General features: G+C 41.2%; 1 pseudogene; it reads left to right on the forward strand.

The window, feature by feature from the left end:
• Positions 1-21930: 21930 nt before the first annotated feature.
• On the forward strand, positions 21931-45230 carry LOC149007532 (protein SHOU4-like; annotated as a pseudogene).
• The last annotated feature ends 26859 nt before the right edge of the window (positions 45231-72089 follow it).

Below are 72089 nucleotides of genomic sequence, written 5' to 3' on the forward strand. Positions count from 1 at the left end.
ATGGGATCCTCAATGGTGGGTTCCAGTGGTGCGGTAGTTTCTACTACAAAGTCGGCTAATGCACGAGCCTTGATTGCGGTTACGGGCTTAAAGCTCACTTGGAACTCGGCTTGAGCTCAACCGACCGGGACACCATCCTTCCCGGACAAATCGGGTTTGTTAAGAACTTTACTAAGAGGAAAAGTTGTAAATACCTCAATTGGATGAGCACGAAAATATGGCCTTAGCTTCTGGCGGCCATCATGAGAGCAGAGCACAGCTTCTCAATCTGCGAATATCTCGTCTCCGCATCTAGCAACACGTGGCTTACATAGTAAATCGGCCACTTTTTTTTATCTTTTCCCCCGAACAAGTCTCTTGCCGACCGCCACCGCCGAAAGGGACGTCGCTAGATATAGCTGTAATATTTCCCCCTTCTCGAGTGCAGACGGGATCGGTGGTTGTCCAAGTGCTTCTTTTAATTCCTCGAAAGCTTTACGGCACTCTTCGAGTCCACTTTGCTTCCTTACTGCCCTTCGGTCTTTAAGTGCCTTGAAGAAAGGCAAACATTTTTCTCAGGACTTGGAGATAAATCGATTTAAAGCGACAACTCTCCCCTGTTAAACATTGTACATCCCGAGCGGTTTTGGGAGCCTCCATATCAATCGAGCTTGTATTTTGGCGGGATTAGCCTCAATTCCCCTCTGTGATACCATGAAGCCCAAAAATTTGCCCGAGGAGACTCCAAAGGCACATTTTTACGGGTTTAGCTTCATTTGATGTTTCCGTGATCTTGAGAAAACCTCGGTCAAATCTGCAATATGATTTGCTTTTGTAAAGCTTTTCACTAGCATGTCGTCAACATAAGCTTCAACATTCTTTCCTATCAGCTCTTTGAAAATCTTGTTGGCGGCCCTCGATATGTTGCTCCTGCATTCTTCGAGGCCAAAAGGCATGACCTTGTAATAATAGCTCTCACGATCAGTCATGAAAGCCGTATACTTCTCATCCTCCTTATTCATAAGGATCTGATTATACCACTGAGTAGGCATCCATGAAACTTAAAGTTTCATATCCTGCGATCGCATCTATCAAGAGGTCAATCCAGAGGCAACGGGTAGCAATCTTTTGGGCAAGCTTTGTTTAGATCTGTGTAGTCTGTACACATCCTCCACTTCCCATTCGCCTTTTTTACCATTACCACGTTGGCCAACCAAGTTGGGCACTCAATTGGTTCTATGAAACCAGAATTCTTAAGTTTTTCAACTTAGCCTTGAACGGCTTCATACTTTTCAATGGAGAAATTTCTTCTTTTACTGTATCCTTTGGTTTCGCCTTAGGGTCTATCCGAGTTTGTGCTCTGCAATGGCCCGATCGATTCCGGGCATGTCCTCGGCGAGACCATGCGAATACATCTTTATTCTGTTGAAGAAATAACTTCAACTCATCTTTAAACTCTTCCAGTTGTTCGGACCCGATATAAGTAATCTTTTTCTCATCCTCGGTACACGGCTGGATTTGCTCCGACTTCTCCTTTGGTTCGGGTCTTTGCATCTCTGTCTCTTCCCGATCATCTCGAACTTCTATGGGGAGGGCGAGTTACCTTCCTCGGGCCCTCCTTGTCTTTTAAATAGGCAACATAACATCTGTCGAGAGATCTTACGAGTCGGAGGAGACTTGACCAATTCCCATATCGGTCGGGAATTTTATCTTCGGGTGTTTTGTTGAAACAATAGCACCTATCTTGGATAAAGATGGTCGCCGAGGATCATATTATAGGCTGGTAGTTCCCGAACCACCAAAAAATTGATTCGGACAGTTGTTTCCTTAGGAAAACTTCCAATGGATAAATCCAAGCTGGACCGATCCTTCCGCCCTTTGTGAGATGACCACTGCAAAGCCATATAGATGTGTGGATGAAGGCTTCATCAAGTCTTGATCCACCTTCAATTTTTGATACACTTCGTAGGAAATTAGGTCAGTGCGAGACCACTGTATCAATCAAAACTCTATGCACTTCCCGCCGTGCAATCTCTACCTTGATGACTATAGCATCATCATGAGGTAAACAAACATCTCTTTCGTCTTCCTCGCTAAAGGTGATAGAATCTTCACCATTCCGGCTTCTTCCGCTTCTGCGTCTCTCCGGTTCCAACAAATTTGGATTTTGTTTTCGGACTCCGGAGTGATTCGGGCTCTGGTCCTCCGAAGATGGTAAGGATCGGTGGCCGAGTAGCTTCAATCACCTCCTTGCCTTTCTTAGACTTCGGGGCCTCTCTTGATCGTTCCGAACTAACCGAACGATCCCTTTTGGGAGCAGCCGCACGTGGCTCACGTGGCTCCTCCCTTCTCCTGCTAACAAAGCTGGACAAGATGTCCACGAGATATCAATCTCTCAATATACGCCTTGGGATGACGACAGTCATTAGTATAATGACCATAGTCCTTGTGGAATCGGCAATACTTTTCCCGATCCTGCTGCTCTCCGGGTTTCAAAAGAATTTTAGGCGGCCACTTTAAAATATTTTTTCTTTTGAGGATATTCAAAATATCAGCCCGAGGAGCATTCAATGGAGTGTACTCACTTTTACCGGGGGGACCTTTGGCGCCAAGGCTGGGATTTTCCAACCCGATCGCGAACATTTTTCTTTGGCTTCTTCTTACGCTCGGGAGCCTTTTGTTCCTTATTGGAGACTTTATTATCTCCTTGGCGCGCATCTAGAATCTCCATGACTTCAGCACTGCATCGGCATCTCTGTACCAACTCGGCATAAGTCGCGGGCATATCCTGTAGTAATAACTCCGGGAGTTTCCGATTAGTGAGTCCCGTGAATAGAGCGATTACGGCTACTTGTTCATCCAAATTTTCTATCTCCATCGTCACTTTATTGAATCTTTTCGAAACTCTCGATTGATTCGCTCTTTCCTTGTTTGACGATAAACAAGGTTTCTTCCGTTTTCTTGACTTGTATCCCACTCTGGAATCGCCCTATGAATTGGCGCGCCAATTCATCAAAGTTTACGATCCTTCCCGAGAGGGGAGGTTAGAAAACCACTTTTGTCTTTGCTCCGATTAGAGATGAACCAAAAACCTTGCATAAAATTTCATCGAAATTACACGAAGCGCCATGGTCCGTTGGTAATAGCCGATGTGAGCTGTTGGATCTCCGGAGCCATCGAATGTTGAGAAGGTAGGCAAACGGAAGTTATGGGGAAACCGATATCCCGCAATTGGCTCGGCAAAGGGAGTCTTCCGAATGGCGAGTAAATATCCTCGGTTATTCTTCCCTTAGCCAAGCTGCCCTAATTTCTCATTGATGTTGGCCAATTCTTGACCAATCTGGGTCGGGTGATCTTCAGCAATATGATCACGACCTCGATTAACACGATCATCCCGTGTTACTCCATCATCACGAACAGCCCGTCCTTCCCGAGCATTCCTCTCGTCGCGACCTGCTCGATCATCACGAACGGTTCTTCGACGGTGGGTGAGTGAGTTCTTACCCCTGTATCCAACCTTGTGTTTGAATCGGTTGTACTCTCTTGCGGTCTGTCGAACCGATCGTCTTGCCTCGGTTGATCATCGATCCTCCGAAGTCCTCGGTCTCCTTCACGGAAATTCGATCAATATTCCGGTCTTCACCCGATCTCTGGTCACGTGGCAATGCACGTCTCCCTGAATCGCGCTGATCGGGCTCTTGTGGTAAAACCACTCGTCCGGTGAGCATGCGGAGTGCTTGGCTCACCTCCAAGAGTTGAATCTTTACCTGATCCAATTGATCTTGGATTGTATCGGGGAGGGGGATTACGTCCTCCCTGGCCTCCATCCACCTCGATAGGATTTTGGCTTTCTGGGGAATATCTGGATTATTCACTCCGGGGATGCTGAACACCGGAATTGCGTTGTGCGGCGGCTGCTGCGCTGATCTAGTCACCATGGCTTTTCAAGTCGTTTCCCACGAGACGGCGCCAATTGATGCATCCAAAATCTGCTCGGCCCTTCGATCTCCGCGTGATGTCTGCAAAACGAAAGCGTCGGATGTGGCCCGACCGGCTGGGGTCGGGAGTCCACCTCCAAAGGCTAAGTCGGTTGATGAACTTAATCACAAACGGCTCTGCTAGAAGCGCGAGCTAAGGAATGAAGAAGCGGGAAAGGTGATCTAGATAGCAGATCGGCGATAGTTTAGGTCTATCGGTATGTATCTGAACTCTGAGTCTCGAGATAGTATTCTTTTTTCTTTCCTCCTTCTCACCTTGTATGGTAGTGAGGTTTATATAGAGTGTACCTTCGAATCTCCTTCGTTGGATGCACTTGAGCCTTCTTCGGGTAGTCGCTGGATCTTATCCGTGAGATCCGTTGAGCAATAGACTTCTACTTGTTTTGGCTAGTAGAGGACTCCTGAGATAACCTTTAGGTTATACGATGTTTATCTCTTCAATAATGATTATCCACCCCCACCCCCCCCCCCCCCCCCTCCCCTTGCCCCCATCCCCCACATCCGTAGGGCCCCCCCCCCCCCCCCCCCCCCCTTCTCTTCCCCCCTCCCCCCCCCACCCCCCCCCCCCCCCCCCCCCCCCCCCCCCCCCCCCCCCCCCCCCCCCCGGGGGCGGGGGCCGGCCCGGGAAACCCCCCGGTCGGATCATAAACTCTCCATATTAGGTGTAATGAGGTTTAATGTTAAAGGAAAGCTTAGTCCTCGTTACATTGGACCTTACGAGATTCTTGAAAGGATTGGATTTGTTGCTTACCGTTTGGCTTTACCTCCGTCACTCGCTGAGACTCATAATGTATTTCATGTTTCAATGCTTTGGAAGTATGTTGAGAACTCGGATCATATACTACAGCAAGAACCTGAAGGACTTTGCGTTGATCTATCTTATAAAGAAGAACCGACCAAATCCTGAATAGAAAGGACAAGCAATTAAGGAATCGAACTATCTCTTTGGTGAAGATTCAGTGGAAGAACCATACCCCTGAAGAAGCGTCTTGGGAGAAGGAAGAAGACATGAAGGAGAAGTTTCCTCATCTTTTTGGAAGTTCAAGTATGCTTTCAATTTCGAGGATGATATTTCTAATAAGGAGGGGGGAATGTGAAACCCGGCCCTAACCTTAACCCAAATACTCTTTTGTCTGTAGGTCAAGTGATAGTCAACTATGGGCCATATTGTAGAAGACATTGTGTTCGACTCCTAACCTATGGAGATTGAAGATGATGCCCCATACTTGAAGACAGTGTTGGATATAGAAAAGAGACTATGCCTTGATGAAGAGAAGATTGGTTGATGACCATAGAGCTTGGTGGGATATGATTTAAAGCCATTTTTCCATGCTAGGTAAGTTATAGAATATGTGTTTAAAGCTTCGTTCGATTCCGAGTAGTGGAAGGCCCTCAAATTCCTGATCTTGGCTTTGCTGTCTGCCTGGGTCGACTGCTTGGGTCGACTGGGCCAGGCTACCCAGCCAATCGACCCAGAGATGCTAAACTCGAGCAGAATCTTCTGTTTAGGTTATGTTGCTATATATACCCCATGACTTCGTGATTTTAGTATCCCTAGCCTCCAAAACACTTAGAGAACGAAGGGAAACCATCTCCAAGCCTCCAAAAGTGTAGAAGAAGATCTAATCTTGCAAACTTCCTAGTTCTCTCTCTTGTTCTTCAATCAAATGTTAGTATCCAATCTTTTGTGTTCTTGATTCATTCTTTCCATGATCACTCTCATCTCTGAAATAAGATTATGATGAAGATGCTACAACCTTGTAGTCATATCTTTACAATCTCTTTTCATTCTCTTGTGCCATGATCATCTTATTCATTCTTTATATGATTTTTATGATTTCTTCTTAAACTATGATCATATTCATATTTTGATTTATTCTAGCATTGTAGATGCCTCTCCATGATTATTCATAACTTTGATTTACTATGTTCTTGTACTAGAATGAGACCTTATCATCTCTAGTTCAACTCTTTCTTTAATAGCATGTTTCTAATGAAAACCATGATTTTTACCAAAATAGAAACTATGATTTCAAATTAGTAAGTAATGGTTTTAATAGTTGTTTGATGTCTAAATTATGCTTTTTAGTCTTAGACTACTATGTTAGACATTCTCTTCAAGTTTCGTCGGATTTTCTCTTGGGCAGACTGCCTGGGTCGACTAACTCAGTCAACCCAGCCAATCAACCCGCAAGAACAGAATCTGATTTCTTCGTTTCGTTTTGATTCGATTGATGCTTATTCTTTTAGGACTACTTCCTAATGATTGTGTGATGCTATTCTAGGGTTTATTTGCTAACTTTGGATTCATCCTCTTGTCCATCCGGAATATATTCGAATCTATTTAAGGTAAGGAAAGTTGTTACCATATTAACATAGATTGCATAGATTTAGTTTCTAATTTGGGAACTACTTAGATTTGCTACTGTTATGTTAGTTTCTATTGTGATATGAATGCTGCAAGTACATTAGGATCTTATTTCCTTAATTACTTTATGTACTTGATCATGTATGAATACTTATTCATGTATGTTTCTTATTTATTTGATCTTGTTTTATTATACTCTTTCATATGATGAGACATCTGTTGTGGATGATATGACTGAATTATGAATGTGATTGTTTAGGTATGATTTGGGATTGGGGAATGTCCTTTTGACATTTTTGTCCTTGGACCTCATTGGGAGTAGTATGGGATATTTCCAATGTTGCCTTTTGACACATTCCCGGATTATTGGTTTTCATACCTAGGACTTGTGTAGCAGTGTTTAGCTAGGTTATACCCCTGTTATATCTGACCCGATTCGGAAGGTATTGAGACCGAACGACCCGTGGTAGCAATGGGGATTCATGGGTGTTCAAGACTGGTGAGTTATATCCGTGAGGGGACATGAATCACATTGTGGGGACCATTTATGGGTAGAGTTGCATATGGATAGACTTGGGCTCATGGGCGTTCAAGACCGGTAACCACTCGTGAGAGGACATGAGAGCTTCCCGTTTACTATATGTGGATGACCTATAGGGTTGATGAGTCCGTATTTGAGAGAGTCGGATATGCTGACTCTAGTGTGAAGGATACCGAAAAGGATCCCGAGTGGGGAGGAATGGACGTATCTAGATCTGAGTTGATGTAACTAAGTAGATGACTTGCATTGGGTTAGGCTTTACCCTGACATGCACCAATACTTAGACCAAACGGTGATGTGAGAGAGAGGTGACTTAACCCCCAGCCATGGATTGTCCAAGATGGATGAAGGACCCTTTGCCAACCGAGGATGAGTGAATTGAGAGCTACCCAAAGAAGTATGGTGCTATGACTTAAAGCATGTCTGCCTATAGAGACCAGCATACATAGAGTTAGACTCATACATGCATTGTCTGTCTCATATCATATCATATTATGTTTTTCTATTGTTATCATGTTATTTATGCTATTATGGAATAACTTGCCTTGCTGAGTTTCTGTTGAAACTCACTCCTTTTTGTACATCTTTTGTTAGATTATTCTGCAGGCCTTGATGACTATGAAGGGCAAGATGAAGAAGTGTAACATACAAAGGTGTTGGCAACTATGAAGATTACCTTGAGGATTCCTCGAGTGGTCTCTCTTGTTACCAAGATTAGCCCTATTGTGGAGTGGGAGCGTCTGAGCGTGATTGATGAAGTCTATGTTTACGAAGACTTTCTTTACAAATTAGAATAGACCTTAGCTTAGTTAGATTATATCTTTCTTTCTTGTCTTTAGAATCAGTTGTAATCTCCTTTGACTTTCGACTACATTCCGCTGTACTCGTGGAGTGAGATTCCGCCTCACTCTACATTTGATTTTATATATCTATTGGTATCATTTCCACACTCTGATGATTATCTCGTTACTTTACTTTGATTCATTTGAATAATATTGTTAACCATGATTTAGTCTTGTTCTTGATTATATTGTTGTGAATGTGGGAGGTTGATTTTACTAACTACTGGATCTTGTGGACTGTGGATCACACACTCGGGTATGCGAGATAGGGTACCGGCTGGGTGGATGTGACACCATGATTGAGATATGAAGTTTCCTTGGATTGGTAGGATACTATCAGAGATTTATTGAGAATTTTTCTAGGTTAGCTGCCCCTATGACTAAGCTAACTAGAAAAGAAGAGAATTTTGTTTGGACCGAAGCTTGCGAGAAGAATTTTGACGAGCTAAAAGTTAGATAGACAAACGCCCCGGTTTTAACTTTACCTGATAGTTCCGGTGGGTTGACAGTCTACACTGATGCTTCCAAGATCAGTTTGGGTTGCGTATTGATGCAACACGGCAAGGTTGTGGCTTATGCCTCTCGGCAATTGAAGTATTATGAGCGGAATTATCCCACTCATGACCTAGTGCTTGCCGCCGTTGTTTCTGCTTTAATGATTTGGAGACATTACCTATACGGTGAGAAGATCGTTATCTTCACAGATCATAAGAGTTTGAAATACTTCTCCACCCAGAAAGAGTTGAACATGAGACAAAGAAGATGGTTGGAGTTGGTTTCTGACTATGATTGTGACATCCAGTATCACCTAGGTAAAGCAAATGTAGTTGCGGATGCTCTTAGTAGGAAAGGTCAAAAGAAGGAATTGAACCTGTGTGCTTTGAGTCGACCTTGTTGTCGTCGATGGAAAGGTTTGGTTTAGAAGTGGTTGCTGAGGGTTCGGATTGTATTCTTTATGCCATGACGGAAAGATCCACCCTTAGAGACTGGATTGTTGCTTTGCAGAGTTCTGATTTTGAGTTGAAAGAGAAGATTGAAAAGATTGCCATGAATTCAGAAATGGACCCTGTTTTTAGTACATCTTTAGATGGTACCTTATTGTTTAGAGGTAGAATATGTGTGCCTGTTGTTGATGAAATCAAGAAGGAAATATTGAAAGAAGCACACCAGTCAATCTTTACAATACACCCTGGATGTACCAAAATGTACAAGGACTTAAGGGAACATTTTTGGTGAAATGGTTTGAAAGCGAATGTTAAAGATTTTGTTGCCAAGTGTGAGACTTGCCAACATGTGAAATTCATTCGTCAACATCTATCCGGATTGCTCCCCTTCCTATTCCTAGCTGGAAGTGGGAAGATATCTCCATGGACTTCATGACTAGCTTGCCGCGGACAAGTAAGGGAAATGATACTGTGTGGGTGATTGTTGATAGGTTGACCAAATCAGCCCATTTTATTCCTATGAAGATCACTTACACTTGGGACAAGCTAGCTAGGCTTTATGTGGACAATGTGGTTCGTCTAACGGAGTGCCTGTGAGTATTGTTTTTGATCGTGATCCTATGTTCACCTCAAGGTTTTGGAATGGTTTGCAGAAAGCCTTGGGAACCCAATTGAATATGAGTATAGCCCATCATCCACAGTCTGATGGACAATCTGAGCGGACAATTCAAATCTTGGAGGATATGCTTAGATCCTGTGTTGTGGATGTCACAACCACCCAGCCGGTACCCTATCTGGCATACCCGGGATGTGATCCACAGCCCCGAAGATCCATAGTTCAGAGACCACATCAGCCACATCGACAATAACACAATCATGAACAATCAATATTAAGCTACAATCAATAAAATAGAATTCAGGAATAAGATATCATGGATTACCAGAGTGCGGAAATAAATATCAAATCAGATATATTAAGAAGACAGTGGGCGGAATCCACTCCTTCACCAAGCGAAAGTGAGGTCAAAATTTAGTTAAGTACAAGTCTCAAGTTATGAAGGTAAGTTAAAGTTATTACAATTTTTCTAAGTTTAACTGTCACAAAAGAAGTGGTAACTACTCATAAGTCTACTCCACAATGGATATGTCCTCCTCAAAGGTGAGGACCATGGAGATCCAACATGACTGCTCTCATACAACTCCAGGGCTAACCCTGGTACGCCGGGTGATCTTCTTCGGTATGGTCACCGAAGTCTTCAGTGTAGCTAGCCTCTGGATAGTAGTATGAGGTATCCAAGTCCGCCTCAGGGAGGGTGCCATTAGAGTAATCACCTGTAGAATAGCCTAACAAAATATTGCAACAGAAAAGGAATGAGTTCAAAAGAACTCAGCAAGTAAGTTATTCCATCACGCATAAACCACAAGATAATCATAACATGATGCAGATGATATGAAGCATATAATGCAATATGATTTTATTCTAAGTATGCTGGTCATCTATGGTAGACATGCTTTAAGTCATAGCACCATACTTCTTTGGGTAGTCTTAGTCACTCATCACCGGGGGAAATTGGGTCCTGCATCCCTCTCGGACAAATCCATGGTTGGGGGTTTCGGTCACCACTCTCTCATATCACCGTTTGGTCTAAGTATTGGCGCATGTCAAGGTATAGCCTAGCCCAATGCAAGTCATCTACTTAATCATATCATGTCAGTTCCAGATACGTCCATTCCTCCCCTCTCGGGATCCTTTCCGGTATCCTTCACACTAGAGTCACAGATATTACTCACCGGACTCATCAACCTTATTGGTCATCCACAAATGGTAAACGGGAAGCTCCCACGTCCCTCTCACAGATCATTTCACCGGTCTTGAGTGCCCATGAGCCCAAGTCTAGCCATTTGCAAACCTACCAATAAATGGCCCCTTTCAGGTAACTATAATGCAATTCATGTCCTCTCACGGAGTGGATACCGGTCTTGAGCGTCCACAAATCCACACTACTACCACGGGTTGTTCGGTCTCAATGCCCTTCCGAATCGGGTCTGATATGATAGGGACATCCTAGCCATACATCTAGACAAGTCCTATGTATGTCATTCAATAACCAGAGAAGCGTCGATGGACACCTTCGGAGAACATCCCATACTATTCCCTCTGATGTCCAAGGACAGAAGCACCAGTAGGGTACCCATCAATCCCAAGTTATACTTAAGCAATCACATGCCCAAGTTCATCATATCAGTTCATAAGATACAACATCATAATAAACATTCAATTCATGACATTGACTTAAGTCATCATATATTGAAATTGATAAACATGATAAGACATTGAAATAACATAATGTAAACACAAATCTACTGTTGAAAGACATATGTAGCAAGTCTAACATGATAAGAATATGAAATAGAAACTATATTTACTAAGTTAGGGATACCAAGTCAAAATTCCATATCTTAGGTGATTATATCGATAACTATCCTTACCTTGAATTGGAGAAGAGAATGGTCCAAGATCACAAGCAAGTGGCCCAAATAGCCTTAAAGTCCTAAACAAGCATATATGAAAGGTTAGAGAAGAAATCAGAACAATTGGAGATCAAACGAATCAGAACTGGGCAAAAGTTTCTAACTGCAACTCTATTGGTCAATAGTATCGACCAAATCAAATCCAAGACAGCAAGCTAGCTTTTTAGATTCTTGCCCAGATTTGGTCTTCCGGGTCTCGGATCGACACGAAACTTGGAGGATAGTCTGAACACAATATGGGGACACTAATTATCACGAAACTTTCATAATCCAATGGTCCATTTGGAAATCCCCAAATCGACATATCAAGGTTAAGAGTTGTAAATCATGGCATTGGCTACATCTTAATGCAAATTGGGGGAAAACATGGGGGATTAGGTAAGGAATCATTTGGAAGTAACATTGAACTCATATGCAAGGTATAGATTAGGTTAATCATAAGCTTCATCTCAGTTTTGGTAAATAAAGCAAGTTGGTAAGCAATAAATCATGGAAATGTGTAGTTAATGATCATGAGGTGAATCAATCATAGTCATATCGGTGAAAACATCATTGTATGGGGTTTAGAAGGTTCATGGCAAGGTGTATGCAAGGTTGTAGCACATACACCTTGCCATGGTCCCAACAGTAAAATAGAGGAAAGATGAGTGAGAAAGTGATTAGAAGAGAGAGAGTCATACCTTTAAAGTGGAACAAGAAAGTAGGAAAGAGTGGTTGGCAATGATTGATGAAGAAGATGCTTCACCACTACCAAGGAGGAGTTCTTGGGAGGCTCTCCCACGTTCCCAGATGTTAAAAACGTGAGAATAGGGCTCCAGTCTCGAGGAATCAATAATTAGAAAAGAATATTCCTTGAATCTTTAAATCTTGGTTCAGCAAACTTGTTGGTCGATACATTTGGTCGATAGTATCGACCAATAGTATCGACCAAAACAGTTTCTGCAGAATTTCACAGAATAGTTCAGCAACTTTAGGTGCAAACTTGGAGGGCTATAAAAGGTCAATTTGCATGAGGTTTTCTCCTACCGTTCACTCAAGAGGTCTAGTTTTAGGGAGTACCTTCGGATTTTGCACCAGAGTCTGTTTGATATCTCAACTGTCTCACTCTTCATCAGTGCGCAGATTCTAACCTAACACTGGTAATGTACTCAAGGAAGGAGCAGCATCATCAATGTCCATAAACTGGAGTTCCGACATTACATCATCAACCAGTAGGGCCCACAAGTCCCTCCTACCACCACTTCGGGTCTTCGGACCTACAAACACAACAATGACCGGGTCGGGTCAAGGTTAGGTAAAAGCTGGATTTTACAGTGGACATGGGGGGAAATTGGGATGAACACTTAGATTTGGTTGAGTTTGCCTATAACAACATTTATCAAGCAACAATAGGCATGGATCCATTTAAAGCTTTGTACGGTAACACTTGTAGGACACCCTTGTATCGGACTAAGACGGGTGAAAGAAAAGTCTTAGGTTCGGAAATGATTGAAGCTACAAGTGCGATGGTTGACATGATTAGAGAAAGGATTAAGTTTGCCCAGTCAAGACAGAAATCTTATGCCGACAAGAGGAGGATCGATTTGGAGTTTCCAATTGGAGAGAAAGTTTTCCTTAAAGTGTCACCTATGAAAGGGGTGACAAGATTCAATGTGAAAGGAAAGCTTAGCCCTCGCTTCATTGGACCTTATGAGATCTTGGAGAAGGTTGGCCCTGTTGCTTATCGCTTGGCCTTGCCCCCATCTCTTGCTGGAGTTCACAATGTGTTCCATGTTTTGATGCTTCGAAAGTACATAGAGAACCTAGAACACATACTACAGCAAGCACCCGAAGGACTTAGTGCCGATCTCTCTTACGATGAAGGACCAGCCGAAATTCTAGATAAAAAGGACAAGCAGCTGCGGAATCGCACCATCCCTTTGGTGAAGATTCGGTGGAAGAACCATATCCCAGAAGAAGCCTCATGGGAGAAAGAAGAAGACATGAGAGATAAGTTTCCTCATCTTTTTGGAAGCACAGGTACGCTTTCAATTTCGAGGAGGACATTTCTTTTAAGGGGGGGAGAATGTAAAATCGGGCCTTATCCTAACCCTAACCCGGCCCAGATTTTATACTGTTGCAGTCCGAAGACACGAAGTGGTGGTAGAAGAGACTTGTGGGCCCTCTTAGTTGATGATTCGATGCTTGATACAGAGCCTATGGACATTGACAATGATGCCCCTTACTTGAGCACATTGTCAATGTTGAGTGAAAACTTGCGCATTGATGAAGATTGAATTAGTTGAAGCACCTATTGGACCCCCCGTGATCAATCCGAAGGTATTTCTTGAAACTAGACTTGTTGATTGACTTGTAGGAGAAAACCCAACTCAATTCAGATCAGTCTGGCCTTCCAAATCCACTCCTGAAGTTGCTGTCATGTCTTGATCGACTGACAGTCGACCAACAGTAATGGAATTTGAATTTTTACAAAATCACTTCCCATTATGCCCCTACCTTTTTGGAACTCATGAATGAGGACCTAAACTAATCATTGGCACTTCAGAGCTCGAGGATGGACACTCTCTTGGGCTTTTCTTGATGTTTGGGAAGATCTTTGACTCCAATCATTAGCATTACACATTAATCTTCAACTCAAGGTTTGATTCCTTCTATTATTCTTCTAATCTGTTCTTTATTCTATCAATTTATGATCTTAAGACCATGGTTGAAGTGCTGGAACCTTGCAAACACTTAACCATGAGTTTTCCCTTTTCAATTCCATGATCATCACCCCATTCTTGCTATGTTATGATTCCATTAAGATTACTTGCATTTCATTCCTTGATTCCTTTCAATTCAACCTATTCTTGATTCAAACTGATGTACAGATGCATGTTAAGCCTAGATTATTATGAATTCATGATTCTAACTTGATTCTTAACATTCACTTAATTGATTCCCATCATTCTTTACAATTTCAATCAATTCCAATTTGATTCTTGATATTTATCATATAGAACATAGGGCATTGATTTGGGCATTTTTAATCGGACCGTTGGATCGTCATAAAATTTAGTGTGTAGTATCCTCGTACTGTTATAGATATGCCCTCCAAATTTTGTGTCAATCGGAGCACCGGAAGGTCAATTTCATACCAACTCTTCATTTCTGCCCTTGGTTAACAAGTCTTGGTCGACTGCTTGGTCGACTGGCAGTCGACCAAGCCAGTCAACCAAGAGATGGTAACACCCCTGTACTCAGCCAAATTGATTCGTTTGACCTCCGATTCGATTGTTTTCTTCTCTGATGATACTTGTATGTTGTCTAGGGTACCAACACTGATTTTTGGGACCATTCTTGGTGATCATTGGTTTTATTTATGACTCGATTAAGGTAAGGACGGTCGTTAACTCAAGTATGTTAATTATGTAAACATGCTTATACTTGGAGAACTCAATGGTTATATTCCTATGTATATTCCTTTATCATACATGACTATTCTATGCATCCTTATCAGTAGTAGTATGTTACATATCATTCGGAATATAATGTTTAATTATACTTTATGGTTTTATATATGATCAATCATGTTATGATATGTCTTTGTTTATATGATGAATCATTGATTAAGTATGATATGGTGGGATTGAGCTTGTGATTGACTACGTATGACTTGGGATTGGGAGGTGTCCTTCCGACACTTTTGTCCTTGGACATCGGAGGGAGTAGTATGGGATATTCTCCGTAGGTGTCCATCGACACTTTCCCGGGTTGTTGGATGACATGCATAGGATTGTGTAGGTGTATGGTTAGGATTATCCTTGTTGTATCATACCCGAATGGGAAGGGTATTAGGACCGAACGACCCGTGGTAGAGTATGGTTGATGGGTGCTCAAGACCGGTAACCACTCCGTGAGAGAACTTAAACCATACTGCGGATACCCAAAAGGGGCCATTTATTGGTAGGGTTGCAAATGGATAGACCTGGGCTCACGGGCGCTCAAGATCGGTAACCAACCCGTGAGAGGACGTGAGAGCTTCCCATTTACCATTTGTGGATGACCAATAGGGTTGATGAGTCCATAGTCAAAGTTGGTTGGTGCCATAGGATACGCTGACTCTAGTGTAAAGGTCGGTGCCATAGGGAAAGTATCCGGATCTTACATGACACCTGTGAAACCCAGCCCTAACCTAACCCTAACCTTGACCTGGTAACCCGGTTGTTTTTAGGTCCGAAGACCCGGAGTAAAGAAAGAAGCCAACTATGGGCCATCTCAGTAGAAGACATGGTGTTTGACTCTGAACCCATGGATGTTGTGATGGAGTTCCATATATTGGATGTCTGTGTAGATTTGGAAAGGAAGCTGCAGTTGTCTGAAGATGAGATTAGTTGAAGGACTTGGAGTATTATCTGACTTGGTTTGAAGGTATTTCTTCACACTTGACTTGTTACTTGATGCGTATGCAAAAGCCCATAAGGTTTAAAGCCCATTTGATCCTCCAAATCCCTGATTATTCCTTACTGTCTGCCTTGTTCGACTGGCTGGTCGAGTGGGCCACTCGACCAAAGGAAGGTGAAATCCGAGAAATTGTAATTTTAGGGTTTTTCACTCTTATTTAAACCCTACTTCGTATTTCTTTGTTACGGCTGCCTCCTAAACACTTTGTGAACGTGAGAACACCTATCCGAAACTCTCTCTGGTGATTTTGAAGATTCCTCTGCAGATCTGAAACATCTCTTCTCTGTTCTTACAATTCAAGGTTAGTATCTCTTCTGAATTATTAATTCTCTTTTCTTGATCTGGTTCTTGATTGAAATCAGGAAGTAGATGATGCATCCTTGCAACCATCCCTTCGTGATCTCCTTCGTTTCTTTGAGATCTATGATCATCATCATGATCTCAACCCTAGCCGAAGATTTTCTTGAAACCCTAACCCTTGCTTGAGTTCTGGAAACTCTTGTTAACCTCCCATGCGAGGGAAACCTCCTGGGTAATATTTCTAGTAACCTAAATTAGTTTTCCTATGATTTTCTTATTGCCTTTGGCCAATTATTTAATTTTCTTTCATTCTGTGATCTCAACCTTTTTATGGGAACCATAAGGTTGAAACCCTAATTCTTGGGTTAAATCAAGAACCCAAATTTTCCCCATGACTTGATGTTTTTATCTTACTATATGATCCTAATATACCTTAGGAAGTTCCCCTTCAAATTTCGGATCATTCTGACTTCAAACGAAGAAGTTATGGCCAAAGCAGTCTGTACAATTCCGTACTAACTTGCTTGGTCGACTGAGCAAGTCTACCAAGCACTCGACCAAAGGAGTCAGTAGCTTCGTTTTTCGCTAGAATTGATTCGTTTGCTCTCTGATCTTTTAGGCATCTTTCCTAATGTTGTATCTATGATTGTTAGGAGTCTATTTGCTAAGTTTGGAGTTTCTCTCTTTGACCTTTGGATCATCTTCTTCGATAATCAGGTAAGGACAGTTAATTCCTTAACTACATAGATTACTTGCTCTCTGGTTTCTACCTTATGAAACTATGAGTTTAATTACTGTTATTATAATTTAATTCTGATCTCTTACTGTGAGATCAGTAGCACTTGTTTATATTATCTTTTTCATTTTTCATGTTATATGAATTACCTATTATTGCCTAATCTAATTTTGCTTTTACATTCTCTTGTATATGATGAACTGTTGGTTGTATATGTTATGACTGATCTGAGAATGTGTTTGCTTAAGTTCGGTTTGGGATTGGGAAGTTGTCCTTTTGACACTTCTGTCCTTGGACATCGGAGGGAATAGTATGGGATGTTCTCCGAAGATGCCCATCGACGCTTTCCTGAATCAATGGATGTCATACCTAGGGCTGTCTAGTAGTGTTTGGCTAGGATATACCCCTGTTATATCAGACCCGAATCGGAAGGGTATTGAGACAGAACGACCCGTGGTAGCAATGGGGATTCGTGGGCGCTCAAGACCGGTGAAAAGATCTGTGAGAGGACATGGATCACATTGTGGATACTCTTAAGAGGCCATTTATTGGAGGGTTGCATATGGCTAGACTTGGGCTCATGGGCGCTCAAGACTAGTGAAATGATCTGTGAGGGGACATGAGAGCTTCCCGTTTACCATATGTGGATAACCAATAGGGTTGATGAGTCTGTAGTCAGGGACTATTAGGACTCTAGTGGAAAGGATACCGGAAAAGATCGTCAGGGACGAGGAATGGAAGTATCTGGACCTGAGTTGATGTAACTAAGTAGATGACTTGCATTGGGATAGGCTTTTCCCTGACATGCGCCAATACTTATGCCAAATGGTTGTGAGAGAGTGTGTTGACTTAACCCCCTACCATGGTTTGTCCCGAGGGATGCAGAACCCATTACCAACCGGCTGCTCAAGACCGGTGAAATGATCAGTGAGAGAATCCAAGATATCTTAAATGGTTGAGGATGTGAGCGGACCTTCCCAAAGAAGTACGGTGCTATGACTTAAAGCATGTCTACCATAGAGACCAGCATACATAGAGTTAGATGCATACATTCATTACATGTTTCATACTGCATTGCATCATGTTATGTTTTGCCACATGTTATCTATGATGTTATGGATTAACTTGCTTTACTGAGTTTCTTCGAAACTCATTCCTTTTTGTACATTTTCTTGTTAGATTATCCTGCTGGTACAGAGTATTATGACGAGCAGTACAACGAAGCACAAGCTGATGAAGTGTATTACACGCAAGGTGCTGGCGACGATCAAGCTTACTCTGATGATCCCTCGGCGGATCAAGCTGCATACTACTTTTGAGAACGGCATAGAGTTAGAATGGATTCATTGGATTGATGAAGTCCATACTTATGAAGACGTTATCTATAAACTTGAAGACGCTTGATCTTAGTTTATTTCTTAGTACATTTGTTTCAGTTGTAATCCCTTTTGATTTTCATACTACGTTTCGCTATTTTTGGTAAAGTGAGTTTCCGCCTCACTTTACTCCTTTTTGATATCATTGGACATCTGGTATCTTTCCGCACTCTGATTATACTGAATGTTCATTTCTTGTTTTGAACCTTGTTTATAATATTAAAACTTGATTTATTTCCTGTTTATGATTATGTTATTGTATATGTGGGAGGATGATTTCCTCGATACTTGATCTTCGGGGCTGTGGATCACACTCCCGGGTATGCCAGTTAGGGTACCGGCTGGGGGGATATGACAGAGTGGTATCAGATCCCAAAGTTCAAGGAAATCCTAACCACGTAAAAACAAGAATGTAAAACATTCCCGAGTCATAGATCCAGAAGTGACTCATCTACTCTTAGAAGTGAATAATAGAACACTTGTATTAGAAACTTGTTTAATGAAGCATAACTGAATACTTCTGAATAATGCACAATAATTATATTTGAACAAATATCATATAAGCAATAAAAGAAAAGTACATAACACACAATAATAAAGTGAAACAAAAAGAGAAATCCTAAGTACAATCTATCTAGGTGATATCCTCTGATCTCTGAATGCTCTGAAGTCCTCGGCCATCTGAGTAATCTGTGACTCTATCCTATCTTGCCGTGACTCCATCCTCTCATATATCTGCTCCTGTCTGACCTCCATCCTCTCTAGCATGGAAGTCATCAATCTCATCTGAGCACCTAAATCAGTAGTCTCTGGAACTGAATATGAAGGGCCTCCTGTCTCGAAGTGTGGTGACCTGGGAATCTCATGATGCGCAGGAACAGCCTCATGCATCTTTGTATCCTCTGCCTAATCATCAGAATCTGGACCAACATCACCCTCATCTGCTAGAGCCTCCATCTCATCCTCATCCTCATCTGTATCCTCCTCACCATCTGGACCCGGGGATCTCACAGTCTGAGTGAGCCTCATCTGCCTGATTGTCCTAGTCCCAATGGCATATCCCAGTGATCTAGTAAGCTCCACTGTATCCTCCAAACTAACCCCGAAGTGTAGGAAGATCAATGTCAGTAATCTCCCGAAGCAAAGGTTCCTCATACCAGGACGTTCCACCAGATCTATCATGACCTGCTGGATGATGTAGGACAGGTCTATTTTAAAGCCTGTGTAGATGCGATAGATGACTACGGCCTCCATCACTGAAACCTGATCGTGATGTCCGGCCTTCGGCATGATGTTTCGGCCGACAATGCAACCGATGATCCTAGCTGAATCAGTCATCTGTCCACTTTGTCTCGAAAGGAAGCACCCTATGTCATCCCAGAGAGTGGCGCATATCTCATGAAGCTCGTATGGCATCAAGAATCGGTCTATCTCTGCTCCAACAGGTATCCATAAGCACTGTCGTGGATAGTAAGGTACATGGAGAATGTATGCCAGATCCCTAGTAGAGAAGCGAATCTGTGTATCTCTGACCTTGCTCTCGATAATGAGTCTGAAAGGACGACCCTGTCCTCTAGCCTCCTCGACGGATGTAAGGTTGCTGAAGAACAGCCTCACTAGCTCAGGATAGACGGGTAAGTCTGCCGTGAAGAGATGAGTACACCTGAGTGTCAAATCGCTGTCGAATCCAGAAGACCCGAAGCTCTCGCAAGTGAAGAAGTCTCCCGTACTCTATCTTGCAGTATTCAAAGTAAGCCTCATACAGGAACTCTGCCTGTGGTGTGTCGAAGAGATCGAGTCGGTTAACCTCTACTCTAGGTTGAGCTGGAACTCTACCTCTGCCTCGTCCACCTCTCTGCATGGTGTGATGTTTGTTGAAAAAGATGAGAGACGTTGCATGTTAGTATTATTTCGAAAATTCTGCTAGAAGGGCATTTTCGTAATTTTCATCAAAATTGGAAATTTGGGGAAAATGTAAATTGAGCATACTAGCATGTGCGCAATACTTTGAATTGCATGTCTATGAAAGTTATTTGAAGAAAATCGATCAAAATCTCAGTCTAAAGTTGAAAATTCAGCAATAAAGAATTTGGGGATTTTGCATTCTAGGTCAAATTGGATTTTTGAAAATTTTGAAATTGGTAAGATCAAAGTACATGTTCATATTCTCAGTATCATTTTGAGTGTGTAGCAATTGATCTCGTGCGAAAACTCCAAGCGGTTTGAAAGAAATCGAAGTTTTTCTAAAGTTAACGATTTTGGTACGAAAGCGATATGAGAAGTGCTAGATTGTTGTAGAACTTGTTGTTTAAGCATAGTATTGTGCTAAAAACCTAGGGAACATGTTTCTAAGTGTTCCTAAGCATGATTCCTAGCATTAGACACAAGCAACACATGGTTTTTGAATAAATTTCAAGTTTGAGAAGATGAAAATGAGATGGGAATGAAGATTTACCTTGTGTGAAGTTGTTGAGTGTTGTAGTGTTGTTGTTGAAGCACCAAACTACTTGGAAAACACTTAGGAATGCCTTGGTACCTCTCCTCTAGAGTCCCCTCTCAAGTGTGCAAGGTTTGAAATGAGTTTGTTTGGGTTTTTGGCACTTAAAACCCTGATTTTCACGTGCTGTGAGCTTTGGTCGACTGATTGGTCGACTGGGCACTCGACCAAGCACTCGACCAAAGGACCTAGCAGCCCCAAGTGCTGTTGGATTTTGGAGAAATGTGATTTTTGTCCTATGATTGATTGTTTGATGACTAAATGGATGTATCTAAGCATGATTTAAGATTCTTAATCATTTGGACTTGTGGATTATGTCAAAACTTCGAAATTCGTGTTTTTGACATTTCGGTTTTTGCAAAATGGTTACATTAAGAAGTGGTCGTGGTGAATCCAGTGGTCATGGAAGTGGTGAGATACCAATTTGTGGTCATGATCAGCAGACTAACACTGATGACCAAGGTACTCGTGATGTTCCCGATGCTCCGAATGTCGGAAGTTTTCGTGATATTGCAAATATTATGGGTAATATGATGCAGCAACAAGCAGCTCAGTTCAACCAGATGTTGACCGGTTTCATGACTCTGCACAATGAGACTCGTGCTGGTGTCAATGGAAATCCTCATGCCGCAGTTTTGAATGCGGGTGGATTAGCTGGAACTCCTCATAGTCGTTTGATGGAGAGTTTTCTGAAGATGCAAGTTCCTAACTTCACTGGAGTATCCAAAGATATCTTGTTTCCTAACAAGTGGCTGCGTGAGTTGGAGAAAACTTTCCGTCATTTGTAATGTACGGAAGCCCAGAAGATTTTGTTTGCCGAGCAAAAGTTGCAACATGAAGCTGACGTGTGGTGGACTTCCACCCGGCCTGTTTTGGAAGGTTTACATGCTGGCGTTGTGTCGTGGGATTTGTTCAAGGAAGCTTTTTGCAAGAACTACTTTCCGGAAGCTGTGAAGGATGCGAAGGAAGCTGAGTTTATGGCTCTTACTCAAGGATCTTTGTCGGTGTCGGAATACCAACAGAAGTTTGAAGAGCTTCACTTCTTTGCTCCAGACTCTTTGAAGGTTGATATTGCCAAAGCGAAGAAATTTTTCAAGGGATTGCGACCTGCAATCAGGGCATACCTCACCATTCAGCCTATTGAAAGTTATTCCCAGGTGGTGCAGAATGCCAAGAAGCTAGAAGAAACAGAGAAAGAGAATGCTAGAGTGCAAATACCCTGGCAGCCAAGGAATCCTGGATTTGTGGATCGAAACTGATCGACGTTTTGTGAGACCTACGCCTTACCCTACTCCTGCTCTTCAGTCTAGGAGTGTAGGTCAGAGACCTGGATTTCAGCAACCAGGCCAGTCAGGTCAGTTTGGTGGGAATCGGATGCCGTCAAATGTGAATGCTAGGCCCGTGAATGCTATTCTTAGGCCTTTGGATCAGAAGCCTCCGGTTGCACCTGTTTCTGTTGGACCCAGCAATCCTGTTTGCTTTTTCTGTAAGCAGCCTGGTCATTTTTCTCGCGATTGTCCGAAGCAGCCTGTTCAGCCGTCTGTTCCTGTAGTGAAGAATGCTCCTGTTCCTCCTTTTGGAAGAGTGTTCAATATTACTGGTACTGAACAGGATGCGAATCATGAAGTGGTTACAGGTACCTTATTTGTTGCTTCTATTCCTGCATTTTTGTTATTTGATACGGGTGCGTCTCATTCTTTCATATCGTCTGCATTTATCAAGAAGATCAATTTGGAACCTAAGATTTTATCTAGTTGTTTATCAATTTGTACTCCTACTAGACCTGTTGTGAAAATAGATAAAGGATTAGTTAAGTGTCCTATTTTGGTTGATGAAAAGAATTTGGAAGCCAATTTGGTACTTTTGGATATGAAGGATTTTGATGTCATTTTGGGTATTGATTGGTTGACTACCCATAATGCTGTAATTTTGTGTTCTTCGAAGAGAATTCAATTTCGGATTAGTGGAAGTTCAATGTTTGAATTCCAAGGTGAGAAAGGAAGAATTTGTAAGAAGACGATGTCTGCACTGATGCAAGTCTATGCATTAGTTGAGGGTTTGCCATCTGAAGGAAAGTTTAAGACAGGAAAGAAAGTAGAAGAAGTTGGCGTCGTATGTGACTTCGTCGATGTTTTTCCTAAAGATCTGTCAGGCATACCACCTGACAGAGAATTGGAATTTTCTATTGATCTAATCCCTGGTGCTGCCCCAGTATCCAAGGCTCCATATAGAATGGCTCCCATTGAGTTGGTTGAGTTGCAAAAGCAGTTGAATGAACTCTTGGATAGAGGTTTCATCCGACCTAGTGTTTCACCTTGGGGAGCTCCTGTCTTGTTTGTTAAGAAGAAGGACGGTAGTATGCGTCTGTGCATTGATTACCGTGAGTTGAACAAGTTGACCATTAAGAATAGATACTCGTTGCCCCGAATTGATGATCCCTTTGATCAGTTGAAGGGTGCAGCAGTGTTCTCGAAGATTGATTTAAGGTATGGATATCACCAGTTGAAAGTGAAGTCATGTGATATTTTCAAGACAGCTTTTAGAACAAGGTATGGTCATTTTGAGTTTCGAGTTATGCCTTTCGGATTGACTAATGCTCCTACTGTGTTCATGGATCTCATGAATCGAGTCTTTCACGATGTGCTCGATAAGTTTGTGATAGTCTTCATTGACGATATCCTGATTTATTGAAAAGTGAAGAAGAGCATGCAAGGCATCTAGATTTCACTTTGCGAAGACTAAGAGAAAAGAAGCTTTACGCTAAGTTTAGCAAGTGTGATTTCTGGCTCAAGAGTGTAGTATTCCTCAGCCATGTGGTTTCTGTTGAAGGTATTCGTGTTGATCCCGAAAAGGTTCAAGCAGTTACTAATTGGGAAAGACTGAAGACTGTAACGGAAATAAGAAGTTTTCTTGGTTTGGCAGGCTACTACAAAAGGTTTATTGAGAATTTTTCTAGGTTGGCTGCTCCTATGACTAAGCTGACTAGAAAGGAAGAGAAGTTTGTTTGGTCTGACGCTTGTGAGAAGAATTTCCAAGAATTGAAGGTTAGATTGACAAGTGCTCCGGTTTTAACTATACCTGATAATTCCGGTGGTTTGACAGTCTACTCTGATGCGTCGAAGATTGGTTTGGGTTGCGTTCTGATGCAACATGGTAAGGTCGTAGCCTATGCTTCCCGGCAATTGAAGGATTATGAGCGGAATTACCCCACTCATGACTTAGAACTTGCCGCTGTTGTGTTTGCTTTGAAGATTTGGAGACATTACCTTTATGGTGAGAAGATTGCTATTTTCACGGATCATAAAAGTTTGAAGTACTTCTTTACCCAAAATGAGTTAAATATGAGACAAAGAAGATGGTTGGAATTGGTATCTGATTATGACTGTGACATTCAGTATCACCCTGGTAAAGCGAATGTGGTTGCGGACGCTCTTAGCAGGAAAAGTCAGAAGAAAGTACTGGACTTGAATGCTCTGAGTCAACCTCTGATGTCTTCAATTTCGAATCTTGGTTTAGAAGTTATCCCTAAAGGTTCGGAAGTTGTTTTGTCTGCTATGACGGCGAGATCCACCATTAGAGATCGAATTGTTGCTCTGCAAGGTTCTTGTCACGCCCTCCCAGCCGGTACCCTATCTGGCATACCCGAGAGTGTGATCCACAGCCCGAAGATCAGGTATCGAGTGATCAACCTCCCACATAAGCAATAACATAATCATGAACAACCATAACAAGAGTGCGGAAGATAAATCATAGATTCAATAAAGAAAGAATGAATCATAAACGAAACGGAATAATAGATATATAATCAGAGTGTCAAACAGATAAGTAAAGTGATGCAAAAATCCCACTTTACATCCAGCGGAAAAGTAGCTCGAAAGAATAAACTAGATAAAAGCTAATCCCAGTAGCAAGTACATTGGGTAACTAAATTATTCTCCACTTTGTAGACGACATCCTTGTAGGTGTAGATCTCATAGATAGCACAAGGACGCTTCCACTCAATGGTCGGACTAAGCATTGTACGGAGCATAACCACCCGCGGGATCTTCAGAGTAATTGTGGTAACCGCAATCACCTTCCTGGAGATATGTCTCTTCGCCTTGCGCTTCCTCATAGGGACCGTCATAGTATTCCGTACCTGCAGGATAGTCTAACAACATTGTACAATAAAGGAATGAGTTTCGAAGAAACTCAAGAAGGCGCTTAAAATCCATAATAACATAAATGGCGAAATTCCAGAACAAACATAAATGCAATATGATATGAGACAAACAATGAATGAATGATTCTAACTCTATGTATGCTGGTCTCTATTGGCAGACATGCTTTAAGTCATAGCACCGTACTTCTTTAGGAAAGTCTCAATCACTCATCATCAGTTGGTAATGGGTCCGGCATCCCTCGGGACAAACCTTGGCAGGGGGTTAAGTCAACACACTCTCTCACAACCATTTGGTATAAGTACTGGCGCATGTCAGGGTAATACCTAGCCAAATGCAAGTCTTCTACTTAGTTACATCAAGTCGATCCGGATACTTCCATTCCTCGTCCCTGACGATCCTTTCCGGTATCCTTCACACTAGAGTCCTCATAGTCCCTGACTACGGACTCACCAACCCTATCGATCATCCACATATGGTAAACGGGAAGCTCTCACGTCCTTTCACGGGTTGGTTACCGGTCTTAAGCGCCCGTGAGCCCAAGTCTAACCATATGCAACCCTACCAATAAATGGCCCCCACAATGTGATTCCTGTCCTCTCACGGGTTGGTTACCGGTCTTGAGCGCCCATGAATCCCCATTGCTACCACGGGTCGTTCGGTCTCAATACCCCTCCGATTAGGGTCCGACATAACAGACATCCTAGCCAAACACTACTAGACAATCCTATATATGTCATCCAACAGCTTTAGGAAGGTGTCCAGAGGGCATCTCCGGAAACATCCCATAATATTCCCGTAGTAGTCCAAGGACAGAAATGTCAAAAGGACACCTCTCCTTCCCAAACCATACGTAAGCATACACATGCATCAATTCATATCGTCACATATATGGTAACTCCATATATGGAAAGAAATCAATATTTACAATCATTTGTATAACATTGGTAAGTAACTCATACATGAATCAATTCAATATGAATAAGTAATGCTACTGTAATCAAAGTTGTGCAACAGTAGTATATCATTGTAAGAATCTAATTTAGGAAACATATTAATAATATTCAAATATAGAAACTAGATTCATGCTATCTATGTAATTAAGGAAATAACCATCCTTACCTTTTATAACTCGCAAAGAATCCTAAGAAATCAAGTAAGATCTTGGCAAACTTGAGAAGAAGGTCCTAAACAAGTATATACAACATATTAGGAAAGATCCCTAACAGAAAATATAGCAAAGCATCCGAAACAGACCAATTCCGAGTTGCTGAACTCATTGGTCGAGTGGATTGGTCGAGTGGTCCAATCGACCAATCAGTCGACCAATGCAGACAGTAGCTTAGAAAATCAGAGTTTTGAGATATGAAATCCGAATTTGATGGTTCAAGAGGGTACTAATCAAGGGGTAAACTACATCAGTAGTATTCTAGCATATAGGGGACCTCAAAACACTAATCAAATCAAGGTATCAAGATCCAAATTAGGAAACAAAAAGTTACCATAAATAAATCAAACATGGATCTTGATGAATTTTGAAATAGAAAACAAGGACAAGAACTATAGGAGGATGGATCATTGCTTTTGGTAATGAAATCATGAAAACATGCATAGGTCTTCATGGAATAAGGCTTAGAAGCATAAATCTAAATAAGGAAATAAAACCTACCATATATGTACTATCATGCATCATGAAGAACACATAGTAAGGTAGAAGAGAACAACTAGAATTCTATGGATTATGGATCGTAGAAAGAAAACACAACCATTAACCACTAACATGATCAATGAAAGAAGATCCAAAGAGATCAGAATTCAGATTAGGAAATTAACAGAGATTAAATCATGGTTTGATCATGAATCCTTCAAAAGCTTGCAATGATCATGGTTAAGATCATTGTTCTAGCCTTTAATCCTTAGGATGATCATGAGAACATGTTCAGAGATGTTTGCAACAGAGGATGCAGCATCTCTTCTACTGTCTCAACTCAAAAAGGAAAGAAAAACAAAGATGTAGGAGAAGAAGAGAGAGTAGACATACCTTTTGATGCAAAAAGAAGAGTTCCGACGAAGATCCGCCAAGAAAACTCCAAGGATGCAAGAGAGATGACTTGCAGAGGTCTTTGGTTCGTTCCAGAGGGTTTGGAGGCAGCAAATACGAAGTGGACTCGAGGTTAGACTTAAATAGAGCAAGAATCAACCTAATTGCCAAAGACAGCACCCATTGGTCGAGTGGATTGGTCGACTGGCCCAACTCGACCAATCACGACCAATGCAGACAGCAAGGCCAAAACAGGGAATTGAAGGCCCAGATCAAATCCAAACCTAAAGGGGTTTTGCACACAAGTCAAGTGACTTACCTAGTAGGTAGAAATGCCTTCAAACCAAGATAGAGATCACTCCAAGTCCATCAACTAATTAGATCTTCATCAGGATTCTGTTTCCATAAATAGAACCTCATCATCAACCTTCATGGATTCAAAGCCAGACACCAAGTCCTCTACTGGGATGGCCCAAAGCTGACTTCTTACTTTACTTCGGGTCATCGGACCTACAAATAACAAGGTTTCCGGGTCAAGGTTAGGGCTGGGTTTCACAGTTCTGATTTGGATTTTAAGGAGAAGATCGAGAAGATTTCTTTGAATCCTGATTCGGATCCTGACTTTTGTATATCTATGGATGGTGCCTTATTGTTTAGAGGGAGACTTTGTGTGCCTGCTGATGAAGGAATCAAGAAAGAAATTTTAAAGGAAGCGCACCAGTCGATCTTCACGATACACCCTGGAAGCACCAAGATGTATAAAGACTTAAGAGAACATTTTTGGTGGATTGGTTTGAAGGCCGATGTTGATGATTTTGTTGCCAAGTGTGAGACTTGCCAACGTGTGAAAGCCGTTCATCAACCTCCATCTAGATTACTTCAACCACTTCCTATTCCTAGTTAGAAGTGGGAAGACATCTCTATGGACTTTGTGACTAGTTTACCTCGGACAAGTAAAGGTAATGACACTGTGTGGGTGATTGTCGATAGGTTGACCAAATCAGCCCATTTCATCCCTATGAAGATCACTCATACTCTGGATAAGCTTGCTCGACTATATGTGGATAATGTAGTTCGTTTGCACGATGTGCCTTTGAGTATTGTGTCTGATCGTGATCCTAGGTTCACCTCAAGGTTTTGGAACAGTTTGCAGAAAGCCTTGGGAACCCAATTGAACTTGAGTACAGCTTATCATCCACAGTCTGATGGACAATCTGAGCGAACGATTCAAACTTTGGAAGATATGCTTAGATCTTGTGTAGTGGATATGGGTGGAAATTGGGATGAACACTTAGCTTTGGTTGAGTTTGCCTATAAAAACAGTTATCAAGCAACTATAGGCATGGCTCCGTTTAAGGCTTTGTACGGTAACACATGTAGGACACCCTTGTACTAGACTGAGACTGGAGAGAGAAAAGTCTTAGGTCCGGAGATGATTGAAGCTACTAGCGCAATGGTCGATATGATAAGAGAAAGGATTAAGTTTGCTCAGTCAAGACAGAAATCTTATGCTAATAAGAGAAGGACCGATTTGGAGTTTCAGGTTGGGGAGAAAGTTTTCTTAAAAGTTTCACCTATGAAGGGTGTGATGAGATTCAATGTTAAAGGAAAGCTTAGCCCTCGTTACATTGGACTTTTTAGATTTTGGAAAAAGTTGGATCTGTTGCTTATCGATTGGCATTACCTCCGTCTATTGCTGCTGTGCACAATGTGTTTCATGTTTCGATGCTTCGGAAATACATTGAGAATCCGGAACATATTCTACAGCAAGCCCCCGAAGGACTTTGTCACATCCCGCCCCAAATCCACCCAGGGGGTACTTTATCTGGATTACTCGGGAGTGATCCACAGCCCAATAGATCCAGTTTAGGAACGATCATATCCACTTATCACAATAATATAATCAAAAGCAAAAACAATTTATAGTATTCAAGTAATCTAATAATAAAAGTTAAGAAATGATCACAGAAGGATCACAAAGAACATCAGAGTGCGGAATAACAAGTACCAAATCAAAAGACAACTGTGCAGAAGGTAGATCGAAATAAGGTAAAGGTTACAACCAAATCTCCAAAGAAGGAAAATAAAAAGGTAAGCAACTAAGTTACAGTTTCTTCTAACTTATACAATGTCTCCTCAATAACATAATCATAAGAAACTAAGCCAGGCCAGATCTACTCCTGACAAATATGAGTCTTGAACTGATAGCCTTCACCGATGTAGTCACCGTAGCCAAAGTGGTATGAGTCACCAACTTAGTCCTCAAAGTGTTGACCGTCACAGTCAACCGTAGGAGTACCTGCAGAAAAGTCTAACAAAATATGTTGCAAAAAGGAGTGAGTTCAAAAGAACTCAGCAAGGAAGGTTATTCCATAATACATAAGCCATATGATATCAATCATGAAATGATGCAGATGATATGAGACATAAGATGCAAATATGATTCTAACTCTAAGTATGCTGGTCTCTATGATAGACATGCTTTAAGTCAAAGCACCATACTTCTTTAGGTAGTCTCAGTCACTCATCATCGGGGGGAATTGGGTCCTGCATCCCTCTCGGACAAATCCATGGTTGGGAGTTTCGGTCACCACTCTCTCACATCACCATTTGGTCTAAGTATTGGCGCATGTCAAGGTATAGCCTAGCCCAATGCAAGTCATCTACTTAATCATATCATGTCAGTTCCAGATACGTCCATTCCTCCCCTCTCGGGATCCTTTCCGGTATCCTTCACACTAGAGTCACGGATATTACTCACTGGACTCATCAACTCTATTGGTCATCCGCAAACGGTAAACGGGAAGCTCTCACGTCCCCTCAAAGATCATTTCACCGGTCTTGAGAGCCCGTGAGCCCAAGTCTAGCCATTTGCAACCCTACCAATAAATGGCCCCTTCCGGGTATCCGCAATGCAATTTATGTCCTCTCACGGAGTGGTTACCGGTCTTGAGCGCCCACAAATCCACACTACTACCACGGGTCGTTCGGTCTCAATGCCCTTCCGAATTGGGTCTGATATGATAGGGACATCCTAGCCATACATCTAGACAAGTTCTATGTATGTCATCCAATGATCCAGGAAAGTGTCGATGGGCATCTTCGGAGAACATCCCATACTATTCCCTCCGATGTCCAAGGACAAAAGTACCAGTAGGGCACTCCCCAATCCCAAATCATACTTAAGCAATCACATGCTTATTTCCATCCATTACATATCAACAATACATTACCATATTGAAAACATGTCATAACATCTCATAATACAATGTATAAATAATGACAAGAATAAGTAAACATGATAAACCAAGTAATTAAGCATGGTGCTACTGTCATAAGGTAACTACAGTAGTCATATGATGTCTAAAATCAACTAATAAGTTAAGTCTACTAAGTTACCAACAACAGTGTAAAAGTCATACAGTCTATGTTATATGGCAATAACCGTCCTTACCTCAAATTGTGAAGAAGATGATCCGAAGTCACAAGAGAATGGTCCAATTATAGTCTTAAAGCCCTAAACAAACATACATGAAGGATTAGAGAAGAAATCAAAACAATCGAAGATCGAATGGATCAAAACTGGGCAAAAGTTTCTGACAGCAACCTTGTTGGTCGATACATTGGGTCGATAGTATCGACCAATAGGCATCGACCAAAAGAATTTCGGACAGCAAGCTGGCTTTTTGGGTTTTGGCTCAAAATTGGTCTTTCGGGTCTCGAATCAATGCGAAACTTGGTGAACAGTTCAAACACAATATAGAGACACTAATTATCAAAGAATTAACATCATCCAATGGTCAAATTAGAAATCCCCAAATTGGCATATCAAGTTAAAGAGTTGTTAATCATGGCATTGGCTATTTCTTTGAGGTTTGGCTCAAAATTGGTCTTCTGGGTCTCGGATCGATACGAAACTTGGAGGGGATGCTAGGAACAGTAGCAAGAGGCTATGTAGCAAGAATTAACATGATCCATTGATCAAATTGAAAACCCCCAAATTGAAGTCCTAGGTTTAAACTTGCAAGAATCATGTTCTTCAATGGAATCAATTGAAATTGCAAGAGAACTTAGGAATTTAATCAATAGAATGATGAGCAGCAGAATATAGACAATTACTAACATATAATCAGACCTATTTTCTAAGGAAAATCAGATTAAGAAGATAAACTCATGTTTCCATGAAGAGGAAATCAAAATAAGAAAGCAAGAATATCAAGTATAAGAAACATGGCATGGAAAGAATGAAGAGAGGTTTAATCAACCCAAGAGAGCTTGTAGAAGAGGTGGTTGCAAGGTTGCAGCACCTTCTTCACGAACTCAGTAGCAAGAACAAGATGGGGTAGGAGTAGATTAGAGAGAGAGTGAGAGATTACATACCTTGGAGAAGAGATTAGAGAAGAGAGACAATGATTCTTGAAGAAGATCAACACCCAAGCCAAGGAGGAGGCTTAGAGGAGCTTACCCACGTTCTCAGATGTTGAAATGAGTGAAATAATGATTTAAGTTCGAGGTTTCACTTAAAAGGACAAAGGAATATCCAAAAAGCATCTTTTTCACGATTCTTGGGTCCCCCCCCCCCCCCCCTCCGCGCCCCCCCCCCCTTTTATTTGTAGGTCCAAGTGACCCAAGTAAAGTAAGAAGTCAGCTTTGGGCCATCCCAGTGGAGGACTTGGTGTCTGGCTTTGAATCCATGAGAGTTGATGATGAAGTTCTATTTATGGAAACTGAATCTTGATGAAGATCGGATTAGTTGATGGACTTGGAGTGCTCTCTACCATGGTTTGAAGGCATTTCTACCTATTAGGTAAGTCACTTGTTATGTGTGCAAAACCCCTTTAGGATTGGATTTGATCTGGGTCTTCAATTCCCTGTTTTGGAATTGCTGTCAGCATTGGTCGACTGATTGGTCGACTGGACCAGTCGACCAATCCACTCGACCAATGAGTGCTGTCTTTGGCAATTAGGTCTTACTTGCTCTATTTAAGTCCAATCTCGAGTCTACTTCGTATTTTCTGCCTCCAAACTCTTTGGAACGAACCAAAGACCTCTGCAAGTCATCTCCCTTGCATCCTTGGTGATTTTCTTGACGGATCTTCGTCGAAACTCTTCCTTTTGCATCAAAAGGTATGTCTACACTCTCTTCTTCTCCTCCATCTCTATTTTTCTTTCCTTCTTGAGTTGAGACAGTAGAGGAGATGCTGCATTCTCTATTGCAAACATCTCTGGACTTGTCTCTCATGATCATCCTAAGGATTAATGGCTAGAACAATGATCTTAACCATGATCATTGCAAGCTTTTGAAGGAATCATGATCAAACCATGATCTAGTCTTTGTTTAACTTCTGATTTGAATTCTGATCTCCTTGGATCTTCTATATTGATCATGTTAGTAGTCAATTGTTGTGTTTTCTTTTCATGATCCATGATCTATCAATCTCTAGTTGTTTCTCTTCTACCATACCATGTTCTCTTCATGAATCATGGTAGTTACATATATGGTAGGTTTTGTTTCCTTATTTAGATTTATGCTTTTAAGCCTAATTCCTTGAAGATCTAAGTATGCTTTTCATGATACCTTTACCTGAAGCAATGATCCATTCTCCTATTGTTCTTGTCTTTGATTTCTATCTTGAATTCTTCAAGATCCATGGTTGATCTAATTATGGTAACTTTTTGTTTCCTAATTTGGATCTTGATGGCTTGATTGGATTAGTGTTTTGAGGTCCCCTTTATGTTAGGATACTACTGATGTAGTTTACCCCTTGATTAGTACCCTTTTGAACCACCAAATTCGGATTTTATATCTTAAAACTCTGTTTTTTTTAGGTTATCATGTCGCATTGGTCGATCGGGACCAAGTCGACCAATCCACTCGACCAATGAGTACAAAGAACTCCGAACTGGTTGGTCTGTGTTGGATGTTTTGGTATCTTTTCTGTTAGGGATCTTTCCTAATATGTTGTATACACTTGTTTAGGACCTTCTTCTCAAGTTTGCCAAGATCTTACTTGATTTCTTAGGATTCCTTTGCGAGTTATAGAAGGTAAGGATGGTTATTTCCTTAATTACATAGATAGCATGAATCTAGTTTCTATATTTGAAAATCATTGATATGTTTCCTTAATTAGATTCTTACAATGATATACTACTGTTGCATAACTTTGATATCAGTAGCGTTACTTATTCATATTGAATTGACTCATGTATGATTTACTTACCAATTATATACAAAGTGATTGTAATTATTGATTTCTTTCCATATATGAAGTTACCATATATGTGATGATATGAATTGATGCATGTGTATGCTTAAGTATGGTTTGGAAAGGAGAGGTGTCCTTTTGACACTTCTGTCCTTGGACTACTACGGGAATATTATGGGATGTTTCCGGAGATGCCCTCTCGGACACCTTCCTAAACCGTTGGATGACATATTTAGGACTGTCTAGTAGTGTTTGGCTAGGATGTCCCGTTATGTCAGACCCTAATCGGAGGGGTATTGAGACCGAACGACCCGTGGTAGCAATGGGGATTCATGGGCGCTCAAGACCGGTAACCAACCCTGTGAGAGGACAGGGAATCACATTGTGGGGGCCATTTATTGGTAGGGTTGCATATGGTTAGACTTGGGCTCACGGGCGCTCAAGACCGGTAACCAACCCGTGAGAGGACGTGAGAGCTTCCCGTTTACCATATGTGGATGATCAATAGGGTTGATGAGTCCGTAGTCCGGGACTATGAGGACTCTAGTGTGAAGGATACCGGAAAGGATCGTCGGGACGAGGAATGGACGTATCTGGATCCGACTTGATGTAACTAAGTAGAAGACTTGCATTTGGCTAGGTTTTACCCGACATGCGCCGGTACTTAGACCAATGGTGATGTGAGAGAGTGGTGACTTAACCCCCAGCCATGGAATGTCCCGAGGGATGCCGGACCCATTACCAACTGATGATGAGTGATTGAGACCTTCCTAAAGAAGTACGGTGCTATGACTTAAAGCATGTCTGCCAATAGAGACCAGCATACATAGAGTTAAATTCATTCATTCATTGCTTGTCTCATATCATATTGCATTTATGTTTGTTCAAAATCCTGCCATTTATGTTATTATGGATTTAATCGCCTTCACCGAGTTTCTTTGAAACTCATTCCTTTATTGTACAATGTTTGTTAGACTATTCTGCAGTCTTGAATACTATGACGGTCCCTATGAAGAAGCGCAAGGCGAAGAGGCATATCTCCAAGAAGGTGATTGCGGTTACAACAATTACACTGAGGATCCCGCGAGTGGTTATGCTCCGTACAATGCTTAGTCCGACCATTGAGTGGAAGCGCCCTTGTGCCGTTTATGAGATTTACACTTATAGGGATGTTGTCTATAAAGTGGAGAACAATTTAGTTACCCATTGTACTTGCTATTGGGATTAGATTTTGTCTAGTTTATTCTCTTTTAGAACTACTTTTCCGCTGGTTGTAGAGTGGGATTTTGCCTCACTTTATTTATCTGTTTTTGACACTCTGATTATATCTAGTACTCTGATTTATATATGATTCATACTTTCCTTATTGGATCTATGGTTTATCTTCCGCACTTTTATTGTTCTTGTTCATGATTATGTTATTGTTTATGTGGGCGGTTGATTACTCGATACCTGATCTTCGGGCTGTGGATCACACTCTCGGGTATGCCAGATAGGGTACCAGCTGGGAGGATGTGACAATGTCCATCAACTAAGCTCACCTTCTTTAATGCGCAAGCAGGATTTGCCAGACATAGTTCAGCAACTTCGGACAGGGATTTGGAGAGCTATATGGGGTCAAATTGAGTGGGGTTTTATCCTACAAGTCAATAAAGAAGTCTAGTTTCGGGAAATACCTTTGGATTGAGCATAGGAGTTCATTAGGTATTTCAACTAATTCACCCCTCTTCGGTGTGCAGATAACTAACACTAACAATGCTCTCAAGTGAGGGGCATCATCGCCAATGTCCATGGGCTTGGGCTCTGACACCAAATCATCAACCAAAAGGGTCCACAAGGACTATTCCCACCACTTCGGGTCATTGGATCTGCACACAATACAAATTCCGGGCCAGATCAGGGTAAGGATAAGGCCGGACATGGCCTCCTAAGGCTTTCAAGGATAACAACAATGAAATCAAGGTCCAACTTCAAGGTCTAACATTAAACAAGTCTTTCTTTATCCCAAAACAAATAGGGTATCCCGGGCTAGGTTTGGGCTGGATGTCACAGACTTAGTGTTGATCTGACCTATGAAGAAGAGCCAGCTGAAATTTTGGATAAGAAGGATAAGCAATTGCGGAATCGCACCATCCCTTTGGTAAAGATTCGTTGGAAGAACCATACCCCTGAAGAAGCTTCTTGGGAGAAGGAAGAAGATATGAAGGAGAAATTTCCTCAACTTTTTGGAAGTTCAGGTACGCTCTCAATTTCGAGGACGAAATTTCTTTTAAGGGGGGAGAATGTGAAACCTTGCCCTAACCTAACCCTGACCTTGACCCGGTAACCCAGTTGTTTTTAGGTCCGAAGACCCGGAGTAAAGAAAGAAGCCAACTATGGGCCATCTCAGTAGAAGACATGGTGTTTGACTCTGAACCCATGGATGTTGTTGATGGAGTTCCATACTTGGATGTCAGTGTAGATTTGGAAAGGAAGCTACAGTTGTCTGAAGATGAGATTAGTTGAAGGACTTGGAGTATTATCTGACTTGGTTTGAAGGTATTTCTTCACACTTGACTTGTTACTTGATGCGTATGTAAAAGCCCATAAGGTTTAAAGCCCATTTGATCCTCCAAATCCCTGATTATTCCTTACTATCTGCCTTGGTCGACTGACTGGTTGAGTGGGCCACTCGACCAAGCACTCGACCAAAGGAAGGTGAAATCCGAGAAATTGTAATTTTAGGGTTTTTCACTCTTATTTAAACCCTACTTCGTATTTCTTTGTTACGGCTGCCTCCTAAACACTTTGTGAACGTGAGAACACCTCTCCGAAACTCTCTCTGGTGATTTCGAAGATTCCTCTGCAGATCTGAAACCTCTCTTCTTTGTTCTTACAATTCAAGGTTAGTATCTCTTCTGAATTATTAATTCTCTTTTCTTGATCTTGTTCTTGATTGAGATCAGGAAGTAGGTGATGCATCATTGCAACCATCCCTTCGTGATCTCCTTCGTTTCTTTGAGATCTATGATCATCATCATGATCTCAACCCTAGCCGAAGATTTTCTTGAAACCCTAACCCTTGCTTGAGTTCTGGAAACTCTTGTTAACCTCCCATGCGAGGGAAACCTCATGGGTAATATTTCTTGTAACCTAAATTAGTTTTCCTATGATTTTCTTATTGCCTTTGGCCAATTATTTAATTTTCTTTCATTCTGTGATCTCAACCTTTTTATGGGAACCATAAGGTTGAAACCCTAAATTCTTTGGTTAAATCAAGAACCCAAATTTTCCCCATGACTTGATGTTTTTATCTTACTATATGATCCTAATATACCTTAGGTGTCACATCCTCCTAGCCGGTACCCTAACTAGCATACCCGAGAGTGTGATCCACAGCCCCGAAGATCAAGTATCGAGGAAATCATCCTCCCACATATGCAATAACATAATCATGAACATAAATAAATCAAGGTTTAATATTATAAACAAGGTTCAAAACAAGAAATGAACAATCAGAATAATCAGAGTGCGGAAAGATACCAGATATCCAATGATATCAAAAAGGAGTGAAGTGAAGCGGAAACTCACTTTACCAAAATAGCGGAACGTAGTATAAAAATCAAAAAGGGATTACAACTGAAACAAATGTACTAATAAATAAACTAAGATCAAGCGTCTTCAAGTTTATAGATAACGTCTTCATAAGTATGGACTTCATCAATCCAATGAATCCGTTCTAACTCTATGCCGTTCTCAAAAGTAGTACGCAGCTTGATCCGCCGGGGGATCATCAAAGTAATCTTGATCGTTCTCAGCACTTTGCGTGTAATACGCTTCATCAGCTTGTGCTTCATTTGTCTTGCTCGTCATAGTATTCATGCACTGCAGGATAATCTAACAAAAAGAAATATACAACAGGGATGAGTTTCGAAGAAACTCAGTAAGGTAGTTAATCCATAACATGATAGATAACATGTGGCAAAACATAATATGATGCAATGCAGTATGAAACAAGTAATGTATGTATGCATCTAACTCTATGTATGTTGGTCTCTATGGCAGACATGATTTAAGTCATAGCACCGTAGTTCTTTGGGAAGGTCACGCATACGCCTCCTGTTGGTAGTGGGTCCGGGCATCCCTCTTGGACAAACCATGGTAGGGGGTTAAGTCAACACACTCTCTCACAACCATTTGGCATAAGTACCGCCGCATGTCAGGGGAAAGCCTAGCCCAATGCAAGTCATCTACTCAGTTACATCAAGTCAGTTCCAGATACTTCCATTCCTCCCCTCTCGGGATCCTTTCCGGTATCTTTCACACTAGAGTCACGGATATTACTCACCGGACTCATCAACCCTATTGGTTATCCACATATGGTAAACGGGAAGCTCTCATGTCCTCTCACGGATATAACTCACCGGTCTCGAGCGCCCATGAGCCCAAGTCTAGCCATATGCAACCCTCCAATAAATGGCCCCCACAATGTGATTCCCGTCCTCTCACGGATATAACTCACCGGTCTTGAGCGCCCGTGAATCCCCATTGCTACCACGGGTCGTTCAGTCTCAATACCCTTCCGAATCGGGTCTGATATAACAGGGGTGTATCCTAGCCAAACACTACTAGACATCCCTAGGTATGACAACCATTGATTCGGGAAAGCGTCGATGGGCAACCCCGGAAACATCCCATACTATTTCCGATAATGTCCAAGGACAGAAGTGTCAAAAAGACACTTCCCAATCCCAAACCAAACTTAAGCAAACACATTCTCAAATCAATCATGACATACACAACCAGTAGTTCATCATATAAAAGAGAATGTAAAAGCAACATCAGATTAAGCAGTAATAAGTAATTCATATAACATAAATAATGAAAAAGATGATATAAACAAGTGCTACTGTTCCCACAGTAGGAGATCAGAATTAAAATACAATAACAATAGGTAATCTCATAGTTTCATAGAGTAGAAACCAGAGAACAAGCAATCTATGTAGTTAAGGAATTAACTGTCCTTACCTTCTAGCTTGAATGGAATCTTAAAGAATCACGTATGATCTTGACAAAACTTGAGAAGAAAGTCCTAAACAAGTGCACACAACATGTTAGGAAAGATGCATAAAGGAAAAGATCATAAATCAATCGAAACAGACCAAGATTGAGATTGCTGTACTGATTGGTCGATTGATTGGTCTGCTGGACCAGTCGACCAATGTAGACAGTGGCCTGCAAGAATCCGAATCTTGAGAATTCAGAACCGAATTCGATGGTTCAAAAGGGTACAATTAAGAGGGGTATTATCATGGTAGTATTCTAGGGTATAGAGGATATCAAATCATAACTCAAAACAGTTCTCAAGTTACAACCTAGAAATCATGAGGTTAACCTGATTAGGGTTATCATAGGTTAGGAGGGAAAAAAAATAGAAAGATTAAAGATAATGAACTAGGATATGAAAGAATTCAGATATAGTAAAGGAAACATAATAATTGGGTTACCATGATTAAACTAGAGGTTCTTGATCTTACCCAAGAATTAGGGTTTTACCCTTTTTGGTTCCCTCGGAAAATAATTGTGAGATCTGGATGAAGGGAGATAAATTGTTAGCCAAGAATAACAAGAAGGGTCATTCAATGATGAAGTTTAGGTTAACACAATATTACTCAAGAAGATTTTCCTTCACAAGGGAGGTTACCAAAAGTTCTCCAGACAATCACACAGATTAGGGTTTCAAAGAATTAGGGTTAGGGTTTTCAAGAATTCAATAGGTAGGGTTTAAGAACATGATGATGATCATGAGTCTTAAAGAATATGGTGAGATCAGAGAATTGATGATTACAAGAATGCTTCATCACCTTTCTGATCTCAATGAAAACAGAATAAAAGAAAGAAAATTCAGAGATAGAAGAGAGAGTGGTTGAGATCATACCTTTGCTGTAGAAAGATGAAGAATTCTTCAAGTCTTTGAAAGAGATCACCAAAGAATGCAAGGGAATGGGTTAGATTAGGGTTCTAACTCGTTCCAGAGGCTTAGGAGGCAGAGGAGGCGGAGTATTCCCGAAATTAGACTTAAATAGAAGTGACAGGATTCAAATTTCAAAAATAGAATCACTTGGTCGATTGATCCAATCAACCAATGAGTCGACCAATCAAGACAACAACTTCAAAACAGGGAATTGAAGGCTCATATCAAGTCCAAACATCAAGGGGTTTTGCACACCTCTAGAGTGACATACCTAGGAGTTAGAAATGCCTTTGAATCAATACAGAGACCACTCCAAGACCATCAACTAGTCCAATCTTCATCCGGGTGCAGTTTCCACCATTGGAACACTAGCATCAACACTCATGGATTCCAATCCAGCCATCAAGTCTTCAACAGAAATGGCCCAAAGATGACTTCTTGCCTTACTTCGGGTCACTGGACCTACAATAAACAAAGTTTCCGGATTAGGGTCAGGGCTGGGTTTCACATTAGGAAGTTCCCCTTCGAATTTCGGATCATTCCGACTTCAAACGAAGAAGTTATGGCCAAAGCAGTCTGTACAATTTCGTACTTGACTTGCTTGGTCGATTGCTTGGTCGACTGGGCCAGTCTACCAAGCACTCGACCAAAGGACTCAGTAGCTTTGTTTTTCGCCCGAATTGATTCGTTTGCTCTCTGATCTTTTAGGAGTCTATTCGCTAAGTTTGGAGTTTCTCTCTTTGATCTTTGGATCATCTTCTTCGATAATCAAGTAAGGACAGTTAATTCCTTAACTACATAGATTACTTGTTCTCTGGTTTCTACCTTATGAAACTATGAGTTTACTTACTGTTATTATAATTTAATTCTGATCTCTTACTGTGAGATCAATAGCACTTGTTTATATTATCTTTTTCATTTTTCATGTTATATGAATTACCTATTATTGCCTAATCTAATTTTGCTTTTACATTCTCTTGTATATGATGAACTGTTGGTTGTATATGTTATGACTGATCTGAGAATGTATTTGCTTAAGTTTGGTTTGGGATTGGGAAGTTGTCCTTTTGACACTTCTGTCCTTGGAGATCGGAGGGAATAGTATGGGATGTTCTCCGAAGATGCCCATCGACGCTTTCCCGAATCAATGGATGTCATACCTAGGGCTGTCTAGCAGTGTTTGGCTAGGATATACCCCTGTCATATCAGACCCAAATCGGAAGGGTATTGAGACAGAACGACCCGTGGTAGCAATGGGGATTCGTGGGCGCTCAAGACCGGTGAAAAGATCCGTGAGAGGACATGGATCACATTGTGATACTCGAAAGAGGCCATTTATTGGAGGGTTGCATATGGCTAGACTTGGGCTCATGGGCGCTCAAGACCAGTGAAATGATCCGTGAGGGGACATGAGAGCTTCCCGTTTACCATATGTGGATATCCAATAGGGTTGATGAGTCTGTAGTCAGGGACTATTAGGACTCTAGTGGAAAGGATACCGGAAAGGATTGTCAGGGACGAGGAATGGAAGTATCTGGACCTGAATTGATGTAACTAAGTAGATGACTTGCATTAGGCTAGGCTTTTCCCTGACATGCGCCAGTACTTATGCCAAATGGTTGTGAGAGAGTGTGTTGACTTAACCCCCTACCATGGTTTGTCCCGAGGGATGCAGGACCCATTACCAAACGGCTGCTCAAGACTGGTGAAATGATCCTTGAGAGAATCCAAGATATCTTAAATGGTTGAGGATGTGAGCAGACCTTCCCAAAGAAGTACGGTGCTATGACTTAAAGCATGTCTACCATAGAGACCAGCATACATAGAGTTAGATGCATACATTCATTACTTGTTTCATACTGCATTGCATCATGTTATGTTTTGCCACATGTTATCTATGATGTTATGGATTAACTTGCCTTACTGAGTTTCTTCAAAACTCATTCCTTTTTGTACATTTTCTTGTTAGATTATCCTGCAGGTACAGAGTATTATGACGAGCAGTACAACGAAGCACAAGCTGATGAAGAGTATTACACGCAAGGTGCTGGCAACGATCAAGCTTACTCTAATGATCCCTCGGTGGATCAAGCTGCGTACTACTTTTGATAACGGCATAGAGTTAGAACGGATTCATTGGATTGATGAAGTCCATACTTATGAAGACGTTATCTATAAACTTGAAGACGCTTGATCTTAGTTTATTTATTAGTACATTTGTTTCAGTTGTAATCCCTTTTGATTTTCATACTACGTTCCGCTATTTTTGGTAAAGTGAGTTTCCGCCTCACTTTACTGCTTTTTTATATCATTGGATATCTGGTATCTTTCCGCACTCTGATTATACTGAATGTTAATTTCTTGTTTTGAACCTTGTTTATAATATTAAAACTTGATTTATTTCCTGTTTATGATTATGTTATTGTATATGTGGGAGGACGATTTCCTCGATACTTGATCTTCGGGGCTGTGGATCACACTCCCGGGTATGCCAGTTAGGGTACCGGCTGGGGGGATGTGACAAAACCACTGAGTAGATGACTTGCATTGGGCTAGACTTCACTGTGACATGCGCCAATACTTATACCAATGGTGATGTGAGAGAGTGGTGACTAAATCCCCAACCATGGTTTGATGAGGACTTTACCCAATTACCACGACAGACCCAAGATATCTTATATGATTGAGGGGGAGTGACAGACGACCCAAAGAAGTATGGTGCTATGGCTTAAAGCATGTCTACCTTAGAGACTAGCATACTTAGGGTTAGAATCATATATCATCATTGTCTCATATCATATTGCATCATATTGTGACTTGTATTGAATGAAGCATGTATTATGAAACAACTTGCCTTGCTGAGTTCTTTTGAACTCATTCCTTTCGTGCAATTTGTTAGATTATCCTGCAGGTGTAGAAGAATTTGATGGCGCACTCTACGACCCCAGCTATGATCTCGCATATTACCCTTTGGGTGATGGCTACGTTGAGAGTCAGGATTGTTGTGCTGAGGAGGATTATGGTTCGTACCAGGGTTAGCCCCACCATGGTGAGGGAGCGGCTGCGTTGGGTTCACTTCATCCACACTTATGAAGAAGTAATCATTAGGATAGAAGAAACCTTTGCGTAGGCCTCATTTCCCTAGATGACTGTAATCACTTGGATATTTTATCTCTAACTCTTATGGATTTACTCTTGACACAGATTGTAATTAAGTTTAATTAACCACTTTTCTGCTATTGTTGAAGGAGTGACTCCTGATCACTCTTTCTCTTTGAGATTATTTTTATAGAATGAGATCATGGAATAGATGGTTGCAAGAATGTAGCATCTTCTTCCTGATCTCAATCAAGAACAAGATCGAAGAAAAAATAATCTATAATACAGAAGAAATACAAACCTTGAATTGGCAGATCAGAGATGAGAGACTTCAGATCTGCAGAGGAATCTTCAAAATCACCGAAAAGAGTTTTGGAAAGGTCTTCCCATGTTCTCTAGGTGTTTAGGAGGCAGCCGTAACTAAGAAACTCGAAGTAGGTTTAAATAGGGAGTGAAAAACCCTAAAATTGGATTTTCTCGGGTTTAACACACCATTGGTCGATTGATTGGTCTATTGGCCCCAATCGACCAACCAGTCGACCAATGCACAGTTCAGCAACTTCGGACAGGGATTCGGAGGGCTATATGGGGTAAAATTGAGTGGGGTTTTCTCCTACAAGTCAATCAAGAAATCTAGTTTCTAGAAATACCTTCGGATTGAGCACAGGAGTTCATTATTTACTTCAAATAATTCACCCCTCTTCGATGCGCAGTTTCTCACTAAACACTGACAATGCTTCCAAGTATGGATCACCATCAACAATATCCATGGGTTTCAGGTCACACACCATGTCTTCTATAGAGAGGGGCCACAAAGACTTCTTCCTTCACTTTGGGACCTTGGATTTATCCTAAGGAAAGGTTTGACATGACTTCCTAAGGCTTTCAAAGGGTAGTAACACTGTTATCAAGGTCCAACTTCAAGGTCAAACATTAAACTAACCATTCTTCACCCAAAACAAATAGGGTGTCCTGGCTAGGTTTGGGCCGGATTTCACAGGTAGTCTTTTCCCTATACTATTTGTATTCATGAAATTGGGGGTTAGGGCTTTGTAACCTCATTCGATCCATATGGTTCTCTCTCCTCTCATTCTCTTCTCTCTTCTTCTCTGGCTCTCGGTTCTCTCAAGCTCTTCTAGTATCTTGCTCTCGGTTCTTGAGTGCTGCTCTGGTTATGCCCTAGATTATCTTCAAGATTGATGCTTTAATGGTGGATAATAGATTCAGCTATTGTATGCATTGAAGGCATTGTACAGAGGTGTTCTTGGCTTGCGCAGGAAGGAGAAAAGCTTTGGTTGGACTTCTGGTTACAGGTGTGGTCATTCCAAGTCTTGTATATTCTCTCTTGGTCCATGTATAAAGTCTTCACATCTTGATTAGGGCTGTAACTTTGATTTGGCTATTTGATGATTGCATGAGTTTGGTGAGTGCTCAACTCATCCTTGGATGTAGGTCTTAGGACCGAACCAAGTAAATACCTGTGTCACTTGCTTGATTGCCTCTTTCTCTTTCATTCTTATTGATAATCCGCTGCGTTTAGGTTAGGTTTTCTTAACAGTTTTGGCATCAGAGCCTATTTCATTTCTTGGCTGAATCTATTAACTCATGATTAACCTAAATTACTTTGTTAATTTGTGTTTTTGTTAGCATCAAACATTATATGCAAATCTGCAAACTCATTCTCAATCATCACCTGCTACGGTTCAATTTTTCTGGTAAACCCTAGAATTGGCCGAAACTCTATCTTAGGGTTTTATTCAAAATTGATTGAGGGCTATAACATATATATCCAATTGGTATAGTTTGCAATAAAATTCCCCTGTTTATTGATTCAATTTGTGGTTTTATTTGACTGTCTGACTCCTAGCTTGATTCGGTTCCTAGGGTTTCTTTAAATTGAATTGGGGCTTTTATGCAAATCAAGTTAGATATATAAGATTTGTGGTTTGTTGGTGTTTATAATCTGATATAAAATTTATTTTGATTTGTTTAGATTATAAACTGATTATAGTTTGCAATTTTCTGGTTTTTTCTGGTTTGCATACTGTTGAATAAAATTCTATTATTGTTAGACTTCATCTGTATTCTGTTGTTCATAATTAATCTGTTACTATTCTTCTTGTATTATTTCTGATATTTTCTGACTATCATAATTTCAGAACTTGTTTGTTTAAAGACTGAAATTAATTAAGTTGTTAATATCTAAAGTGTTACTATTCTGATTTGTTAGATAAATTATAACTGTTAGTATTTTATTCTTGGGTAATTTTCATATGGACCCCCGAGGTTTTGGTCCATGTCATTTTTAGTCCAAAAAAATGGATACTTTGCATCTGCCTCCCCTAAAGTATTCAGTAAGATCAATTAAGGACAATTTATGATTTTTATGACCAACATGCCCTCACATCTATTCTACCGTAAGATTTGCATATTTTCTTCAAAATTAAATCCAAGGGTGAAAATCAAAATTCGGTCCGGTTGTATGTCTCAGGTCCTCTAGAACAACCAAAGAATGACAACCCACAATGGGATCAAGAGCCATGCCGTACATCGGCGGCGACGTCAAGAAATCAGGCGAACTGGGCAAAATGTTTGACATACCAGTGGTGGATCCTTCTTCCACCGCCGGAACTTCGTTTGGGCCAACTCCATCAAGGCCTTCTCGCCAGTCCTCCTTCCAACACAACAATTAAATCCAACGATCTGCTTCAAGTTCAGGTCATGTCTCCAAATCCTCTACTGGTTCAGGGCCTTTCCATCCCTAGAAGAAGTCCTCCGGTCCTATGCCTATACCTCCCACCGGACTTGTCATCTCCGGTCCTCTTGGGTCTTCCTATGGCAGCACTGCTTCTGCTCGCCGCTCGAGCCAGTTGGAGCCCTCTATTTCAATGATCAATCCTGCATATGGTTCTGTTGTAACCCATCTTATAGAAGATGTAAATAATGGATTTAATGTGTCTAACCCGTCTTACAAAAGATGTTAATAATGTGCGTTTTCGTAGTGGTGAGTGCATGCAATGACTTTTTTAGTGGGTGCCTTCGTCTTTGTTACAGTTAAAAAAACATGTGATTTGATTGTGGTTGGTCCTCTCGTGGCACCGGTTATGCTTTCGTTCTTGCGGAATTATACTTGGGGAAAGAGAGGCCTCTGGAGGTACTTGAAGAGCTCTCTTGATTCTGATAAACTAAGAATTGGATTTTGTTCCTGCCGGTAAAGATTCCTTTTATTTCCTTCCTTTTTTCTTCCTTTTCCTGTTCCTGTTGATCCCCGCTGTTGGTGAGCTTTATCTTTTCCCAGTTTTGTTCACCATTTACTCAACTTAAATTTGCTTGTTTGTCTTATTTTTTAGGAGGTCCATCTTTTGATTTCATTTTATTACGATTCTATCGCCGGAGTTGAAGAGGAAAAAAATACAGAGGGTGGAGACGCTGGACAAAAGATGGAAACGATGAAGAGATAAGAGAGAATAGGGATTTAGATGGATTTATGTTCATCCGATTTGAATGATCCACGTGAAGAAAATGTGCAAATCTTACGGTATAATAGGTGTGAGGGTATTTTGGTCATAAAAATCATAAATTGTCCTTAACTGATCTTATTGAATACCTCAGGGGAGGCAGATGCAAAGTGTCTATTTTTTTGGACTAAAAATGACATGGACTAAACCTCAGGGGGTCCAGATGAAAATTACCCTTTATTCTTTTGTCATGGCCCCAACCCGGTATGAGTTGGAGAAATTTGATGGTAAGGGAGATTATATGGTATGGAAGAATAGAATGCATGCTATTCTTGTTCAAAACAAATGCCATAAGGCTTTAAAGACTGATAAAGAGATCTCCTTGTCCATGACTGATGAAGAAAAGGAAGATATGCAAGATATGTGCTATAGCACTATCATTTTGCACTTGAGTAACACCGTGATGAGAAGGGTAAGAGATTGTAAGACTACAGCCCAGGTTTGGCTTAAACTTGAACAACTATATATGGTTGCATCTATACCTAATGTTACCTTATTGAAAGAACAATTATTTAGTTTCAAAATGGATGCTTCTAAGTCTCTAACTGATAATGTAAAGGCCTTTTATAAATTGTCATGTGATTTGGCTGATTTAGATGAAGAGTTATCTGCTAATACCCTTGCTGTCCTATTATTGAAATCTTTGCCTGATTCTCATGTTGGTGTTAAGAATGCTATAAAATATGGTAGAAAGTCTATAACCCTTGATGATGTGATGGAAGCATTGAAAATTAGGGGTATAGAATTGAAAACTGAGAAGAAGGTAAAGCATGTTAGTGAGGGTTTATATGTTAATTCTGACAATAGAAGTGTGTATGAAAATAAGAAGAAGTTCAATAATAATAATAAGAAAAAGAAGAAGTTTGTTGCAAAGAACACTAATGTATGTACAAATCAGAATTTTAATGGAAAGTTTAATAATAATAAAAGGGTTTGTTATTATTGTCAGAAAGAAGGACATATAAGAAAGTATTGTAGAGAGAGACTTCAAAAGATACAAAATGAGAATGGAAATGAGAGAATGGAGGCTACATGTAGTTGATGTGACTAGTTATGCACTAGTGGTTTCCCCTTGTAGTGATCATGATGCCTGGATCATAGATTCAGGCTGTACCTTTCATATGACTCCTAGAAGGGAGTGGTTTATCACTTTTGAGTCCATTAGAGGTGGTAAAGTGTTAATGGGTAATGATCATGCATGTGATGTTGTGGGGATTGGATCAATTAGACTAAGATTGAATGATGGGACTGTTAGAGATCTAGAAAAGGTGAGACATGTGCCTGGACTTAGGAGAAACCTACTGTCCTTGAGTCAGCTTGATACTAGGGGTTTTCATTACACCTCTAGGGATTGTTCTCTTAGGGTTATGAGGGGTAGTAGGGTAATATTAACTACTGATTTGAAAAATGGTTTATACTTCTTAAATGGAAGTGTAGTTTTAGGGGCTGCATCAGTCTCTAATGAGGTTCTTAGTGAGGTGGAGCTTTGGCATAGAAGATTGGGTCATATAAGTAGTAAGGGGCTTGGACACTTGTATAAAAGTGGTCAGATAAGCCTTATGAAATTTAGCCCTTTGACTTTTTCTGATGTGTGTGCCATGGGTAAGCTCCATAAGACTAAATTTCCTCGTTCTTCATATAAGACCTCTCATGTACTTGAATATATACATTATGATTTGTGGGGAAGTCCAAATGTACCATTGTCTCTTTCTGGTGCCCAATATTCTTGTCTATTATTGATGATTACTCTAGAAAGACTTGACTGTATTTTCTTAGAGATAGATCAGCTGTCTTTGATAAATTTCTAGAGTGGAAAGTTTTGGTTGAAAATCAAACTGAAAAGAAAATCTAGAAACTTAGAACTGATAATGGTCTTGAATTTGTGAATGAAAAGTTTCTGATTTTTTGTAAGGAACATGGTATTACTAGACATAGAACATGCACTTATACTCCTCAGCAGAATGGAGTGGCAGAGAGGATGAATAGGACAATCATGGATAGAGTTAGATGCACGTTGATTGAATCTGGCCTAAGTAAGAAATTTTGGGCTGAAGCTGCTAGTACAACTTGTTATGTCATTAATAAATCTCCTTGTTCCTCTATTGACTTTGAAACACCTAATTTTAGGTGGAGTAAAGTACATACTGTTTACAATGTGTTAAAACCTTTTGGTTGTGTCACGCCCTCCCAGCCGGTAACCTATCTGGCATACCCGAGAGTGTGATCCACAGCCCGAAGATCAGGTATCGAGTGATCAACCTCCCACATAAACAATAACATAATCATGAACAATCAAAACAAGAGTGCGGAAGATAAATCATAGATCCAAATAAGAAAGAATGAATCATAAATGAATCAGAATAATAGATATAATCAGAGTATCAAACAGATAAGTAAAGTGAGGCAAAAATTCCACTTTACATCCAGCGGAAAAGTAGCTCTAAAGAATAAACTAGACAAAATCTAATCCCAGTAGCAAGTACATTGGGTAACTAAATTGTTCTCCACTTTATAGACAACATCCTTGTAAGTGTAAATCTCATAAATGGCACAAGGACGCTTCCCACTCAATGGTCGGACTAAGCATCGTACGGAGCATAACCACTCTTGGGATCTTCAGAGTAATTGTGGTAACCGCAATCACCTTCCTGGAGATATGCCTCTTCGCCTTGCGCTTCTTCATAGGGACCGTCATAGTACTCAGTACCTACAGGATAGTCTAACAACATTGTACAATAAATGAATGAGTTTCAAAGAAACTCGGTAAAGCGATTAAAAATCCATAATAACATAAATGGCGAGGATTCCGGAACAAACATAAATGCAATATGATATGAGACAAACAATGAATGAATGAATCTAACTCTATGTATGCTGGTCTCTATTGGCAGACATGCTTTAAGTCATAGCACCGTACTTCTTTAGGAAAGTCCACTCACATCCTCAACCATTTAAGATGTCTTGGATTCTCTCACGGATCATTTCACCGGTCTTGAGCAGCCGATTGGTAATGGGTCCTTCATCCCTCGGGACAAACCTTGGCGGGGGTTAAGTCAACACACTCTCTCACAACCATTTGGTATAAGTGCTGGCGCATGTCGGGGTAAAACCTAGCCAAATGCAAGTCTTCTACTTAGTTACATCAAGTCAGATCCGGATACTTCCATTCCTCGTCCCTGACGATCCTTTCCGGTATCCTTCACACTAGAGTCAGCGTATCCTATGGCACCGACCAACTCGGACTACGGACTCATCAACCCTATTGGTTATCCACATATGGTAAACGGGAAGCTCTCACGTCCTCTCACGGGTTGGTTACCGGTCTTAAGCGCCCGTGAGCCCAAGTCTAACCATATGCAACCCTACCAATAAATGGCCCCCACAATGTGATTCCTGTCCTCTCACGGGTTGGTTACCGGTCTTGAGCGCCCATGAATCCCCATTGCTACCACGGGTCGTTCGGTCTCAATACCCCTCCGATTAGGGTCCGACATAACAGGACATCCTAGCCAAACACTACTAGACAAATCCTAGATATGTCATCCAACAGTTTAGGAAGGTGTCCAGAGGGCATCTCCGGAAACATCCCATAATATTCCCGTAGTAGTCCAAGGACAGAAGTGTCAAAAGGACACCTCTCCTTTCCAAACCATACTTAAGCATACACATGCATCAAATCATATCATCACATATATGGTAACTTCATATATGGAAAGAAATCAATAATTACAATCACTTGTATAACATTGGTAAGTAAATCATACATGAATCAATTTAATATGAATAAGTAATGCTACTGTAATCAAAGTTATGCAACAGTAGTATATCATTGTAAGAATCTAATTTAGGAATCATATCTATGATATTCAAATATAGAAACTAGATTCATGCTATCTATGTAATTAAGGAAATAACCATCCTTACCTTTTATAACTCGCAAAGGAATCCTAAGAAATCAAGTAAGATCTTGGCAAACTTGAGAAGAAGGTCCTAAACAAGTATATACAACATATTAGGAAAGATCCCTAACAGAAAAGATACCAAAACATCCAACATAGACCAATTCGGAGTTGCTTTGTACTCATTGGTCGAGTGGATTGGTCGAGTGGTCCAGTCGACCAATCAGTCGACCAATGCGAGACGATAACCTAAAAAAAACAGAGTTTTAAGATATGAAATCCGAATTTGGTGGTTCAAAAGGGTACTAATCAAGGGGTAGACTACATCAGTAGTATTCTAACATATAGGGGATCTCAAAACACTAATCCAATCAAGATATCAAGATCCAAATTAGGAAACAAAAAGTTACCATAATTAAATCAATCATGGATCTTGATGAATTTGAAATAGAAAACAAAGACAAGAACAATAGGAGGATGGATCATTGCTTTCGGTAATGGTATCATGAAAACATACATAGATCTTCATGGAATAAGGCTTAGAAGCATAAATCTAAATAAGGAAATAAAACCTACCATATATGTAACTACCATGCATCATGAAGAACACATAGTATGGTAGAAGAGAACAACTAGAAATCTATAGATTATGGATCATAGAAAGAAAACACAGTAATTAACTACTAACATGATCAACAAAGAAGATCCAAAGAGATCAGAATTCAGATTAGAAGTTTAATCAAAGATTAGATCATGGTTTGATCATGATTCCTTCAAAAGCTTGCAATGATCATGGTTAAGATCATTGTTCTAGCCTCAAATCCTTAGGATGATCATGAGAACATGTTCGAGAGATGTTTGCAACAGAGAATGCAGCATCTCTTCTACTGTCTCAACTCAAAAAGGAAAGAAAAACAAAGATGGAGGAGAAGAAGAGAGAGTAGACATACCTTTTGATGCAAAAGAAAGAGTTTCGACGAAGATCCGTCAAGAAAACACCAAGGATGCAAGAGAGATGACTTGCAGAGGTCTTTGGTTCGTTCCGAGAGGGTTTGGAGGCAGCAAATACGAAGTGGACTCGAGATTGGACTTAAATAGAGCAAGAACAACCTAATTGCCAAAGACAGACACTCATTGGTCGAGTGGATTGGTCGACGCCCCGGTCGACCAATCGTCGACCAACGCAACAAGACCAAAACAGGGAATTGAAGGTCCGAGATCAAATCCAATCCTAAAGGGGTTTTGCACACAAGTCAAGTGACTTACCTAATAGGTAGAAATGCCTTCAAACCAAGATAGAGAGCACTCCAAGTCCATCAACTAATCAGATCTTCATCGGGATTCAGTTTCCATATATAGAACCTTATCATCAACTTTCATGGATTCAAAGCCGGACACCAAGTCCTCTCTTGGGATGGCCCAAAGCTGACTTCTTACTTTACTTCGGGTCATCGGACCTACAAATAACAAGGTTTCCGGGTCAAGGTTAGGGCTGGGTTTTACATTCTCCCCCCTTAAAGAAATTTCGTCCCCGAAATTGAAAGCGTACTGTGCTTCCAAAGAGGTAAGGAAACTTCTCCTTCATATCTTCTTCCTTCTCCCAAGAAGCTTCTTCGGGGTATGGTTCTTCCACCGAATCTTCACCAAAGGAATGGTGCGATTCCGCAGCTGCTTGTCCTTCCTATCCAAGATTTCGGCCGGTTCTTCATCATAGGTCAAATCAGCACTAAGTCCTTCAGGTGCTTGCTGCAAAATGTGTTCCGGATTCTCTATGTATTTTCGGAGCATCGAAATATGAAACACATTGTGCACACCAGCAAGAGGCGGAGGTAATGCTAATCGATACGCAACGGGTCCAACCTTTTCCAAAATCTCGAAAGGTCCAATGTAACGAGGGCTAAGCTTTCCCTTAACATTGAATCTCATCACACCCTTCATTGGTGAGACCTTCAGAAAGACTTTCTCTCCAACTTGAAATTCCAAATCGGTCCTTCTCTTATCAACATAAGATTTCTGTCTCGACTGGGCAGACTTAATCCTTTCTCTTATCATATCTACCATAGCACTCGTAGCTTCAATCATCTCAAGACCTAAGACTTTTCTTTCACTGTCTCGATCCAGTACAAAGGTGTCCTACAAGTCTTGCCATACAAAGCCTTGAATGGAGCCATGCCTATTGTTGCTTGATAACCTGTTGTTATAGGCAAACTCAACCAAAGCTAGGTGTTCATCCCAATTACCACTCATATCCACCACACAAGATCTGAGCATGTCTTCCAATGTCCGAATTGTCCGCTTGGATTGTCCATCGGCCCGTGGATGATGAGCTGTACTCAAGTTCAATTGGGTTCCCAAGGCCTTCTGCAAACTATTCCAAAACCTTGAGGTGAACCTAGGATCACGATCCGAAACAATACTCAATGGCACACCATGCAGACGCACCACATTATCCACATAAAGCCTTGCTAGCTTATCCAGTATGAGTGATCTTCATAGGAATGAAATGGGCTGATTTGGTCAACCTATCAACAATCACCCACACGGTGTCATTGCCTTTACTTGTCCGAGGCAAGCTAGTCACAAGTCCATGGAGATATCCTCCCACTTCCAACTAGGAATAGGAAGGGGTTGAAGTAATCCAGATGGAGGTTGTCGAACGGCTTTCACACGCTGGCAAGTCTCACACTTGGCAACAAAATCATCAACATCCGCCTTTAGACCAATCCACCAAAAATGTTCCTTCAAGTCCTTGTACATCTTGGTGCTTCCCGGGTGTACTGATAAGACCGACTGGTGTGCTTCCTTCAATATTTCTTTCTTAACTTCTTCGTTTGCGGCACACACACGGTCTTCCTCTAAACAACAAAGCACCATCCATGGATATACCAAAGTCGGGGTCCGACTCGGGATTCGAAGAAATCTTCTCAACTTTGATCAAAAACTCTTGATCGAACTCTGTGAGCAACAATCTTATCTCTAAGACCAGATCTTGCCGTCATGGCGAAAGAATAAAATCAGAATTCTCGAGAACGATTTCCAAATCAAAACTCTCAATAGAAGACCACAATGGTAAACTCAAAGCATTCAAATCCAAAGTCTTCTTCTGGTTCTTCCTACTAAGAGCATCAGCAACAACATTTGCTTTCCCAGGATGATCTTGAATATCACAATCATAATCGGAGACTAGTTCCAACCATCTCCTTTGTCTCATGTTCAACTCCTTTTGGGTAAAGAAGTATTTCAAACTCTTATGATCCGTGAAAATGGCAATCTTCTCACCGTAAAGATAATGTCTCCAAATCTTCAAAGCAAAGACAACGGCGGCAAGTTCTAGATCGTGAGTGGGGTAATTCCGCTCATAATCCTTCAATTGCCGAGAAGCATAGGCTACGACCTTGCCATGTTGCATCAGTACACAACCCAAACCAATCTTTGACGCATCGGTATAAACTGTCATACCACCGGAACTATCAGGTATAGTCAAAACCGGGGCACTTGTCAATCTATCTTTCAACTCTTGGAAATTCTTCTCACAAGCGTCGGACCAAACAAACTTCTCTTCTTTCTGGTCAACTTAGTCATAGGAGCAGCCAACCGAGAAAAGTTCTCAATAAACCTTCGGTAGTAACCCGCCAATCCAAGAAAACTTCTTATTTCCGTTCGACTTCGGTCTCTCCCAATCAGCCACAGCTTGGACTTTTTCGGGATCGACACGAATACCTTCGGCTGAAACTACATGACCAAGGAAAACCACTCTCTTAAGCCAGAAATCACACTTGCTAAATTTAGCGAACAACTTCTTTTCTCGCAACCTTCGCAAAGTGAAACTTAGATGACTCGCATGCTCTTCTTCGCTCTTCGAATAGATCAAGATGTCATCAATGAAAACAATCACAAACTTATCAAGCACATCATGAAATACTCGGTTCATGAGGTCCATGAACACCGCAGGAGCATTGGTCAATCCGAAGGGCATGACTCTAAACTCGTAGTGACCATACCGCGTTCGGAAAGCTGTCTTGAAGATATCACTAGACTTCACTTTCAATTGGTGATATCCGGACCTTAAGTCAATCTTTGAGAACACAACTGCACCCTTCAACCGATCGAAGAGATCATCGATTCCGGGCAGCGGATATCTATTCTTGATAGTCAACTTATTCAACTCACGGTAGTCGATGCACAAGCGCATACTACCGTCTTTCTTCTTGACGAACAAGACCGGAGCTCCCCAAGGTGACACACTAGGCTGCACGAAACCTCTATCTATGAGCTCATTCAACTGATTTTGCAACTCTTTTAACTCAGTAGGAGCCATCCTGTACGGAGCTTTAGATACCGGAGCAGCACCAGGGACGAGATCAATAGAGAATTCGACATCTCTGTCCGTAGGCACTCCCGATAGATCATCGGGAAGACATCAACAAAGTCGCAGACAACTCGACTTCATCGACTCTTTTCTCCACTATACCCTTGCCTTCGAGATGAAGCATCATCCACTAGGGCATAGACTTGCATCAAGGTCTGAGACAGCACCTTCTTACAAACCCTTCTCTTTTCACTCTGAAATTCTAAGACCGGACTTCCACAAATATGGAACTGAATCTTCTTTGAGGAACAAAGGAACACAGCTTTGTGGGCTGTCAACCAATCAATTCCCAAAATAACATTGAAGTCCTTCATGTCAAGAATCACAAAATTGGCTTCCAAGTTCTTCTCACCAATCAACACAGGACATTTAGATAACCCCTTATCTAGTTTCACAACAGGACCAGTAGGTGTACTAATCAATAAACAACTAGACAACTTCTCCGGGATTAGGTTAGTCTTCTTGATGAATGCGAGATGACATGAACGAATGAGATGCACCCGTATCAAATAAGACAAATGCGAAATAGAAGCGACTAACAATGTACCCGTAATCACATCATGGCTTGGATCCCTGCTCAAGACTTTGGAAATACTGAAAACTCTACCGAGAGGGAGGAGCGGGAGCACTCTTCACCAGTGGGGGCGGGGCTCTTGGGCGAGGCCGCCGGACAGGCACGAGCAAAATGACCAGCTTGCTTGCGGTAGAAGCAAACAGATTGCTTGATCCAACGGGGGTGGCTGCAACAGAGGGCTTCGAACAAAAGGCCTTGCACTTGCACTTGCACTTGCACTTGCTGGTGGTCGGTTTCCGCCATCTTTGTCTAAAGCGGCCGGGCTGCTGAAAACCCGTGTTCGACCTACACTCTTAGCCTGAAAGGTAGGAGTGGGGTAGGGTGTAGGTCTCACAAAACGACGGTCATTACGATCCACCAAACCAGAATTCCTTGACTGCCAAGGCTTTTGCACACGAGCACTTTCCTTCTCTGTTTCTTCCAACTTCTTCGAGTTCTGCACCACTTGAGCATAGCTCACTATAGGCTGGACCGTGAGGTAAGCTTTAATGGCGGGAGGCGCTCCTTTGAAGAACTTCTTTGCTTTGGCGAGGTCTTCCTTCAAAGAATCTGGAGCAAAGAAATGAAGCTCCTCGAACTTCGTTGGTACTCCAACACGGACGAGTTCCTTGAGTCGGGAATCATAAACTCGGCTTCCTTCGCATCCTTCACCATCTCGGGAAAGTAGTTCATACAAAAAGCCTCTTTGAATAACTCCCAAGTTACAACTCCTGCATGCAAACCTTCCAAAACAGACGAGTGGAGATCCACCATGCATCGCTTCTTGTTGCAACTTCGTTCAACAAACAAAATCTTCCGAGCTTCCGAGCATTGCGGATGTCGGAAAGCCTTCTCCAACTCACGAAGCCACTTGTTAGGAAACAAGGGGTCCTTGGTAACTCCGGTGAAAGTGGGTACTTGCATCTTCAGAAAACTCTCCATCAAAGGAGTATGAGGAGTTCCAGCTAAACCTCCCGCATTCAGGGATCATGGCATGAGGATTCGCATTAGCACCAGCCCGGGTCTCATTATGCAGAGTCATGAAACCCACCAACATCCGGTTGAACCGAGCTGCTTGTTGCTGCATCATATTGCCCATAATATTGGCAATATCTCCGAAACTTCCAACATTCGGGGCACCGGGGATCTCATGAGTACCCCGATCAACATTTGGTATCTCACCACCTCCATGAGGTACTTCACCACCTCCCCGAGGTACTTCACCACCTCCATGACCACTGGATTCACCACGCCCACTTCTCGGAGTAACCATTCTCAAAAACCGAGAACATCAAAATACCGAATTTCAAGATTCAACATAAACCACAAGTCCAAATGATTTGAAAACTTAAATCATGCTCAAATATATCCATATAGTCATCAAACAATATTCCATAAGGCAAAAATCACATTTTCCAAAAATTCAACAGCAAATGAGGTCACGGGTGACCATTGGTCGAGTGATTGGTCGAGTGACCCGGTCGACCAATGAGTCGACCAATGCGAGCGAGAATCCGAAAATTCGCATTATAAGCCTCATTTTCACATTCCAACCTCATTCTAACTTCTTCCAAAGGTGAGAGAGCTCTAGGGAAAATCTCCAAGAGTTCCCACAAGTGTTCTTGAGGTGATTTAGTGCTTCAACAACAACACCACAACACACCATCTTCACAAACAAGGTAAACCTCTTAATCTTCCTTCCATTTTCATCTTCTCATGCTTGCATTTCAATAAAACCATGCTTTACTTGTATCCAATGCTAGAAATCATGCTTAGGAATGCTTAGAAACATATTCCTTAGGTTTTAAACACAATGCCATGCATAGACAACAAGTTTTAACACATTGGTGCTCATCTCGCAAAGTTTTATACCGAAATCGATATCTTTAGAAAAATTTCGTTTTCTCTCAAACCGCTTGGAATTTTCACACGAGATCAAATGCTACATGCTCAAGATGACATTGTAGATAGGTCCATACAATTTGATTTAACCAATTTCAACTTTTCAAAAATCCAATTTTGACCTAAATTGCAAAATCCCCAAATTTCCTTCTTGCTGAATTTTTCGCTTTAATCCAAGTTTTCGATCGATTTTCATCAAACAAACTTCATAGACATGAAATTCCAAGTATTGCGCACATGCTAGTATGTTCAAATCAAATTTCCCCCAAATTTGAAATTTTCCGAAAAATTACGAAAATACCCTTTTGGCTCAAATCTTAAAATAGCACTAATTGGAATTGTCTCTTGTCTCTTTCACAGATACACTATGCAAAGGGGAGGGCGAGGACAAGGTAGAGGTCGTGGTCGCATCGTAGGTGCTCTTAGGGGCGAGGTCGGGTTCCTTTCGAGCCTAGACGGGAGGTTAGGAGACCGGACATGTTTGACACACCTCGGGCCGAGTTCTCGTGCGAGGCCTACTTCAGCTCACTGCAACATTGAGATGGGACGTCTACTTCACTTACGCCAGCTCGAGCCTTTAGGATTCGGCAGAGGTTCGACACTTTGCGGTGGACTCATCTCTTCACCGAGGATCTACCGGTATACCGGAACTAGTGAGGTTGTTCTTCACAGCAACCTAACTTACACAGAGGAGGCTCGAGGCCAAGGACATCCACTTAGACTTGTCCTCGGGAGCAGGGTCTTCCGGACTCGGATTCGCTTCTCTACCCGGACACCGGCCGAGATCTTGCAGGTTCCTTACTATCCACAGCGGTGTGTGTGGATACCTGCAGGAGCAGATCCGGACAGCCATCCGATGCCGTACGAGCTTCGCGAGATATGCTCTACGCTATGGGATAGCCGTCGATGCTTCACACCGTGGACTAGCGGACGGATGACGGGTTCTGCACGGATTATCGGTCGCATAGTCGGCCGAAACATCATGCCGAAAGCCGGACATCACCATCGGGTCCACGGTGATGGAGGCCTTAGTCATCTACCGCATCTACATGGGCTTCGAGATCGATCTCTCCTACATCATTCAGCAGGTCATGCTTGGACTTAGTTCTGCGGCCTAGCATGCGGAACCTTTGCTATGGGAGGCTACCGACTTTGATCTTCGGGCATTTCGGGGTGAGTTTCGAGGATACACCGGTGGACACTAGATCACAAGGATACCCTATTGGGACTCGGACCATTCGTCGGATGAGACTACAACGATCGAGAGAGATCTCCTGGTCCGGAGGGTGAGGATGATGATGAATCGAGGATGAGGATCGGGGATCGAGGATGGAGGAGAGGATATCGGTCCCGATAGTGATGATCAGGCCGGAGATGATGCGAGATATGCGCGAGGCTGAGCCTCGTGCATCACGAGTTTCCTTCATCACACTTCGAGGTAGGTGGCCCTTCACATGCGGTTCCGGAGACTTCAGATCTTGGAGCACGGATGAGATCGATGACTTCCATGCTAGAGAGGATGGAGTTCGGACAGGAGCAGATGTACGAGAGGATGGAGTCACGACAGGATAGGATAGAGCATCGGGTGACTCAGCTAGCAGAGGAGTTCAGAGCATACGAGAGATCGGAGCAGATCACCTAGATAGACCGTACCTTAGGATTTCCATTTATGCATTTCAGATGTAATCGTTGTAAAAACCTTTGAAATTAATGAAGTTCATTTTGTTCCTCTTTAATTATTGTATGTTATGCAACTTTCTTTTCCTTGCATTAGTGACATTTGTTCAAGTATAATTATGGTATGTTATTCAGAACTGTTCAGTTATACCTCAAAGGTCAAGTTTCTAATTCAGTGTTCTATTATTCACTTCTAAGAGTAGAAGAGTCATTTCAGATCAATGACTCAGAATGTTCAGTTGTTGTCTTTTGTGGTTAGGATCTCCTCGAACCTTGGGCTCGATACCAATCATGTCACGACCTCCCACCGGTACCCTATCCGGCATACCCGAGAGTGTGATCCACAGCCCGAAGATCGTGTATCGAGTGATCAACCTCCCACATAAACAATAACATAATCATGAACAATCAAAACAAGAGTGCGGAAGATAAATCATAGATCCAAAAAAGAAAGAATGAATCATAAATGAATCGAGAATAATAGATATAATCGTAGTATCAAACATATAAGTAAAGTGAGGCAAAAATTCCACTTTACATCCAAATGAAAAAGTAGCTCTAAAGAATAAACTAGACAAAATCTAATCCCAGTAGCAAGTACATTGGGTAACTAAATTGTTCTCCACTTTATAGACAACATCCTTGTAAGTGTAAATCTCATAAATGGCACAAGGACGCTTCCCACTCAATGGTCGGACTAAGCATCGTACGGAGCATAACCACTCGTGGGATCTTCAGAGTAATTGTGGTAACCGCAATCACCTTCCTGGAGATATGCCTCTTCGCCTTGCGCTTCTTCATAGGGACCGTCATAGTACTCAAGTACCTACAGGATAGTCTAACAACATTGTACAATAAAGGAATGAGTTTCAAAGAAACTCAAGAAGGCGCTTAAAAATCCATAATAACATAAATGGCAGGATTCCGAACAAACATAAATGCAATATGATATGAGACAAACAATGAATGAATGAATCTAACTCTATGTATGCTGGTCTCTATTGGCAGACATGCTTTAAGTCATAGCACCGTACTTCTTTAGGAAAGTCCACTCACATCCTCAACCATTTAAGATGTCTTGGATTCTCTCACGGATCATTTCACCGGTCTTGAGCAGCCGATTGGTAATGGGTCCTTCATCCCTCAGGACAAACCTTGGCAGGGGGTTAAGTCAACACACTCTCTCACAACCATTGGTATAAGTATCTGGCGCATGTCGTGGTAAAACCTAGCCAAATGCAAGTCTTCTACTTAGTTACATCAAGTCAGATCCGTGATACTTCCATTCCTCGTCCCTGACGATCCTTTCCGGTATCCTTCACACTAGAGTCAGCGTATCCTATGGCACCGACCAACTCGGACTACGGACTCATCAACCCTATTGGTTATCCACATATGGTAAACGGGAAGCTCTCACGTCCTCTCACGGGTTGGTTACCGGTCTTAAGCGCCCGTGAGCCCAAGTCTAACCATATGCAACCCTACCAATAAATGGCCCCCACAATGTGATTCCCGTCCTCTCACGGGTTGGTTACCGGTCTTGAGCGCCCATGAATCCCCATTGCTACCACGGGTCGTTCGGGTCTCAATACCCCTCCGATTAGGGTCCGACATAACAGGACATCCTAGCCAAACACTACTAGACAAATCCTAGATATGTCATCCAACAGTTTAGGAAGGTGTCCAGAGGGCATCTCCGGAAACATCCCATAATATTCCCGTAGTAGTCCAAGGACGAAGTGTCAAAAGGACACCTCTCCTTTCCAAACCATACTTAAGCATACACATGCATCAAATCATATCATCACATATATGGTAACTTCATATATGGAAAGAAACCAATAATTACAATCACTTGTATAACATTGGTAAGTAAATCATACATGAATCAATTTAATATGAATAAGTAATGCTACTGTAATCAAAGTTATGCAACAGTAGTATATCATTGTAAGAATCTAATTTAGGAATCATATCTATGATATTCAAATATAGAAACTAGATTCATGCTATCTATGTAATTAAGGAAATAACCATCCTTACCTTTTATAACTCGCAAAGGAATCCTAAGAAATCAAGTAAGATCTTGGCAAACTTGAGAAGAAGGTCCTAAACAAGTATATACAACATATTAGGAAAGATCCCTAACAGAAAAGATACCAAAACATCCAACATAGACCAATTCTGGAGTTGCTGTACTCATTGGTCGAGTGGATTGGTCGAGTGGTCCAACTCGACCAATCAATCGACCAATGCAGATAAAGAGCCTAAAAAAACAGAGTTTTAAGATATGAAATCCGAATTTGGTGGTTCAAAAGGGTACTAATCAAGGGGTAGACTACATCAGTAGTATTCTAACATATAGGGGATCTCAAAACACTAATCCAATCAAGATATCAAGATCCAAATTAGGAAACAAAAAGTTACCATAATTAAATCAATCATGGATCTTGATGAATTTGAAATAGAAAACAAAGACAAGAACAATAGGAGGATGGATCATTGCTTTCGGTAATGGTATCATGAAAACATACATAGATCTTCATGGAATAAGGCTTAGAAGCATAAATCTAAATAAGGAAATAAAACCTACCATATATGTAACTACCATGCATCATGAAGAACACATAGTATGGTAGAAGAGAACAACTAGAAATCTATAGATTATGGATCATAGAAAGAAAACACAGTAATTAACTACTAACATGATCAACAAAGAAGATCCAAAGAGATCAGAATTCAGATTAGAAGTTTAATCAAAGATTAGATCATGGTTTGATCATGATTCCTTCAAAAGCTTGCAATGATCATGGTTAAGATCATTGTTCTAGCCTCAAATCCTTAGGATGATCATGAGAACATGTTCAGAGATGTTTGCAACAGAGAATGCAGCATCTCTTCTACTGTCTCAACTCAAAAAGGAAAGAAAAACAAAGATGGAGGAGAAGAAGAGAGAGTAGACATACCTTTTGATGCAAATAGAAGAGTTTCGACGAAGATCCGTCAAGAAAACACCAAGGATGCAAGAGAGATGACTTGGAGAGGTCTTTGGTTCGTTCCAGAGGGTTTGGAGGCAGCAAATACGAAGTGGACTCGAGATTGGACTTAAATAGAGCAAGAACAACCTAATTGCCAAAGACAACACTCATTGCTCGAGTGGATTGGTCGACTGGCCCAGTTGACCAATCAGTCGACCAATGCTGACAGCAAGACCAAAACAGGGAATTGAAGGTCCAGATCAAATCCAATCCTAAAGGGGTTTTGCACACAAGTCAAGTGACTTACCTAATAGGTAGAAATGCCTTCAAACCAAGATAGAGAGCACTCCAAGTCCATCAACTAATCAGATCTTCATCAGGATTCAGTTTCCATATATAGAACCTCATCATCAACTTTCATGGATTCAAAGCCAGACACCAAGTCCTCTACTGGGATGGCCCAAAGCTGACTTCTTACTTTACTTCGGGTCATCGGACCTACAAATAACAAGGTTTCCGGGTCAAGGTTAGGGCTGGGTTTTACAGGTTGTGTTTGTTTTGTTCATCAAAACAAGGGTAAACTTGAACCTAGGGGTAGGAAGTGTGTCTTCCTAGGGTATCCTTTAGGTGTTAAAGGATATAGGCTTTGGTGTTTACAAGAAAAAAAGATTATAATTAGTAGAGATGTTAAATTCAATGAACTTGAATTTCTGAAAGTTGATTCATCTAGTGTTAGATCTAACTCCCATGATCTAGACAAGACCATATTTGAGATGGAGTTAGAGGATAAATCTGAGATTGAGATTGATGAATCTGATCCTAAGGTTGAGGATGATGATCTAGAAGCTAGTAATGGTTCTTTAGAGGTTAAAGAAGAGCTTAAAGATGAGGATCCTTTAGATGATTATTTATTGGCTAGAGATAGATCTAAAAGAGAGATTAAGAGGCCTTCTAGATATGCAAATATGTGTGAATCTAATTTTGGTCCAAATCTGATTTCTTATGCTCTTAATGTGGCTGACCAGCTTCAGGGATGTGAGCCTAGAACCGATAAAGAGTCTCTTGAATGTGGGGACAGCAAGCATTGGCTTGTTGCCATGGAAGATGAAATGGAATCTTTGATGAAAAATCAGAGTTGGACTCTTATTGATAGACCCAAAGGAAAGAAACTAATTGGTTGTAAGTGGGTTTATAAATTTAAGGCTGGTATTCTTGGTGTAGAACAACCAAGGTATAAGGCAAGATTAGTAGCTAAGGGTTATTCTCAAGTTGAGGGAATAGATTATAATGAAGTGTTTTCACCTATTGTAAAACATACTTCTATTAGAGTTCTTCTTGCCCTTGCTGCTCTCTTTGATCTTGAACTTGAACAATTGGATGTTAAAACTGCATTCTTGAATGGTAAGTTAGATGAGCATATATATATGGTACAGCCTGAGGGCTTTGTTGTGAAGGGGAGTGAGACTAAGGTCTGTTTGTAGTTAAGGTCATTGTGTAAAATCCAGCTTTTACCTAACCTTGATCCGACCCAAAAATTGTTGTATTTGTAGGTCTGAGACCCGAAGTGGTGGTAGAAGGGACTTGTGGACCCTACTAGTTCATGACGTGGTGTCAGAACTCCATTCTATGGACATTGATGATGTTGCTCCTTCCTTGAACACATTATCAGTGTTAAGTTAGAATATGTGCACTGATGAAGAGTGAGACAATTGATATATCAAACGAACTCTTGTGCACAATCTGAAGGTAATCCCCAAAACTAGACTTCTTGAGTGAACTATAGGAGAAAACCCCATGTAATTTGACCTTGTATAACCCTCCAAGTCCACACCTAAAGTTGTTGAACTATTCTGAAAAATTCTGCTGAAACATGTTTTGGTCGATATCGACCAACAACTGTTGAATCCGGATTTAAAGATTCTATGGAATACTCCCTACTCTATTTTTTCCATCCTTGTGTTTTGAACCCTATTCTAATCATTGAGGCACCTGAGAACGTGGATGAGACTCCCAAGAACTCCTCCTTGGTAATGGTGAAGCATCTTCCCCACTAATCATTGCCAACCACTTACTTCCACTCTCTTACTCTACTCTCAAGGTATGACTCTCTCTCCTAGTCTTCTTCTCACTCATCTTTACTCTCATTTTTACTATTGGGACCATGGCCAAGGTGCTACAACCTTGCAAACACCTTGCCATGAGTCTTCTTTACCTCATACATTGATGTTTTCCCCAATCTTGCTATGATTTACTTACCTCTTGAGCATTAACTATGCATTTCCATGATTTGTTGCTTACCAACTTACTTTATTTACCAAAACTGAGATGAAGCCTATGATTAACCTAATCTATACCTTGCATATGATCTCAATATTGCTCCTAAGTTATTCCCTACCTAAGCCACTATGTTTTCCCCCAACTTGCTTTAAGAAATAGCCAATGCCATGATTAACAACTCTTGAACTTGATATGCCAATTTGTGAATTTCTAATTTGACCATTGGATGATGTTAACTCTTTGATAATTAGGGTCTCTATAGTGTGTTGAGATTGTTCCCCAAGTTTCGTATCGATCTGAGACCTAAAAGGCCAATTTTGAGCCAAAACCCAAAAATCCAACTTGCTGTCTGAGACTCTTTGGGTCGATACTATTGGTCGATACCATCGACCCAAAGTATCGACCAACAGAGTTGCTGTCAGCAACTTTTGCCTAGTTTTGATTCGTTCGTCTCCGATTGTTCTGATTTCTTCTCTAATCCTTTATATATGTTTGTTTAGGGTTTTAAGACTAATTGGGCCACTTGCTTGTGATCTTGGACCATCTTCTTCTCCAACTCAAGGTAAGGATGGTTATCGCTACAACTACTTAGGATGTATGATTTTGACTTGATATTCCTAACCTAGTGAACATAGTCTCTATCTCATGTTCTTATCATTTTAGACTTGCTACACATGTCTTATAACAGTAGCATTGTGTTTACATTAGTTTTATTACAATGCCTTATTATGTCTATCAATTTCAATGTATGATGAATTTTGTCAATGTTATGAATAGAATGTTTACTATGATGTTGTATCTTGTGAATTGATATGATGGACTTGGGCATGTGATTGCTTAAGTATAACTTGGGATTGAGGAGTACCCTACTAGTGCTTCTGTCCTTGGACATCGGAGGGAATAGTATGGGATGTTCTCCAAAGATGTCCATCGACGCTTTCCCGGGTTATTGGATGACATACATAGGACTTGTCTAGTGGTGTTTGGCTAGGATGTCTCTATCATATCAGACCCGAATCGGAAGGGCATTGAGACCGAACGACCCATGGTAGTAGTGTGGATTTGTGGGCGCTCAAGACCGGTAACCATTCTGTGAGAGGACATAAATTGCATTGCGGATACCCGAAAGGGGCCATTTATTGGTATGGTTGCAAATGGCTAGACTTGGGCTCACGGGCACTCAAGACTGGTGAAATGATCCGTGAGGGGACGTGAGAGCTTCCCGTCTACTATTTTTGGATGACCAATAGGGTTGATGAGTCCGGTGAGTAATATCCGTGACTCTAGTGTGAAGGATACAGGAAAGGATCTCGAGAGGGGAGGAATGTACATATCTGGAACTGACATGATATGAAAACAAAAAAAACACAAAAGGCTAGCCGGCCTTCGCCTACACCCCCACAACCAAAAACAAAAGAAAAAAAGGAGAGGGGGGAGCCACCACACCCCCACCCCCAACAAGGGAGAGGCCGGGCGCCCCCCCCCCCCCCCCCCCGAGAGGAGGAAAAGACACAAAAAAAAAAAGAAGGGGGGTTGGCAAAAACCAACACAACCCACCCCCCCAACAAAAATAGTTTAAAAATATTTTATTATATTCCCCCCATCCCACCCCCTTTTTTTTTTTTTTTTTTTTGGGTTTTTTGTTTTGGGTTTACCCCCCTTGCCCCCCCCCCCCCCCCCGCACCCTATCCTGCATACCCGAGAGTGTGATCCACAACCCAAAGATCAGGTATCGAGCAATCAACCTCCCACATAAACAATAACATAATCATGAACAAGAACAATAAAAGTGTGGAAGATAAACCATAGATCCAATAAGGAAAGAATGAATCATATATAAATCAGAGTACTAGATAAAATCAGAGTGTCTACATCAGATAAGTAAAGTGAGGCAAAATCCCACTCTACAACCAGCGGAAAAGTAGTTCTAAAAGAGAATAAGCAAGACAAAATCTAATCCCAGTAGCAAGTACAATGGGTAACTAAATTGTTCTCCACTTTATAGACAACATCCCTATAAGTATAAATCTCATAAACGGCACAAGGGCGCTTCTACTCAATGGTCGAACTAAGCATCGTACGGAGCATAACCACTCGCGGGATCCTCAGTGTAATTGTTGTAACCGCAATCACCTTCTTGGAGATATGCCTCTTCGCCTTGTGCTTCTTCATAGGGACCGTCATAGTATTCAGTACCTGCAGAATAGTCTAACAAACATTGTACAATAAAGGAATGAGTTTCAAAGAAACTCAGTAAGGCAGTTAAATCCATAATAACATAAATGGCAGGATTTCAGAACAAACATAAATGCAATATGATATGAGACAAGCAATGAATGAATGAATCTAACTCTATGTATGCTGGTCTCTATTGACAGACATGCTTTAAGTCATAGCACCGTACTTCTTTAGAAAGGTCTCAATCACTCATCATCAGTTGGTAATGGGTCCGGCATCCCTCGGGACATTCCATGGCTGGGGGTTAAGTCACCACTCTCTCACATCACCATTGGTCTAAGTACCGGCGCATGTCGTGGTAAAGCCTAGCCAAATGCAAGTCTTCTACTTAGTTACATCAAGTCGATCCAGGATACGTCCATTCCTCGTCCCCGACGATCCTTTCCGGTATCCTTCACACTAGAGTCCTCATAGTCCCTGACTACGGACTCATCAACCCTATTGATCATCCACATATGGTAAACGGGAAGCTCTCACGTCCTCTCACGGGTTGGTTACCGGTCTTGAGCGCCCGTGAGTCCAAGTCTAACCATATGCAACCCTACCAATAAATGGCCCCCACAATGTGATTCCTGTCCTCTCACGGGTTGGTTACCGGTCTTGAGCGCCCATGAATCCCCATTGCTACCACGGGTCGTTCGGTCTCAATACCCCTCCGATTAGGGTCCGACATAACAGACATCCTAGCCAAACACTACTAGACAATCCTAGATATGTCATCCAACAGTTTAGGAAGGTGTCCATAGGGCATCTCTGGAAACATCCCATAATATTCCAGTAGTAGTCCAAGGACAGAAGTGTCAAAAGGACACCTCTCCTTTCCAAACCATACTTAAGCATACACATGCATCAAATCATATCATCACATATATGGTAACTTCATATATGGAAAGAAATCAATAATTACAATCACTTTGTATATACTTGATAAGTAAATCATACATGAGTCAATTCAATATGAATAAGTAACGCTACTGATATCAAGATAGTACCACAGTAGTATAACATTGTAAGAATCTGATTAAAGAAATAATTTAATCAAGATTTAAATATAGAAACCAAGCTATGCAATTTATGTTGTTAAAGAAGTAACCATCCTTACCTTTTATAACTCGCAAAGGAATCCTAAGAAATCAAGTAAGATCTTGGCAAACTTGAGAAGAAGGTCCTAAACAAGTGTATACAACATATTAGGAAAGATCCCTAACAGAAAAGATACCAAAACATCCAACACAGGACCAATTCGAGTTGCTTGTACTCATTGGTCGAGTGGATTGGTCGATCGGGTCCAGTCGACCAATCAGTCGACCAATGCAGACAGTAGCCTAAAGAAAAAGAGTTTTAAGATATAAAATCCGAATTTGGTGGTTCAAAAGGGTACTAATCAAGGGGTAAACTACATCAGTAGTATCCTAACATATAGGGGACCTCAAAACACTAATCCAATCAAGCCATCAAGATCCAAATTAGGAAACAAAAAGTTACCATAATTAGATCAACCATGGATCTTGAAGAATTCAAGATAGAAATCAAAGACAAGAACAATAGGAGAATGGATCATTGCTTCAGGTAAAGGTATCATGAAAAGCATACTTAGATCTTCAAGGAATTAGGCTTAAAAGCATAAATCTAAATAAGGAAACAAAACCTACCATATATGTAACTACCATGATTCATGAAGAGAACATGGTATGGTAGAAGAGAAACAACTAGAGATTGATAGATCATGGATCATGAAAAGAAAACACAACAATTGACTACTAACATGATCAATATAGAAGATCCAAGGAGATCAGAATTCAAATCAGAAGTTAAACAAAGACTAGATCATGGTTTGATCATGATTCCTTCAAAAGCTTGCAATGATCATGGTTAAGATCATTGTTCTAGCCATTAATCCTTAGGATGATCATGAGAGACAAGTCCAGAGATGTTTGCAATAGAGAATGCAGCATCTCCTCTACTGTCTCAACTCAAGAAGGAAAGAAAAATAGAGATGGAGGAGAAGAAGAGAGTGTAGACATACCTTTTGATGCAAAAGGAAGAGTTTCGACGAAGATCCGTCAAGAAAATCACCAAGGATGCAAGGGAGATGACTTGCAGAGGTCTTTGGTTCGTTCCAAAGAGTTCGGAGGCAGCAAATACGAAGTAGACTCGAGATTGGACTTAAATAGAGCAAGCAAAACCTAATTGCCAAAGACAAGACTCATTGGTCGAGTGGATTGGTCGATGGTCCAATCGACCAATCAACGACCAATGCAAAGACAAGAATTCCAAAACAGGGAGTTGAAGACCCAGATCAAATCCAATCCTAAAGGGGTTTTGCACACATAACAAGTGACTTACCTAATAGGTAGAAATGCCTTCAAACCATGATAGAGAGCACTCCAAGTCCATCAACTAATCCGATCTTCATCAAGATTCAGTTTCCATAAATAGAATTTCATCATCAACTCTCATGGATTCAAAGCCAGACACCAAGTCCTCCACTGGGATGGCCCAAAGCTGACTTCTTACTTTACTTCGGGTCACTGGACCTACAAATAACAAGGTTTCCGGGTCAAGGTTAGGGCTGGGTTTTACAACCTTGCTGAGTTCTTTTGAACTCATTCCTTTTTCTGTTGCAATGTTTTGTTAGACTACTCTACAGGTGATTATTCCGATAGCATGTTCCTCGAGGCGGACCCGGATACCCCATACTACTATCCGGAGGCTAGCTACAATGAAGACTTCGGTGACGGTACCAAAGAAGATCCTTCGGCATATCAGGGTTAGCCCTTGGATAGTTTGGGAGCAGCCACGTTGGATCTCTATGGTCTTCACTATTGAAGAGAACGTATATGTTGTAGAGGGGACTTATGAGTAGATGCCCACCCCATTCTTTGTGTTTGTTAAACTTGGAGAATTTGTAATAACTTTTGATTTATCTTTATAACTTGGGATTTGTAATTAACTAGATTTGACCTCACTTTCCGCTTGATTGAAGGAGTGGATTCCACCCACTGCCTTTTTATTTTATCTGATAAAATATTTATTTCAACACTCTGATTATCTTTGGTATCTCATTTCCGAATTCTATTATTATAAATTGCTTAGCTTGATATTGATTGTTCATGATTATGTTATCGCCCATGTGGGTGGTGTGGTCCCTGGACTATGGATCTTTGGGGCTGTGGATCACATCCCGGGTATGCCGATGGGGTACCGGGCTGGGTGGATGTGACACATTGTATGGCTTAAAACAATCTCCTAGGCAATGGTATAAAAGATTTGATGAATTCATGCTCAAGAATAGTTACAAAAGAAGCTCTTATGATAATTGTGTTTATTATTGTGAGTTTAGCTCTAATTCTTTCATTTATCTCTTGCTTTATGTTGATGACATGCTTATTGCATCAAAGGGTAAATCTCAGATTTGTAAACTTAAGTCTATGTTGAAATCTGAATTTGAAATGAAAGATTTAGGGGCTGATAAAAGGATTCTTGGCATTGATATTCATAGGGATAGGCCTAGTGGTGTTTTGACCTTGTCTCAGGTTGGTTATATTCATAGACTTGTTAACAAGTTTGGACATGATAATATTAGAACTGTTAATACTCCTCTTGGTGCTCATTTCAAGCTTAGAATGGATTCTAATGCTGTTGAAACTGATAGACCATATCAAGAATGTGTTGGTAGTCTCATGTATTCTATGGTTTATTGTAGGCCTGATATAGCCTACTCTGTTGGTCTTGTTTGTAGATACATGAGTAGGCCATGTGATTCACATTGGGATGCCGTTATGTGGTTGTTGAGATATCTGAAAAATTATGCATCTTATAAGATTGTTTATGATAATTCTTGTGTTAATAAGCTAGGCATTGTTGGATATTGTGACTCTGATTTTGCCTCTGATTTGGATAAGAGAAGATCCATAACTGGATACTTGTTTACTATTGATGGGAATCTGGTGAGTTGGAAGTCAACACTCCGACATGTGGTGGCACTTTCAACCACTGAGGCTGAGTACATTGCCTTGTCTGAGGCTGTTAAGGAATGCATGTGGCTTAAGGGGCTTCTAGGGGAGCTTGGTTTTCATGACTTGCATTCTCTTGTTTATTGTGATTCCCAGAGTGCTTTTTGTCTTGCTAGGAATAGTGTGTTTCATGAAAGAACAAAGCATGTTGATGTAAAATTTCATTTTATTAGAGATATAATTGCTAAGGGTTTAATTGATATATGTAAGATAGATACTTCTATTAACCCTGTAGATATTATGACTAAAGTAGTACCTGCTGATAAGTTTAATTCTGCTTTAAACTTGTTGAAATTATTATCTCTATAGTTTGCTTTACATTTCTTTTTGTGTTTATTTGATGGGTTGTGTTTACTCTCAGGTTTATGCATCGGCAAAATAGCTAAGTCAAGGTGGAGAATGTTGTAAATGTATAAAGGGGGTATTTTTGACCTTTTACTTGTTTTAGGACTAGGCTGTCTTATTGATTAGTTTTAGGGGCAAGGTAGTCTTTTCCCTATTCTATTTGTATACATGAAATTGGAGGTTAGGGCTTTGTAACCTCATTCGATCCATACGGTTCTCTCTCCTCTCATTCTCTTCTCTCTTCTTCTTTGGCTCTCGGTTCTCTCAAGCTCTGCTAGTATCTTGCTCTCGGTTCTTGAGTGCTGCTCTAGTTATGCCCTAGATTCTCTTCAAGATTGATGCTCTAATGGTGGATAATAGCTTCAGCTATTGTATGCGTTGAAGGCACTGTACAGAGGTGTTCTTAGCTTGCGCAGGAAGGAGAAAAGCTTCGGTTGGACTTCTGGGTTACAGTGTGGTCATTCCAAGTCTTGTATATTCTCTCTTGGTCCATGTATAGAGTCTTCACATCTTGGTTAGGGTCGTAACTTTGATTTGGCTATTTGATGATTGCATGAGCTTGGTGAGTGCTCAACTCATCCTTGGATGTAGGTCTTAGGACCGAACCAAGTAAATACCTGTGTCACTTGCTTGATTGCTTCATTCTCTTTCATTCTTGTTGATAATCCGCTGCGTTTAGGCTAGGTTTTCTTAACATAACCAACTGAGATCTAGTTTGAATGCACGAAAATTCATCGAGAAAGTGTAAAAAGGATTTGGAGAATTCTCCAAAACTCGTTTCCATGGCTTTGGCAACTTTGAATCATCCTGCTCTTCTAGTAATTGAGCCGAGCAATTTGAGGTTGTGTTTCTTTTGGTGTTGCTTGAGACGGTGCTCACAGAATTTGACGGAAAACACTGAGTTTCCTGGAAATTGGTTCTGCCACTCCTCACGGCTTACCTTCCCCTATACACACATGTTGGGATAGCTTTAAGCCCAACCAATGCTACAGAAAGATTCCATTACGATGGGACAATAGAGAGAAGGTGCTTGAAGGTTGGAAACCTCAGAAATTTGATTTGCATTTAAGGGAAGAGACGAGCATACTCAGCAGAGTCATGAGATTGTAAGATAAACAAGTAAAATAGTTAATTACTGCAGCTCGTTCTGTATCTCCACTTGTTCAAATTCTGAAGATAAGTTCTGACAAACACTACAGAATATGCTTCAACATAAAGAATAGTTTATTCATAAATCTAAATCAGATCTCTTGATCTAATCGTATATGATCAAAAGCAAACATAAAGAATAATTTTTTTTTTTTAATGTTGATGTTGCACCTCTAATTTCTTCGAGAGCCGGATCGTTGAATAACCTCTTGGAAGCTTCTCCAACCGAATAAGAATAGCTAAGAGGCATGTGCTCACAAAGAAAACAAGAATGGGCCGGCCAAGTCTTGGTCGGGGAACCGCCTCCGACACCCAAGTTACAATAGAAGACCTTGAGAGAGTTCTCAAGGCGTAATGAATAATGGTAAAATGAATCTCCTCCCTTTCTCCTTGTAGGATGAAGGTTTATATAGAGGATACCTGGAGGCGGTGTCTCCTTGTATTTCGCCTATTCTGTTGAAGAGTGGGCGAGAGATCTAAGGAAGCACACTCCCTTCTTTGGCGGGCCTAATAGAGTTGTTATTCGCTTATCCATCTCCCCAAGTCTCGAAACGGATATGTTGAGTAGTTATCTATAACTGACCCTTTTGACTTGGTCGTCTTCAACATCATTCTTGGACTTAGTATTGAATGTCTTCTTACCTTTCGTACTCTTCTCAAACATGGCTCCCGAGGGGATAATACGCACCTGCCCGAGTGGGTATGTGCTCTCTCCTCAAAAGGGCTCTCTGAGTCTCTCGAGGGGAGGGAACACACTAACCCGAGTGGGTGTGTGTGTTCCTCCCGAGGGGGCTCTCTGAACCTCCTGAGGGAAGGGAACACACTTTCTCGAGTGGGGGCGTGTATCTCTCCCGAGGGGCTCTCTGAACCTCAAGAGGGAGTGGAGCACACCTACCCGAGTGGGTGTGTGTCCTTCCCTAGGGGGTTCTCTGAATCTCCTGAGGGAGGGGACACACCTACCCGAGTGGGGGTGTGTGTCCCTCTCGAGGGGCCCCTCGGGCTATATGTTCTCCACAATAGAGCCCCCCATTCCGTGCGATTGGTTTTTCAAACATATGGAATGCTTTTCTCGCATCTCTTCGAAGGTCATCTTTTCTTTAGAGATTCCTGGGTATATGTCCTCTTAAATGACGAAAGTCAATTCTTAAAAAGT

Source organism: Hakea prostrata, chromosome 8 (assembly GCF_041222555.1).
Source record: "Hakea prostrata isolate BN-2017 chromosome 8, UWA_Hpros_2, whole genome shotgun sequence".
In the NCBI taxonomy this organism is placed as follows: Eukaryota; Viridiplantae; Streptophyta; class Magnoliopsida; order Proteales; family Proteaceae; genus Hakea; species Hakea prostrata.